This window comes from Dryobates pubescens, chromosome 15, assembly GCF_014839835.1.
Source record: "Dryobates pubescens isolate bDryPub1 chromosome 15, bDryPub1.pri, whole genome shotgun sequence".
NCBI classification, from domain to species: domain Eukaryota; kingdom Metazoa; phylum Chordata; class Aves; order Piciformes; family Picidae; genus Dryobates; species Dryobates pubescens.
The window spans coordinates 14355578-14427666 of record NC_071626.1 but is presented as its reverse complement, the minus strand read 5'-3'; the positions used below and the strand labels follow the sequence as shown (position 1 = coordinate 14427666).

Sequence of the window (72089 nt, the reverse complement as noted above, 5' to 3'; positions counted from 1 at the left end):
GGCATCCAGCTCCAGCAGTTCCTTGCAACTGCACCAGAATGTGCTTCCAAATGAAAGCCAGGAAGCAATAATTACAAATTTCAAATAGCCCTAGATAAAATCACAAAAAAGAATCTGGAACATACAGAGCTGTTGACTTTGTTTTCTTACATGTACAAGTGCACGTATGTGTAGTGTTGAAAGCTACTAAACAAAATCACACTTAATTAGGCTAAATTCTATAAGAACATGGAAGAATATATGTCTTTATATTTTGCAAAAATGTGTTTATGAGACTGCTACATCACCACTTTTTTTATTACTCTTTTTTTTTTTTCTTTTCCTAGAAGTGCCAAACCCCATTCACTTTAATTCAGACTTTTTCAAAACAGGATTCCACCTTTTGAATTCAGTTGCCACATGCTTTATTTCATATGTACGCTGAAATATACAATGATGACAATATATAAAATGATGACAATAATTATTCCTGGGAGGTATTTAAAAAGTTAATCAATATACATGAATTGAATTCTGGCTCTGGCAAGGATGCATTACAAGCAAATAGATAGTGTGCAAGCACTTCATGCTCCTCTAGCATCTACTAAGGTCCTCTAAGAATTTTCAATCAGATCAGACTGTTGCTGCAGTACAGCTTGCCTGTAGTAGATTACACATGCACAAAAATGAGAAGATTAAAGAAATTGTCAAGATACAGAAGTGACTTCTTGAACGAGTTGGCAAGGGAAACCAGAAGTGGAGGTAGTGAAGACCACAAGCTGCAGTTCCCAGGACTGGCCATTCAAATGCCTGAGAAACACAGACCAACTGTAGGGGAGCTCAGCTGCTGAGATGTCTAAAGGCATTTCAGCAGCACATTTGTGAAGTGTAATTTTGCAAGGACTTATAAACTGACCGAACTGGGCAGGTTTTCCTGGGATTAGCAAAAGATGAGTCCTTGCTGTGAAAACTGCTGCTCTGCCAGACTTGATGTGCTGCTATAAAGCATGGTTTTCCTCATGGAATAAATGTTATAATGCTCCTTGGATATTAATGTTGTTAAATAACAATAAATACAGGGAAGCAGTTCTCCAACATGGAAAATGTCAATATTTGCATAGACCAAAACTAGCTGCAGTGAAAATCAAGGTGTCGGAACAGGAGGGATGAGGCAACCCAGCAGCAGTCAGTGTTATGTCCTCCACCCACCATGTGGACATACAACTGTGTATGTTTTGTTGCTATGCCAGCTACAAAACTCTGAAAACTCACTGCCCATCTACAACTATGTTCTTCAAGTAAACAATGACAATTTAAAAATCAAATGGAAAGGTGTATCCAGGAGTTTCTTGGTTAACACTTCACTGAAAAAGAAGTAGGAGATTGTCAGAAGGAAAAAAAAATTAAGAAGTTTTTCATTTTTCTTACTCTCCCCTCCATAACAAGCAGTGAACATTGCTGCCCTGGTCCCCTGCCAGTTTCAGACTGCTGAACTGTGTGAGCAGGACTTCAGCAGGATGTAGAGCTCACATGAATGTTCACATGCAATTATGGCAGTGGGAACTGGGGAAGCTTGGCAGAAATGTGGGGACTTATGTGTTTGCCCAGGTTGCTCCACTCTTTATTCTCTCTGGGGTTCAGTTCCCAGCCTATGAAGTAGGATCATTTCTTTGACCCAGATGAATACTCTGGAGGTAAATGCACTCAAGACTGGGAGGTACAGCCATCTTGCAGTAATGAGGAGCCACCAAAACCAGTGAGAATTACCTGGAATGTCAAAGCCTCCTTGCCTCTGTGAAGTGACTGTGGCATGTAAATGAATGCTGACCTTGTTGCAGGACTAAAGAACTTGATCAGAAAAGAGGAACACTCACACACACATTGAATTTAAATAAACATAATAGTTTGTGAAGAACATATTAAATGATCTAATAGAACTTCTTACCTTTGGTCTGTATGAGGTTTACCTGTGGTGTGTGAAGCTTCTGGCAGAAAATGTAGGACGAATTGTGAAACTCCTGAGCTGGGGAAAAGGCTCTATCTACATTTGGAGTCTCTCTGGGACATCCTCTACAAACTGTGTCCATAATGATAACCACATGAAGAAGCAGGATGTTTGGAAACTCTGTGTAGGTGGACTGAACTAAAGAAGAAGAGGAGAGAAAGGACAGACAGCCCAGGCAGGTGATGAAGCATGTGCTCTGTAAATCTAGACTGCCTTAAACTAAAGCAAACAAAGCAAGCTGGGGAAAACTACAATGGTTTGGGTTGTGCAAATACAATAGTTTTCATTTTATTTTGAAATAATTTTCCCATAATGAGTGTCCTTTCTTTTTAAGTTGCAAAAGGCTGACAACTTGTCCTTTTTCCCCCCTTTTTGTCTACTTGAAACTAGTATTTTTCTCTCTTGTATTTGGTATACCTTTCAGTACAACTACCTCACCATTTTAAGGCATGTCCCAGCCCAGTACATGATTTAAAATACCTTTTTAGAATACAGTTCTCCAAAGGACAGATTTTCCCATAGTTATTATCTTATTTTTTTTTGTTAAACTACTTCACTTGATCTGAGGTGGCAATTTGCATGCTTTGGGAACATAGCTTTCTCAAGTGCTTAGACAACGTGAACTGGAAATTGTGTCTACTGCCACTCAGTACCAAAACCTGGTGCTGGAAGGACATGGGCAAGTCATTAAGACCCACCCCCTTTACTAGCAAGCTTTAGTTCAAAGTTCTTGGTAGAACACATACTCTATATTTTTACCATGGTAAAAGACTTAGACCTGCAACTGTCATCTGTTATTTGATGGGAATAGGAGGAGATGAAGGTAGCCTGCCAGGAAGGCTGAGACACTGTTGGGCAGAACAAGAGGCAGAGACTGTGAAAAACAGCAAGGGAAGGTTTTGGTTAAACAGGTAAACCACATTGTACCAATAAAACAATTCAGCCCTGCTACAGTATGCTGGGGAAAGTCAGGATCCCATTTAGGAAAATGTCTAGGAATAGGTGTCACAATAGCATGGTTGATTCATCCTGGAGCTGGATGAACTTCTGTGGTCTTGTTTAGATTATGTTCCCTATTTTTTCCTAAGGATCACAAAACGTTGGTTAGCTGTTTCTTCCTCTTCCTGGTTTATCTATATAAATCACCTCTAAAACAATTTTTAAACACTTCCTCTGAAACAAGATTCCCTGACTGTTACATAAAGCACTGCCACCCTCTACCTAGAGGGAAAAAATAGCCCTGAAATATCATCTATCTAAGATCTCATGCATAGGCGAAAGAAACCCTCAGAAATTACAGGGACCCTGGGCATCTCCTGAAGCTGTGGTTTCCAAAGAGTTTAGGTAGATCACAAATGCACACCTCACCTTTCCAACCACCCCAGAATATTCAGAGGGCCACCTTATCCATTGCTGGGAGCACATCTCTTCCACTCATGCTCAAACATATCACACTGTCCTCACACAGATTGTCCAAAAGCTTGCATTGAATAGCAATGTCTCATAAAGGCAAAACCTCTCTGTCACATCTGAGCCAAGAGCCTCTGCTTGCTAATGGGCCTAAGATTGATGCATGGGGCCCTGTGAGTGCAATGGCACAGAAGTGCCTTCAAGAGGATGTAGACATCTACATGGTGGTGAAGGTCAGCGTGGGCAGGGCACTGACATCAGATGCAGCCTTGCAGGAGCATTAACAGTGTTTGGCTCTTCTGACACCGGTGAAATGAATCACTCTGGTAAAGTCAGAGATCCATTTGTGCGTATAGCTGGGAACAGGAAGAGGAGTTAGTAAGTAAAACTTGATGTGTTATGGCTAGCTGTCTTTTGTTCCATTTGATCACTTGAACAGAAAGATAACTGCTTACTTTAGGCTGTTAGGCATGTTTGTTACACAGAAGGATTCATGGACTTTCAGTTAAGCTTGTTTTAATGTGCTAGAATTATACTGAGCATTAGTTAAAATTCTGTGACACTTCTTGTTGTAAGTATCAAGGTGCCAGTACTGCTCTCTACACCGCGCTAATATAATGCTTCCTTATATTAAAAGCCAACACAAACTCACAAAAATGTGGATAAATAAAGCGGTAAACAGAATGGCAAATCTAAGAACATACATAAAGAAATAAAACTTTACAGCTTTATCATAAAGCTGAAGTACTTCTAGAGGAACAGCTTTGTGTTGGAGGAAAAGATTCTTCTGGGGAGCTGTAGCAGCATAGCAACAACCTCTACACCTTGTTTGGAAGAGGAAAGTTTTATTAAAGTAGCAAACACCAAGTCATTTTATTCCACACCTAACTGTGGGCAGATCCTGACAAGTGACTTATCTCAGAGCTTGTTCAGAGAAATGATCTGAGCTAGTTTATTAACAGAAAGTTCATACCCTTACCATTCTCAGTAACTAGTTTTTAATGGTGATCACTTAAGATTTAAAAAAAAAAGAGAGAGAGAAAAAAAAAGAAAAAATAAAGGAAAGGAAAGGGAAAAAATGAGGTCAGTTTGCACATGAATCTCTTTTGCATAGCTCTCCATTAAGAGCTTTCAACAAGGGGCAGCTTGGAGGGAGGACTGATCCAAGCAGGGGGGAATTAGACAATAGTGTTCCCCAGATGTGTGGAAAGTCCCATCTTAATGCATCATAGTAGTTACTAATAGACAAGAGCAATTGCTTGTGGTATCCTGTGAGTGTTCTTTGAGTTTTCTGCTTTAAACCATAGGCAGTTAAAGACAAGCAGAAAGGTTGCAAGAGTTCTTGAGCAAAGACTGTCATGATTTGTCTAGGCTCACCACATAACCTGAAAGAGCTGTGAAAACACAGGTCCAGCAGATCTCCTGAAATCTTGGGTTAGGATACTTCCTTCAAAAATGTCATGGGGAGCAAATATTTCTAGTGTCCAAGAGATGAAAACCAAGGCTTTGCTTACTGCTCTGCTTATTGACTGGAAAAGTGAGTTGGTTAAGGGGTGGTGGAGATTCCTTTTGGTCTTCTCATTGGGTTTCTGAATGACTTTTTTTCAGAAGGAAAGCCTTCATGTTTTTCTCCAAAAGAGAAGTTAATTGGAAGCAGGAGCCTTCCTACAATCAAAACATTAGTGCTTAATTTTCTCTGTAATTTGTTTGAGGCTTACATCTTCTCTCTGAACTTTCTTCTGACACCTGTGCCACTTGCATGCTCTCTGTGGTCCTGCTGCTCACCAGACCCCCAGATGCAACCTTAGAGTCACCAACACTGTAGGACCAAAAGTTGGCATTGCAGTGGTTAGTACTGCACCATCCTGCACACAGTCTCAGGCTGCGCCAGGGGAGGTTCAGGCTGGATGTTAGAAAAAAGTTCTATACAGAAAGAGTGATTGCACATTGGAATGGGCTGCCTGGGGAGGTGGTGGAGTCGCCATCACTGGAGGTTTTTAGGAGAAGACTTGACGGGGTGCTTGGTGCCGTGGGTTAGTTGTTTGGGCGGTGTTGGATTGGTTGATGGGTTGGACGCGATGATCTTGAAGGTCTCTTCCAACCTGGTTTATTCTATGTATGTATTCTATGTATCCATGGCCTTCGCCCTGCAAATCAAGCCAGATTGTAACAGATCTCCTTTCATAGAATCAACAAGGTTGGAAAAGACCTCAAAGATCATCAAGTCCAACCTGTCACCCAAGACCTCATGACTAGACCATGGCACCAAGTGCCATGTCCAACCCCCTCTTGAGCACCTCCAGGGATGGTGACTTCACCACCTCCCTGGGCAGCCCTTTCCAATGGCTAACAACTCTCTCTGTGAAGAACTTTCTCCTCACCTCAAGCCTAAACTTCCCCTGGCACAGTTTGAAACTGTGTCCTCTTATTCTGGTGCTGGTTGCCTGGGAGAAGAGACCAACCCCTTCCTGGCTACAAGCACCCTTCAGGTAGTTGTAGACAGCAGTAAGTTCACTTACTGCTCTCCCACATTAGATATGGTGACTTTCAAAACTCCATCTGAATGGCCTAATGCAGAGCATGGATTCAAGCCCCCTGGACTCACACAGGAGAAATTTGGAGTGTTAAATATTATTTATCTAGAAATTATCTTTTTACCTTTTCTTACCTGCCTGCTTTAATTTTCAAAATCTAAAGAAATTGCAAATACAGACATCCAAGAAGCAGAGGGTATACATGAGGTGTGCCTACATTGTGCTACCCCTACAGACATGGATTCATCTACTGTCTTCTGGTGCTGCAGGGGCACATCCAGGCCCTTGACCAGGCAGCAGGGCTAAATGCATCTCGTGAGCACAGGCTGCTCCCACATTTAGGCAGCAGCATAGATGTGCACAGGTTGTTTTCCTGCAAAGCTGCCCAGTGAGACAGCCGATGACCAAAGCACACTCATTGCAGCTGCTATAGCCTTTGGCTTCCTCAGCTCAGGAAATACAGGAAAGTCCAGAGGGAGAGAATAATTTCACAGCAATGCCTGCATTGATTTACTCTGCTGTGAACACTCTAGTCAGAAGACTGTGGCAGGTCTACAGACTAATGATCCAGAAACAGCAGAGATAAATTGCATATGTAGGAGAAAGAAAAAGTAAGTTAGAAGTCATACACAAACTTATTTTCCCAGGTACCTCTTCCCCCTCTCAGGGTGGGGTAACTGAGATTAGCTGCACCTGTGACCTTCAATTAGCAGCACATAAGCTCACCATGGCTTCCAGATCTCTTAGATGTGAGGATCAGGGTGGTCTGTTTCTTTTCCTGATGCTAGTTCACGTTACTGTGGAGGGCTGCCGGTTTTACTGCCCCTCTTCCTTCCTCAGGTAAGACACTTACACTTGCAGGTGTAGGGAGGTGGAAAGAAAAGGCAAGGAAGTGTCAGGTGAAGTAAATTTGCTCTAGTAGTTTGGGTTGCTGAGCTCTTGCTGGGGAGTCAGAAAGCTGCCTCATCTGTGATCAGAGGATGGATCTGCAAGGAGGAATACTGCAGTGATTTCTGAGGAACTGAAAAAGGACTTGGTGAGTGTAGCGGGGGGGGAATGCTTTTTTGGTTTTGCTTCAGGCCTGCATATGAGAAATGAACAGAAAGTGTAAAGCTACAAAGCAAAGTTAGTGTGAAACAATTTAGCAATTAAACTATGGCTAATATCAACCTGATACTAAGATAATGTAAAGGGCATAAGTATTTTGTTTTATTTGCTGGACCCCAGTGATATTCCCTTTGAGGCTGTATCTGTGGTGCAAGTGTTGGGATGAAGCTGTTGTGCCATTGTGATTCCTTAGCGCTATCAAAGTGCGGTATGTGCAGGAGAGGCAGATGAGGTGGTCTGTGTGCCTTTGGAAGCTGATGTGCCTCATCCTGGCATCTCCTTGTGGAAACAGGCAGCAGGATTTCCAACTCCTGTGTGTGTCTCTCTGTGAGCCTGCCATCATAAACACGCTCAGTGTCCTGCCTGAAAAGCTCTAAACACTCCTGTTTGCTGGTCCTACTCTTGGAGCACTGGAGTCACTTTTGAAAAAGGGGTATTTTTATTAAACACAACTTGAAAATATTAGGCTCTGAGCAGTGCATGGGCCTGGCACCAGACAAATCTCTTTGGAGTCCTCAGTCATACCTCAGCCTATGTGCAGCATGCAGAGTGAGATGGGAAAGCTCTCCTTTTCCCATCACATTCTCATTCAGCTAGCTGGGCTGCATCTGACACAGAGGTATTACACACTGGCCATTATACAGGCTGTTTGGTTCAAACCTCAACATCCTTGTTTGCCCCTTTAATGGTTGTAGCCATGAATTCCAGAGAGTGGCCTGGCATAGTCATATCTTGATCAGTATTATGCTCTTTGATTTCTTTCGGTATTTCCTCATTCCTGTACCATGATATAGGCTATAAATGTGCAAGCTAGTTGAAATTCCATAACCTGTCAGACAGCTTCCTGGGCTTCCCTAACACAATTTTTGCCATTTTCCAGTCTGGACTCTGCCCAAAGCTGTATTTTGTGGGGTACAACAGGCCCTTATTCCATGCAAAGTTCATAGTCCTTTACAAGGTCAAAACTACCAAAAGGCACACAATGTCTTTTCTTTGTGTTTTCTCTCTCTTAACCAGTTTTGGTTTGTTATTCTCCTAGTCTAGCACAGAGTAGCCACACTTTCATCATAAATCCCACAGGAAAAACATCCTTTGTACCCTCTATGCTTTTAAATGCTAAGTTTTACCAGAGCTGGAAAACAGCTTTATGTGAGTGACTTCTCCTGGAAGTCAGCCATGTCAATACTGCTTTCCTCAGTGGATGGGAAGAAACTAGAAGAGTGGGGTGTATCCAAGAGGTCTTTGCAGAGAGTGACAGTGGGTGAGTGGGACCCTCACAGAAGTAAAGTTGGATTGAGTTAGTTGTTTAAGTATGTGGCAAAATGGAACATTGGAGAGAGCAGAGAACTTGGATGGAGGTATTTAGCTGCAAAGAAGAACAAAGAAATAAGGTTTTCAGGAGGCTAAGATAAGGTCAGTAACATCTGTGGAGTGATGGAGCAGTTGGGTGTAAGGGAGGTGCAAATCAACATCGTAATTCAGCTGGTTCTCTAGAATCTTTCTTTGCCCTCACTCTAGTGAAAAATGCTAGAAATGCAGTGAAATTCACATGTAGACATGCTGTGTTGGAAGGGGTATTTCCATCATCCTTTCCAACACAGACAATCAACTGTGATAATATAATTGACATTGTGTCCAAGAGAAACAGCAGAGAGCATTTTGCATAGCAGAGGAATGAGCCACAGCAAAAGGGGAGAAAGTTTTAATCCTTGCTCTGTGGAAATGTTTTCCAGTCGACAGTGACCAGAAAGAGGTCTGGACTTCAAATGTCCACCTTCTCAAGAAAGTGCATCATGTTTTACTGCTACCAAGTCCTTCCCCCTTTTGCTCTGATGGATTTCTCATGCAGAGTTGAAAAGTTCAGTGGTGTGGATGGAGTCAGATCAATTCCAGAAGGCTGTACAGCTTGGTAACTGGATAATGTGAGACATGTAGATTTAAACCTCCACAAAGATTCAAACCTGATTTGATGCAGAACTTCAGTGCTCTAACTGCTGAGGGAAGGGAAGGAGTTATAATGCCCTTCTCCCTCCCACCATGCTCTCTTATATCACTTTTATTGCCTCAAACTCTTGTACACCCAACAGATTAATTCTGTGAACACAGGGGCGTGAGCCAAGTAATTTGGTAGTTTCAGGCCTGGAGAAGTGTGGATTGCCAAGGGAATTCATGACTGCTGGTGTGCTCTAAATGCCATGACTAGAAAAAAAATTAGAAGAAATCCTAAATTACATAGGTATTTCTACTATACTACTACTTACTTTCCTGCTTTCTTGTTTCTTCTATATACTGAGAGGACTGTACCTCACAGCAGATCAGGGAGGTAGCATTGCCTTGTTGAATGAAGGTGCAGATTTCTAACCCATGAATTAGAAGGACCTTTCCAAATGCTGGAGACTCCTCTTTGAAGCTCATCAAGTACAATGAAATGTAAAGGCAATCTCTTCCTCATCCTATAGAAGAGCAATGCAGGACTTCAGTCACACCAAAAGCAGGGAAGAACTGTGCAAAGTTTGTTGCCAAAGAGCTGGTTTGGGCTATTCTGGATTGCCTGTGGACATCGCTACTGAACATGTGGACTGGTGGGGTGAGCTTGCTGGGAAACCTCCCCATTTTACACAGGAGGAGCTCTGGGTGTTGCCCTGTTAAGGGGAAGATGTGGCATCATGAGGAATAAAGCAGTTTTTCTAAAAGTTCACAAAGACAGGGTAGTTTTTGCAAGCTCTCCTCAGGGTCTGCCCTAACCTGAGAGAAGAACACTGGTCAGGCTGGGAACAGAATAGAACAGAATAGAATAAACCAGGTTGGAAGAGACCTTCAAGATCATCGTGTCCAACCTATCATCCAACACCACCCAACCAACTAAACCATGGAACCAAGCACCCTGTCAAGTCTCCTCCTGAACACCTCCAATGATGGTGACTCCAACACCTCCTCGGGCAGCCCATTCCAATAGGCAATCACTCTCTCTGTGTAAAACTTCCTCCTAACCTCCAGCCTAAACCTCCCCTGGCGCAGCCTGAGAACTGGATGAGTGTCCTTGCACTGAGGGTGTGGGGCTGTTGTTTTGTACATCTGTACTGGTATAAACCTTGAGTCAACAGGTATTCCTGATTTGTATGTGCTGAAATATTAGTGGGGTGCTGCACAGTGTCCTCAGCATAGCCTTTCCTTGTCATATATCGGGTTGTTCTGAGATATGTTCTGGGTGATAATGAGCTCTTATTTAAGTTGCATTTCCTGGTGCAGATTTTGCCTTCACTGAGTTCAATGACTTTGACCTTGGACTGATCTGAGGCCTCAATCCAGGCAGCTTTTCAGTCTGCAGAGCAAAACCTGAGCAGCTTCACTGAATATTGCCCCTCTGTGTGCCTATGTACGTATTCACACAATAATGTGTAGTCTTTCCAGCTCCTTCTCTCCCTCCTCTTTTTCCATTTGGTTCTGCTTTGCATTTTATTTACAATATGTTTTCCTGTTGAGAGTATTGCTCATGCATGTTGAGTTAAAGTTCCCTGAGGAGCCTGTCTGGCACTGAAAAATTTTAAATTAACTCTTTTTGGTTTTCACACTCTCAAAGCCCTTTATTATAAGCTAGGGTTCTTTGCTCAAGGGTAGTAGGATGTTGGAAATATGGCACTGCTAAGAATCAATTAGTATTAAAAGTGTACTGGTACTCAACTGAGTACTTATTACCCCACCCCTAAAGGCAAATGCATTTACAGTTTAGGTCACAAGTGAAATAAGCATCTTGAATCTCATTCTAACACGTCACTCTCTTACAGACTTTCTTCTCCACCTCAGTGGATGTGTGAATTGTGTCCCTTTGAGAGTTGGGCAAAATATGTCCCCCAGAAAATAAAGGAATTGTCTACAAAACCTAAACTGACTTATTTCAAAGTGTTTCAATTTGGTAGATGGCAACATGAAGACTTTGGTGCTGTTCACAGTGAGGAATGTGGTATCTTAAATCTATGAATTGGACTTACTGTACAAGAGATCTGAGTTTGTCCTCTGTGCTTGCAGCAGAGATCTGATAGGTGTCTTGCTTGCCCCAGGCATGTGATTTCTACTAAGAATTCCCACAACACTGGCTTTGCTTCCGTGATTAACTGATTCATATACTGAAATTGAAGCATCAACTCTGATGCTGGTTAGGAAATTATCTTAATTACTTAAGGGAGATAGCAGCCTCTCTGCTGTTGAATTATTTTGCATGTCTCAAGGTGGTGCTAATGGTCAAATATCCTGCCAGTCTGCAGGTGAGTAGCTTTTGGGAGATTTGAATATTCAAAAAAGGAATGAAGAGAGGAAGTCTTGTTAGGTGAAGACCCTGCTCTACATAACTAAAGGCTTTGTTGTTTATGGCATCCAATCTCCTCTTACTGTTTGCAAAACTCTCTCTCTGTCCTTGGTTATCATTACCCTTTGGCCAGGAGAAGATAATATTTTTACTGCAGACTACCCAGCTTTGTGGCACCCAGGCCTTAATAGCAGGTAAGGGATGAAAACTATGGGAGGTACTATGTCCTGTTCTATCCATCCAAAACTGTCTTAATTCTGGCTGATGGCTTGTTATGGCCACTTGCAGTTTCCCCCACAGGACACATTACACACCCTTGTAAAAACCCTTGACAGCTTTGTGGTACAGAAACGTGCACTATAAATCCAAAGGACATTCTTTAATGCAAGGCTGTAAAATGAACACAGGGCCCATCCCACTTTGCCTCTTTCTGTTTTCCTTTGGCAGGCCCCTGCACAGCATCAGGGAAAAGTGGATACATGTCCCTTCTGAAACAGATATTTCAGATATCTGTTCCAGATATTTCTTGAGGAAGATGAAGCTCTGCTTCTCTGTGAGGAAATAAATTCATCTCACCATGTAGGGCAGGGTGGGGGTAGAGCTAGTGAGTTTCAACGATAGCAGCTTGACAGTGCTTCCTTGTTGCTTTACCTATTAAATGTGAGCATGCACATGCCCAAGGAAGGGCTCATCTGCTGCAGCTCCAAATCCCTATGCTCTGCCATAACCCTGTGTAACAACAGGGAAGGACTCTTCCTCAAGCAGGAAGGTAAGCCTGTGGCTGATGTACAGCTGTGGCAACTGCTTCATAGCTGTCAATATGAGTGTATCACCTGATTTTCTGCTGGCCAGACCAGAGCAACACTTGGGCTGCAAAAAGAATCTAAACCACCATATTATTTATTCTTCTATTTGCCATAAAGTCACTTGTGCATAGTTGAAGAAAGTTACTTGGTCTGGTTTTCTTTGCAGCTACAAGAACAGTCAGAAACTACTCAGGTTACTTATGGTAAAAGTGAGTAAGTTTTCCCAGTACATGTTTGGGTCTATTCTTGTCATGTGTGGCTGCTATCAGAGCAGGAGGTGCCAGAGCCCCTTTTGTCCGCGCCTGACCCTTCCAGTTGGAACAGGGCTATGTGTGGTGCTTCCAAGCAACGTGTTTCACACACTGAGGCAGTGAGCTCAGTAAGCTTCTCCAATTTGCTAGATGTGAGCAGATTGTATGTGGGGCCAGGGTTTGGGGTTTTTCTGTCTGTGCAGTTGCTTGTGGAATGTGTTTCCCAAGTGCCCAGCTGCAGGTCTGTTTATTTTCCCTCTTCTAAACCTGTCTCTTTGTAGGGCAGTATGGAGAACAATGGGGAGCAACGATCTGAAACTGAGCAAAGCAGGGGAAAAACCAGGCTAGACATCAGTAGCAGTTTCATAACTGATGAAAACAAGTATGGGAGCATTTGTCCCTGGGAAGAGGCTGAATCTTTTTTTCATCAGGTTCCAATGAGGCAATGCAAAGGAACAGTAGAATTCTATTAAAATTAGAGTTGGGGGGGGAAGGGAAATTTTTGGCATGACTTGTGCAGAAGGAACTCTCACAATCTGTCCTGCCTGTTAACTCAGTACAGATTGAAGTCTTGATTATAGGGTATTTCCTGTTAAATAGGCTTCAGCATATCGTCTTACTTATTCATGTGTACAAGGTCACCTAATTTATTAGAACCTCAGATGGCACCTAACCTCTGGAGAGATGTCTGGAAAGACCAGATAGTTGTGAAGAGGCTGGTGTGAGTGTTGAAACTGAGCTTTAGTTAACATTTGCAGTGTAGAAAACAAGAACTTTGCCAAACCCAGTCTGAACATTGGCCACAGCTGGAGACTTGCACCTGGTCAAGTTACAGTGCAAAAATTTGTATGGTGCTACTGTTAAGCAGTTGAGCCCTGATAGCTCTATTTAAGGCTTGTACTTATGAAGTAACTGGAATAACATGCTGGGTATGGGGATAACTGTACTCCTCTCTGGCACTTGAATTTAGACTTAGATTTTATTCAGGTTTTCAGCCAGAGCTTCAGCTGTTTGCAAAGGGGCAAAGCAGGGCTGCAATAGGAATTCTCATCGCCCCTGGGACCAGAGCTTTAGCTGACCTCAGGGTTGTTCTGAGACTTACAACAGCAGATTTCTAACCTCCCACACCTTTTTTTTTTTTTCCCCCCTCTGGTCTCAGTGGGTAATAGAATAAAATGTGAATTGCCCTTGGGTAACTTCCAGCAAGGAGAATGCTCTTTTATTGACACGGCATTCATAAATCCACTTACAAAGCCATGCAAAGGTCACTCTTGATGAAGGGGCCTGACTCCTCCAGTGGTACCCACTGAGCTGATCCAGGGATGTGTTGGCACTAGACCCATTTGAGAGCCTTGCTTTCTTTTCCTGTGAAATGGTCACTCTTGTACCTCTTTACCTCAGCTCTGCAGAGCACACCCTGACCCAACAGAAGTATCTGGCATTTTGCTCTTCCTGTTACTCCAGGGATGAAAAATAAAAGCAAATACTATAGGCTGAAGTTTGTGTGACCCATTTCCAATGGTAGTATGCATGTTTTAGTACATGAAGTACTCTCTTTGTGTGTGGTTTAGCTTCCTCTGAAATACCTGTCTTGTGTACCCTCCCTGTGGCAGGAAACTAGAGTGCTTGGGGGCAGGAAGGAGGGAAAATAGCCTTCTACAGATGTGGGTATAGGCTGAGTGGAGTCCCTCAGGGACTGGTACTGGGACTGGTGCTGTTTAACATCTTTGTGACATGGCCAGTGGGATTGTATGCACCGTCAAGTTTGCTGATGACACCAAGGTGGAGGGAAGAGATACCATCCAGAGGGATCTTGACAGGCTGGAGAGGTGGGCCCATGCCAACCTCATGAGGTTCAGCAAAGCCAAGTGCAAGGACCTGTACCTTGGTCAGGGCAATCCCAAGTGCAGACACAGGCTGGGTGATGAGTGCATTGACAACAGCCCTGCAGAGAAGGACTTGGGGGTGCTGGTTGATGAAAGGCTTAATGTGAGCTGGTAATGTGTGCTGGCAGCCCAAAAAGCTCCATCAAAAGGCAGCATGTCAAAGGAGGTGATTCCACCCTTCTGCTTTCATTCATTTAGAGTACTGTGTCCAGCTCTGGACTTTGTGCTCTGGACTTTGTTGGATGAGGGCTACAAAGATGATCACAGGGCTGCAGCACCTCTCCTGTGAGTACAGAGGGAGCTGGGTTTCTTCAGCCTGGAGAAGAGAAGGCTCCATTGAGATGTTATAGTAGCCTTCCAGTGCCTGAAGGAGGCCTACAGGACAGCTGAAGAGTAACTGTTTACAAGCGTATGTGTTGATAGGACAAGGGGCAATGTTTCTGAACTAAAGCAGGGTAGATTTAGATTAGACATTAGAAAGAAGTTCTTCACTATGAGGGTGGTGAGACACTGCAATGAGTTGCCCACAGTGGTGGATGCCTTACCCCTGGAAGTGTTTAAGACCAGACTAGACCAAGCTTTGAGCAACTTAGTTTAGTAGGAGGCGTTTCTGCTCATAGTAGGTGGGTTTGAACTAGATGATCTTTAAGGTCCCTTCCAACTCAAGCCATTCTATGACACACTTGAAAGCTACAAGATTTGCTGAGCAAACAAATGGTCTGAAAAAGAAATTGATGCTGTAGGAGTTAGTTTCCTGTACTCTGATGTCCATGCTTCTGCCCCCATGTTTCAGAATGGTGCGGAGAGATTGAAGGAATGTCTAGGTTTTAGTCCAACTGCTTCTGCATGATTCCTATCTGTTCTTGGACCTGCCAGTGTTCTGCAATCTCAAAGCACAGTTGAAAGTGGTACTTAAGAAAACCCCAACACAACAAACATATAAAACCAAACCAAACAAACAATCCAGAACAACAATAAAAGTCAGCAAACAAAAAACCCCAACACACAAACAAAACCCCTAGAAATAAACACAACTAACCAATAACCAAAATACCTCAAAAGCAACACAAAAGAAACAACAGAAACTATACCCCAACCTTTCTCCTCTTTTAAAACTTGGCTTCCAAATTCAGTATTCTCTTGGTCTGCAGTTTATATGAAAGACTGTCAGAATTTGTGATAGAAATTTTCTTGAGTGGTTATCAGTTTCTGGAGCATGAAAGAAGTTTAAGGGATTTTAATCTCATGAGGTGAGGCTTTCACTAGTGGTTGGCCCTGGTTGGCTACAGGTTAAATGAGCAATGATTTTTGCAAAGCCTTCTTTATATAACAGCTCAAACACAGATGCACTTGAGTCTCCTGTGTTTCACTGAGATTCTCAGCTGAGGTGTTTGAAGGACATGAACACACTTAAAATGCTTTAAGGCTTGAACTAGGTGCATGTGGAGCCAGTGGTGTACCTATGGAATGCAGGTCATGAATGCACATGAGGAATACTAGATATCAATATACATATATCTCTCTCAAATCCAATTAGTTCCCCACTCTTAACTTTTTCTCACTTGAGCTGTGAAACAAAATGATACTACTTCACATCTACTGGAGCAGAACTACGTGTTTCAAATTCAGTGAGGAATGTGCCACAGTGTGAAAATTATTTAGCTTGAACTAGTAAGCCTATTTTCAAGTAAAATCTTCACTTTGACCAGCTGTCAGTTTTGAAGCTTCAATTCTCAAGAGTTAGAGCTTCCTACCTCAAAATCAGAGAGTCAATAGGTTAAATAGATTTGCTTTTCAGTAGCAATAAGAGGCTGACAAGGGGAAGTAAATGTCTTGTTTTTAATGCTAATTTGAACAGTCTCCCAAGGAGTCAAAGCACCAAATGTCGTGTCTCTTTCATTGAAGCATAATGGCACCAAGTGAGGAACCTGTGCAGACACACCTTCTTTTCAGTATTCATCGCTGAAGGGATACTCTGGATGGTCACGCCACCTGTGGAGATAGGGCAGATTGAACTAGTCAGCTTCTTGGGAGAAACAGGGTATCACATCACATCATAGCTGTCCTGTGCCTGGCAAACCTCTTCATTACAATGTATTTGTGGTCTTTATGGAAGGCTCTACTTCTTATTCAGAAGCTGTCTGGTCTGAAAAAATCCCTGCAGAGTTGGAAGCAAACCTGCACGTTCAGAAAGAAGGCAGGGAAGGACCGTTTTCAGTCCTTCAGACCACATACCGTAGGGACGGAGGGGGAAAAACTGACAAAAGTTTGGATATCAGCTTTCTTGCTGTTTAACTCAGTGGATTTAATTCAGTCTAGTAGAAGTGTCCTAGAGAAGGGAGATGACTTCTCTATGTGTGTATTTGGAAGGGGAAGACATATTTGTCTGGATGTCTAGAAAGACACTCAAAAATAAGGGCTATATTTGAAGGATAAGTGGAGACACCAGATTGTACTACTTTGGTTTATGCATTTGGAGCTGGCATGGGTCTGGTATTGTGCTTCCTCCAAGTGGCTGCTGCATCTAAACCATGTCTGGCTGTTCTCTAACTTAGCCTAGATGCAGATGCTCTGCCAGGTTAATAGCACCAGTGGCAGAGAATTTACAGAGAAGCTTTGGGGTCCCCCAATTCAGGGAAGAAATGGATTTTCATGGCTGCATACTACCAAAGGCAGAGATGCTCCAGGCTTCATTTTAAAAACGGCATCATCCCTGAGCATGCAGTCCCTGAGCCAGGATCACTATAAAAGGCAAGAAGAAAATTCCCAGAGTCAGGTGCAGATGGAAAAGTAACTGCCCATTTTTGGAGGACTTGAGAAAGGGGCAGTTGTGGGGGGTTGGTTTTGTTTCCCCTTTTCATTTTTTTTTCTTTCTTTTTTTGAAATGGATTTTCTTGTTCATTTTGGATGATTCTAAACCACAAGCCCTTGCCTGACAAACACTCTCCATTAACAAAACCAGAAATTCTGTAGAGCATTCTCAGGTGCACCATGGCTGAGGGCTGCCTTGCCTTTCAGCAGGGCATGACAAATACTGGCATTTATCCCAGCTGTGAATTGTTCCAGTTTGGGAAGGATACATTTCACAATGTTGAAGCTGACTAACTGGAAGGCATCAAACATTTTGAATTGGTTGTGTCAAAACATTTCAATCCAATATTCAGCCAAGCTGAAGTGTTTACACATTAACAGATTGAGTTGGTTCAAGAAACCAAAAATTAAACAACAACAAAAAAAGAACCAAACACAACTGAAAAAAATCCCAACCAAAACCAATCCCAAAACCAAACAAACCCTGAGCCACAACACTTGGGCTTGTTTGGTTCCATTATAATTTGAGAATGTCTGAGTTGCCAGTATCATAATCTCTACTTTCCATCTGTGGAGCATGCTTGCTAATCAGTTCTCACATGTACAAAGATTTGAGTGCTCCGAGTGAAAATGATTCACCCAGGAGTCAAAGCAGCTTGGAATGACTTGTAATTAAGACTATCCATAGCAGATATTAGGAGTACAAGATAAATCAAGCAGACAGACTTACATTAATTTTGCCCAGCACCATACTTCTAGATTTCCCCAAGGTGAGAAGAACTCATTTCAGACTGAGATGTATTAAAATACTAATTTTTACAAAACTCTGATTTCCTGCTCAGATGCTTAACTTGCTCACCCATTCCACTGGCTGCAGTATCCTGCTATTTGTATGGGCTTACTCCCGCCATCAGAACAATAGCTTTGCATGCAGCACTGGTGGCAGCTGATAACTGGAAGAGCCAGAGGAAAGCTAGATTCTTCCATTCCTGCTGGCATTTGTGTCATAGCTGTTGAAGGTTTTGCACAAAGCTGACTAACCAGAAATCTTTGTTCATGGTGGATTGACTTTTTCAGATACATATGGATGGATGAAATAAAAAATCTCTTTATGCTGGTAACTCATCTGTTGTAGTGTCAATTCCAGACACTTCAATGTGAGAACACATAGTAGGCAGATAAATGTTTATTTGCTCCTTACATTGCAACATCCCTTTTCCAAGAAGCATTTTTCACAATTAAGGTCAGACTGCATTTAAGCACTTTCCCTAAACATGGCACTGCTGTGAAAATAGAGCCAAAATCCTACGCATCCTGTTTTCCTTATCCTCAGTGATCTCCTGTGACCAAATTTAGTCTAATAGAGCAAAGCATTTAGTTTATTACTTTTTGGATTGATGGCTTAGAAAGTTCTCTTGTGGGCACTTGCATGCTTTAACTTTGCCTCTGGAAAAGGCTCTTGAATTTGCACCAAGGTTACATTTTCCTTATATAATCACTGGAAGTTTAAATGATGTCATAGCTCAGCTTAGGTATGCAACAACAACAAATCCCTATTTCAAATACCAAAACACACACAAGAATCTGTTATGTCAGTTGTGAGAAACCTTCTGGAATTAAATACTGCTAATTGATGGAAGGCTACTTTAAACTTAAAGAAACTAAAGTTTCAGAGCACCTGGCTGAGTTAGATGTGAAAAGTGAACTCCATTATGATGTTTTTAACTTGGTTCATATTTCCCATCATATTTGTGCAGCACAGTAAGTGGTTTATTTGTTCCTTTACAACATTCTCCAATCTTTTGAGCAATGGTCAATATTTTAGAGTGCTGCTGCTATCCTGCTTTTCATTATTTTTAGTATTTGAGCGCACTACAATTTGGCAAGACCCAGATAATCCAAGGTAACAAAGATAAATGAATCTCAAGCATTTTTCTACAATGCTGAGTGCCCTGAAAAGGAGAAAGCACAAAGTTTGGCCATAAACTGTAGATGCTCTTGAACTGAAGGAAAAACAAATAGCCTCAGCCTCTGGAAGAAGACTCAGCCTGAGTCTTCTGGGGTAGCACAGCCTTCAAGTAAAGTAAAACTCGCTGAGTGGTAAGGTTCAGATCACAAGCAATCAAGAGATCAAGCCTTGCAGGTTCTTAGAACAGATAATTAACAAGGTGTAGCAGTTAAACTGTGTGGTTTTCTACTTTTCATATGAGAAGGTACAACTCAACATGAGAGCAGGAAAGGGAGATTGTTGAAGAAGGCAGTGTCAGAGAATGACTTGTGGTCATTAAGATGTTTCCTCTTTCATGAGGAAGTTAGGCAGGCATATTTTGATGTACTGACCGAAGTAGTGTGTGACGAGCAAAGCTCTCCCTAGATTAGCCCTGAGTTTTCACACAGCAGGGTTCTGCATTCTCAGCCTTACATAAGGCAGTCTGGGACAAGTTGCCTCTGGAAATGCTAAGTTTACAATCCATGGACTGTTGTACTCAAGCAGCAACATGGCTTTCTGGGCACTGGAAATGAAGGTGATAAGTAGGGGAAAGACAAGAAACTGCTCCTAGTTGTATTTCAGCAACAACTCGTGGGTGGATGAGGCTGTTGTTACAACACATACAGAGAGCATTTAAGGAGATGGAGCAGAGATGGACTAGCCAGATACAGTCACTTTTTACCATGTAGGCTTTTGACATCTGAGCTGACACTTATTTATGCAGTGGGTCCAGGAACATATTCAGGCCGCATCAAAAACCTCCCATAAGACTTACCTTAAAATAGGGACATTTGTACAAAATTTAATATTAAAAGGAAGTTTTGTGTGTGTGAGTTATTTGTGGTTTGGGGGAGGCTTTTTGGGGGGGGTTGTTTTTGGTGAGGTTTTCTTTGGAGGGGAGGAAGGGTTATGAGGTTTTTGACTTGGTTGGTTTGTTTGTTTTGTTTTTAAATCCTCTGGAAAGACAAGAATACTCTGTGAGGCTCTAGGATTCCTTCCCAACTTACATTAGCAGTTCCACATAACGAACGTTTTTGTTCAGGGCTTCAATTTCTTTCATCTCTTTCTCAGTGAGGGAGAAGTCAAAGATCTAATGGAAGGAGATGTTAGGAATAAGTTAGTATTTTTTGTCATAATCAACATTTATATGTTCCAGATTTTAGAAGTACAGTCCCCCTTCCTTCCCAACCTCCCTTAAAAATCCATACTGGCTTAAATTTATAGGAAAGTCTTAGGGCCATGAATAAGTTCAGTCCCATTTGTTCATACTACTTTTCAAGATAAAGGAAGTAGTCTGGCAACAACCGGGGCACCAACTTTGAAAGAAATACAGTGGCAAGAAAAGTGGAGAGCAATGTGGGTACTGAGTGCTGCAAGGGATGTGGGAACGAATTATTCATTTTATTTGTGTGTGGTAATCAAGACAAATGCTTTCTGCTGAGGTGGTTGTGAGCCTTTCTGGCACACTGGTATGCAGCAATCTTTCCCTAACAAAGATGTCCCATAGGTGAAGACTGGGCAAAACAAGACAGTCATTCCTAAACACCTACAGCCAGCAACCTTGGGCGGCTGACCCACAGGAATACTCATTTGTGCTCCTCATTGCAGCAGCCAGTGCTCTGGGATATACTATCAGCTGGAACTTCAGCTTCCCTAGAGGGCAAAAGGACACCAAAAATTCTTCTCTACTTTGTTATATTACTGTTACATCATGGTACCATTAAGTGATAGGGACAACAAACATCAAATGTGGCAAAGACTGACAATGGTCAAGCTTTATGTCTACAGAAAAACATGGGGGAATTCACCTTCTATAGGTGCTAAGTCAATGGAAGTAGATTCATCCATGCACCATTGGAATACAAATTTACCTGGAAATTCTCTCTGATGCGTTGTGGATTAAAGCTTTTGGGGATGACCACCACCCCTCGCTGGACGTTGAAACGCAGAGCAATCTGTGCAGCTGTCTTATTGTACTTCTTCCCAATGGCATTCAGCACAGGATCCTTCAATAATGGAGGGGAGGACACATTTACCCTGGAAGAAAATTGGAAAAAAGAAAACATGCACACACACCCCTTATATTTAATGTCAAAGCATACTTGTCTGGGGACAGAATGCTGTGTCGAAAAGGCATGTAGTGTGAAATAAGGGAGAAAAGCTTAGGCATTTAGGTTGGTTTGTTGTCAAAGACAAATTCCTGTGGGATGTCCTCTGGTTTCTACTGCCTCACCTAAGCTTTCATATTCCCAGTTACAGATAGTTGCTTTCTGTAAAAGGAGATTTAAGATGGCCTCCTATATAGACACCTTGGTTGTTGTTGTTTTATGTGAGGAGTGTTGCAAGTTCACATTCACAAGAGTAATATTTAGGCACTGAAGTTCAAAACTACCTTGAAAAATGGAAGCAAAGGTATTTTGCACAGAGAGGCAGCAGGGGAGAACTGTCATTATTTTCCTTGATACTGTCCTATTAGAAATTAAGATTGGGACTTACCATGTTTCATCCCTTGAAGTTCCTAGTGGGCTGTACCCAACAATAACAATGTCATGTTGTCTGCAAAATTCTAAGAGTTTGGGTTGGGTGAAATAAGGATGGCATTCAACCTACAAGAGTAATGTAGAAATAATGATTAACTGACAAGCAGATGGTGTCCCAATATTCATGAGAGCTACAAACCAGGTGATGCTTTCAGGAAAGGATACATATAAGGTGTTCAAGAGGAGATTGGACGTGGCACTTGGTGCCATGGTCTAGTCATGAGGTCTGTGGAGACAGGTTGGACTCGATGATCCTTGGGGTCTCTTCCAACCTTAGTTATACTGTGAAGTTGTATAATTGTATATTGCTGGGTGATATATTTAGTTATTTATTTTCTGGACAGCAGGCCAACATTTGTGATTGCAGTTTGGCTGGTGGCACGTTTTATTGGCCTCCAGTGAAAAGGTGGCAATAAGTGTGGGGTGGTGGACGTGAGGGAAGCTCATTAGAGAAGCAGGCCGAGAAGGCAACCCATTTCGTGGTGGTTAGATCTTTGGTTTTCTGCCCCTTGCATTCAGCATGGCTAATCTAATGTTGCTTTTAGGGGAAGTGTTGGCATAAGCTGTCTTGCACAGAAGGGTGCAGAGGGATATGCACAAGGTGAGATAAGTCCCTAACAGTTATGACCTTGGTATGTGCCTTAGTTTTCCACGTTGCAAATACCATTCCCTTACAAATAGGGGTTTTCAGGCTGCGTTCTCTGTCTCTAGGAAAGGGATGTCTACAAGGTAACCACTGTTTACAAGTGGTCTGAAGCTGGCTGGTAGAGCTATGCTTGCTGGCTATCTTCCCTAAGATGGGCTTAATCTTTAGCCCAGTTTTCCTTGATCTCGGGAAGCAGCAGCAAGGCTGAGTCTTGTCTTAGAGGTATGCCAGAAACAGCAATTGGATTTTGCACCAGCTAGGCACGTTAATACCAGTGAAAGGTGATGGAATTTCCTTCTCTCACAGGCTGCCTTTCCCTCAGGCCAGACAGAAGGGAAAGGCTATGACCCATCTCTGTGTCCTGCCCCATGTCAATCCCTGCTTTCTGGCAATGTGCTAATGTTGGGAAGCTGGTCCCAGTTGGTCTCTGGCCACTTCTCTGATACTGCTAACATGGATATTTGTTTGTGCCAGATGAGTCAGAAGAGCTTCCCAATGATTTCTAGGAAATGCAGTGGGCTGCCAAATATCAGAGCCAAAGGTATTGGGCATCCAGATGGGTCACTGCCATGTACTACCTTCTCTGAGCTCTACTACTGTAATTCAACTCGGACATGCCTATCATCTTCACTGGCACATTCAGCTCAGGTTGGTTGCTTAACAGGGTCTCCTCTTTAATGTATTTTTTTCTCTCACTCTTAGTGATGTCTTGTAGGAAAGGCACAAGAGGGCAAGTACAGAAAATTTAGGAGGTGCTTCTAATGGCTTTTAAACTTTGGAAGCTTAGAGCAACTTGGGATCCCTGATACTTATGAGTTGTTTTGCTCTCGTGTCAGCTAAGGTAGACATGGCTTCACTGAAGATTGATTGGCTCTGAATGGTTTGTCTCAGGAATTTTTTTGACTTGAAGTAAGGTGCTTGGCAGAGGTTTAAGATCTGTATTGGCTTGGCATTCAACCTTGCTAGTGGAGCTTTGGCATAGAGGCACCAGTTTTTTTGTCCTGGAGCTGCAAATGAGGAGAACAATTGGTCCACACCTTCAAATATTTCTCTTTAGCTCAGGTAGGATAAGCAATATTTTCAAGCTAGGAATAGAAGAGTGACAGTAGGGAGGGCAGCACCTGTGGCAAAGTGTACATCACCTTTATGCATGTGGTGGTTTAGGCCACATCTGCTTCTGAATTCCTGACATGGCAGTGGCACCATGGCAGGCATCGCCCTCGGCTTGCAGTCATACCTGGTTGCTGACAGGTTTGTACTTAAGTCCTGGCTTGTTCAGGATCATCTCCAGCTGCCTGCGGTTGAAATTGGATACTCCAATAGACTTTGCCAAGCCTGCATCTTTACATGCTTCCATAGCCTGCAAGGAAAGTGAAGACCAGTGGAGCCCAACATGTTTGCTTGATTTCTTGGTGCATGCTTTTTAGAGGTAGGTGGAAGATAGTCCATTCTTGAGATGGCAGGCAATCTTTGTTACAGCAGAACTAACAGCTCTATTATCATGAGGGTTGGTGCCATCCCACTATTCTAAACTCACTTTCCAGACCAAATCCTAGTGTTTTATACCTCGGGTACAAATTGCCTGGAGAGCAGAAAGATTCTTCTGAGGTATAGATACTTAAGTGCCAGACATCTGCTTTTAAAGAGTTTTGCTTACTTTATGCTGATTTAGTAATGGCTCAAAGCTCAAGAAGAGAAAGAGAACAAAACAGATTGTTTTCCTGATAATTCATTTTTTTCCTGTTGATTGTACAACAGGTTTTTGTATGAGGTTTCTATCCCATGAAATCCTCGAAGCATCTGGAAAGGCACATCACAAGAACAGCAAAACTGCAGTACAGCATAAAGTGGGGGGGGAAAAAAAAAAAGAGGAGAGAGGAATTCTAGATATTCTGTACTTCAGACAAATCCTAATAGCTGAGAAAGCCTTGGATATGAATATATGCCCTAGTCTTTATTAGCTTCATCTGCGGGATTGTTAAGGGGAAGTTTTCCCCCTTTACTTCCAGAAACTCTGCAGTGATTCAGTGACTGTTTGAGGCAGAGCAGACCCCACTGTGGAGCTGGATGCCCTTTCTGACAGCTTTGTTATTTCTTTCTGTCTCTCAGGAGCTGAAAGCAGGGAGGTAAGAGGGACCATGTTTTTGATGACCTCTAGCTGGCCTCATACGCTTTGTATCACTCCGTGACAAGTCAGCAAATACAGTCATCTGGAGCCATTTTTGCCTGCTAGCACCATACCAAAAGAGTGAAATTATCTGGTTTGAGTTTAGCCAGTTTTATTTAAACTCATGTTATTATTTGCAGGCACTCACCACCACCTATTTTTCTCTTAACCTATTAGCTGAAGAATGATCTGCTACAACATATTCTTTACAATAAGCATCAGCTTGAATATAAAAACCTAACTGCATTCGGACAGCTGTTGCCTTCAACATTTGAACAACTAGCCTGTGAAAGAGAGGACTGAACTGCCTCAGACAAAGATAAGTGCAACATAAATAGCTAATGTGGAAGTCCCTGGTTTTCCCTGAGACCCAGCTTGAGCTCACTCCCACTCTGATTCAGAATGTCATCCATTCTCCATCTTTATCTGCAGCACTACAGCTAAAATCAGACATGGCTCCCCAGCTGTGGAACAGTGCCAGCTGAAATGGAGCATGCAGTAACCCATTGTTATCTCTTGGTGTAAACTAGGCTGAATTAGTGATGCTTTTGTAGCAGACCTGATGCAGAAGGAGAGCTGTCTGGCACTGGCCATAAGTTAAAGAGAGTCCCAGACCTCAAAAGACAGGAATGTGAGGACATTGCTAATCTCACTTTCTGCCTCACCTCACCTGCCAGGTAGCATCAGGCTTAAGAAGATATCTAGCTATACCATTAGAATGCATCACATAAACATTTAACAAATGCTACTTCCCTCCAAGTTTTGTTAGCAGAAAAACCTCGTATTTGCACCTGATAATTAAATTTAGTAGTGAGTTAATCTGTTCTGATGGCAAGAGTTTGGGTGGGATATTTTTTTTGGATGTTTCTTTTTGGTGTTGTGGTGTTTTTTTATGGTGAACTTTAGGGCAAATTCTGATTTTCACGATGGTGAAAAAGTTTATTTTATTATTTTTTAGGGAGGATCTAGTCACTTCTTAGGGCTCCAACTTTCTCCTGCTGCAAAGATCTAATAAAGAGGAGAGATTGGTAAAAACCTACAGATACATCAACCAGCAAGTGTGCACACTGAAAGAATGAATGTAGATGTCAGATATTTCAACAGTGTTTTATTTCATTATAAAAATAATTAGGTGATGGCAAGAAGCAACATCCTTAGGGACAGAAGTAAAATTTATCCATGGACTAGTAGAATTTGATCTGTTTGCCCTATCAGTACGACTCAGCTCTGTTTGTGAAGACCACGAGTAAAACTGAAAACGAGAATCTGTTTTTCAAGCTTATATGGATGGATGTTGTGTTTGCTTACCTCCCAAGTGGCACATAAGTCTGTCTCGTGGTAGATCATTTTCCCATTTTCATCTCTTGGGTAGATTGCATCTCCAGGCTGAAAAGCAAAACCATACTTTTGTGCTTTAAAGAAAGAAAAAAAATCACTCCTCAGAGCAAAGATGTTTCTACAGACTCTCTGTTTCTACTAGCAAACACCAAAAAATTTAAAAATCTTTCTTAACACCAGAAGTTCAACAGGTCATTCATGCTGGGCTTGCCACATCCTCCACTGCTAGATTGTCCTTGGATACACTTTTGAACTGCCCTAAGTGCACTCTTGGGAGCTCCCGTATGGCCTTATTTTTTTCGACAAACTTTCAACCTTCATGTTATGGCATCCAATGGATCAGCCTCCTTCTGAAGGGCTGGGTTAGAGTAGCAACCTGTATTATCTTCTACTTTTTCATTTCTTTCTTCCCAGCCTTTCCCCTGATCCTGCTTGTGACCTAGGCATCTGAGAAGAATACCAGCTCAGTCCAGATCCCAATAGTTGGAGGGACCATTTCCAAGAGCTGCTTATTGGTAGTATATATCTGTGCATAGCTGTAGTTCAGGCCTTGAACCTCTGAAGTGCATTTTCCACCTTTCTTTGGGCACTAGGAATTCTTTCTTCCTATCTCCATATCCCTTAAATAAGACTTCAGGGATTCATTATGATCTAGTAAGTAATGAATGCAGCTTTCTCATATTTGCTGGTCATTTCACTGCTGTTGCAGGCAATGCATTAACACCTCCCTCCCCTTTGTCTGATTGCAACATCAACTTTTATTTCAGTGATGTTTGAAACTTGATCTGATTGCAAACTGCTACATTTCAAATGCCTGGGTACAAGATGTTGACATGGTAACTCCTTGGGAACATACAGCTGTGACTAATATGATCAGTAACTGGCCCTCCCAGTTCATCCAAGAAGTTCAAATTCAAGGCATTTCATGGGAAAAGTGAGCCTAAGGAAAACAGCCTTGGATTTCAGAGGCCAAGGTCTATGTTACAGGCATAATCCTGTCCCCTCCAAATGTTCTGATTTTCCTTGATGAATTCCACAAAGATGACTTGCTGCCTTTGTTGCTGTGTCTTGAACAACCAAAAAACCCCAACAAAACACTTGACTATAAGGAGGTAAGTGGCTGCTGGGTACATTATCCTTTTAGGAGACAAGCTGCCAACATAACTTGAGGTAGAGAAGCTCTATTTACAAAATCATTCCAGGGTATTTTGGAACAAACCATTCAGCCCCATGATATCCCAGTAAGCTCTCCAAGTACTGCAAGATCAAAACACAGCAGTTAGACTTCTATGAGTTCAGGAGACAAGTCTGAATTCAAGACCTTTTTACTCTGATCCACTCCTAACTCATTAATTTCTGTTCAAGGTTACTTTTGTATAGCAGTCAATAGACAGTAATTACATTAACTAATTTATCATTTCCACATTTCCCTCTCTATCACTACTTTCAGTCTCTGAAATCAGATTCCTTTTACTCTGCCTGAAAGCCTTTATAACAACCTGCAACACTGAGATCTGCAGGGGCATGCTTCTTATTGGTTTCACAGATTGCATCAGGTTGGAAGGGACCCTCAAAGGTCATTGTGTTCAACCCCCCTGCAGTGAACACCTCCAACTAGATGAGGCTGCCCAGTGCTACAGCAAGTCTCATCTTGAATGTCTCCAGGGACAGGGCCTCAACCACATCCCTGGGCTATCTGTTCTAGCATTTTACCACTCTCACTGTAAAGAACTTCCCCCTTAAGTCCACCCTAAATCTACACTGCTTCAGTTTGAAACCATTCCCTTCATCCTATCACTACAAGCCCTTCTAAACAGTCCTTCCCCATCCTTCCTGTAGATCCCTTCAGATACTGAAATGTATCTATAAGGTCTCCCCAAAGCCTTATCTTCTTTACGCTGGACAGCGCAAATTCTTTCAGCATGTCTTCATAGGAGAGGTACTCCAGCCCTCTGATCACATTGGTGGCCCTCTTCTGGACCCAGCAGGTTTCTGTCTCTCTCATGTTGGGGCCCCTAGAGCTGGACACAGTACTCCAGGTGAGATTTCACCAGAGCAGAGTGACAGAATCACTTCTCTCAAACTGCTGGCCACAATTCTTTTAATGCAGCCCAGGATGTGCTTTGTCTTGTGGGTTGCAAATGCACATTGTTGGCCTATGTCCAGCTTCTCATCCACCAGTACCCCCAAATCCTTTTCTGCTGGGCTGCTCTCAGTTTCATCATCCCCAAGTTTGTATTGATATTGAAGGTTGCCTCAACCTAGGTGCAGGACCTTGTACTTTACTTTGCTGAACCTCATAAGATTGTCCTCAGCCTATGTCTCCATCCCATCCACATCTCTCTGGATGGCATCGTGTCCTTTAGACTTAATAGCTGCACCACTCAGCTTGGTATCACGTGCAAACTTGCTGAGGGAGCCCTCAATTTCACTGTCAATATCATTGATAAAGATATTGAACTGCACCAGTCTGTACTCATGCTGGTACAGACCCTTGAGGGACACCACTTGTCACCTGTCTCCATCTGGTCATTGAACTGTTGACCACTACCTGTTGTATGCGATCATCTAACCAATTCCTTATCCCCTGGACAGTCCACCCATCAAATCCATATCCCTCCAGCATAGAGAGAAGGATATTGTGGGGGATTGTGTTAAAGGCTTTACAAAAGAGAGTGAGACCGTAAGTTTTGTCTCAAGTACTTCACTGTTTTCAAGCAGAGACTTTTTTTTGCTAGAAGGCGTTTGTGGATACCGAAAAGCACCAGCATTTACAGACTAGGGCAGAGTAGGGATTTTTTTTTTTAGCATTACACCTGCACACTCCTGATCAAAGGCAAGCATCACATGCAGGATGAGTGCATCTGTGAGAGAGGGGGAAAAGAAAAGAAAAGGAACCTGTCACCATTGCAAAAGGGAAGGGTTTTTCCTTTCTGTATTGGACACAGGAAAAATGTATATTTTCAGACAGAACCCTTATTTTTTTTTTCTGCCCCTCTCCTCTCAAGAGGGACATGAATAAATCTCCAGGACTGCTACTCCTGTAACAACTCAGATTGTTGATACAGGCCTCAGGGAGTCAGATGTACATTACTTTAAAGCCAGCTGTCTGTATCTTTATATTGTGAGACTATGACCTTCACTATGTGGGAGAATGAACTACTAGAGAATACAAACACAAGCAAAGGGAAACAGGAAATTGCAAGTGGTGGGAAGTTTTCAAAAATGTACCCAAAAAAGATTCCATACGTGAGACAATATTAAAAAACTTTCAATATGTGAAGTCAGTTACTCCTATGTAGGTCTTAATGGGATATGGCTTCCTTGGGGGAAAACGAATTGAAGATCTAAGGTGATTGCTTCACTGGTAAATTGCTTCCTATCTGATGTTTCTGGCAGTTTGGAGTCCATAGTAAAACATAACTAAAGAACTACCTTCTTGCAAGAAGAGGCCAGCTTAGAATTTAAACATCCAACAGAAACAATTAGCCAGCTAATTGCCTGACCTTATTTTGCATGCACTTGCAGAGGAAAATTGTAAATCAAGGTACAAGTGGTTGTGCAACCAGAATGTTTGGGAACCTGCGAGAGCTGGCTGCAAGGGAGGCATGCAGCTCTGATGTGAGCTCCTTGCATTCAAAGGTTTTGGCTACAAATTGCCCAGAGCCAGCAGTATGAAGGACTATCAGGCTTTAACTTTTTAGACATTTGAGAGTGAGAGCTAGACAACCCTTGTTTGAAACCAGCTGTGATCTACTGATGTTGTCTGTGAGAAGGTTGGAATTAAGGAGATTAAGATCACAATCACAGTTTGTGTGGTGCCTTAAATGCTACTGAGGGTATTTGGCTTTGGGGATAGAGTAAGGTGGCATTTCCCCTTTCTCTCTCCTCCTCCAAACTTTGCCCCTCTCCCTTCGCTCCTTTATATAACTGCTTTCCTCTAGTGACTCCCTCCTCGTGGCTCAGAGTGGATTAAGACACCTTCTGCTTCAGATGCAGTAACTCTTCAGCATAGCAAGTGTTCCTTTTAGCAGATGTGTCTTTTGGGCGGAAAGACCCTGTGCTACAGTTTCTGTTCTCACAACACCTGTAAGCCTCTCTTGCCATGGGTAGTAAACAGAAATGTATGCATGCAGTAAATATCAAATATTATCTGGTCAAAGTGCTATTTTCACCATGGAATGAAAGGTGTGAGAAAGATGCTAGATGAAGACCTTGGCTCAATCCAATTGTGCACTTTTCCTTGGGCTATTTTTCTCTTTACCTTGAAAGCCATGGGTAGCTCAATAATGTAGAGGTCAACATAGTCCAGCTGCAGGATCTTCAGGGTTTTCTCCAGAGTGGGACGCACCAGTTCAGGAGGATGGCAGGTATTCCACAGCTGGGAAGGCAAGCACAGGTTCTTTTTTGGGGTGCCAGGAATAACAGTTGTCATCCTCCAGGTGACACTCCCCCCACCACTTGTCCTTCTGACAGAGCTAGTTATGTGCAGTGCAACGACATCATGGTTTATGCTATGGTGAGCCCTATTCTGTCCTCTGCCGAAGGCAGACATGAAGGTTAAGACAGGAATCCTCACCCAGGGCTGTCCCAGTAAAGCCATTATATATGTGTTTATTGAAAGACAGGTTCTTCTGAGTTTAGCATAGTGCAAAGTCTTGCTCAGTGAACTTAGGCAGATTCATTTTGTTTTCTAAGATTTCCAAGCATATGCTTTCACTGGAAAACTCTGTTCCCACAAGAAATCCGTGGTCATTTTTATGCCTGAAGGCAGAAGCTGAGATCGTGTGAGTTAGCTATTGAGACAAGCACCCAGCACAAAGACAATCTTTTGGTATTCTGTGGTCACGGAGTCTGAGTGACTGCCTGACCCAGGGAAGTTTTAGTTTACCTCCCAGTCCTCACTGAAAAATATATTATGGTTTAGTTACTGTAAAGTAGGTGTGAAAGTTAAAGCACAACCCTTTCAGCCTCTTTAATCACAGCTGCTTCCTTGCAGAGTTATGCCTGGAGGTTGCTATGGAGTGTGCTTAGTTGATTAACTTTCAGTTCTCTCTCTGAATTGCTGATGCAAATCTCTTGCAAGAATAAAACCATGACATGGTAATTAGCAACCAAGAGCTCTTTGTAAACCAATTGATGCAGTTAAAATCAACAAAAGAACAGAATTAATGCAGAATAGGGGGTTTAAAGTGCTTTTTATTTGCACACAGTAAGCTGGGCAATTTGGTCTTTTTTTTTTACAATGCACAGAGCTGACATGTGGAGTCCTGTTAAGATTTTTGGCACTTCTATGGGCTGGAAAAACTTGCTCTTTGTTGATATGGCCACTCTCTAGCCAGCTCTGCCACCAAAGCTGGCAGCCACTGAATGCCAATAATGATTATAGATGCCAAAAGACAGTCTGGGTAAGTTTTAAAGTATTTTAAATGTTTGGGGTTTGAAAACAGATTATTGTTTTCTTGGGAAATAACTATCTGGTCACTTCTGCCAGCAGAGTCAAGGACATGTTTTCTTAAAGTTCAGTTGCACTGAGAACAGCCCATCTCACCCTGCCCTGTGTTGACAAACCAAAACAGTGTTTGGCATCTGGAAATGGGTACTAGGCCTTCCTCAGCAGTATGTTGCAAGGCAGGAAGCAGTTAAGATCACTAGATGATGGTGATACAGACTGAGGTGTATTAGAGTATTGCAACTATTTTCAGGTTCTGCAATCAAGGTCCTACTCTCAAAGTTTTAAGCTGTTGAACTTGATTTCCTTTGGCCTGGTTTTTTTATTGGTTGGTTTGGGGTTTTTTTTGGGGGGGTGGGTTGGTTGGTTGATTTTTGTGAAGCATTTTACATGTAAAATGAGAGGCTATTTTGGACTTAAATACAGGTAAGGAAAAGAGTCTGTATACTCTTTATATTTAGTTTCATTATTGTGTTTTAGAAATGTGGTAACATGAAATATGTTGATAGTTTAGAAGCAGTTTTTCTGAGTGCCCTTTCTAGCCCAGTGCTATTGGTCTCAGTACTTAGCAGTACTTCTCAGTACTTCCATTTGAAAAACTGTAGAGCTTCTAAAGAGACAACTTTAAGAAAAAGCAAGCATTTGTACTATGGTAATACATAGATGCCATGGAAACTTAGGAGTTTCATAACTGTTTTCATGGTTTGTACAAGTTGTATTATCTACCTAAGCAGAACCCATGCAGACATTTGAGCAGTCAAAGTCGCCAGCTGGCTTTGGCATTTCAGGACACCACATTTCCTGGAAATGTTACTTCTAATTTAATGAAAGAAATATCCTGGGATGAAAGAGGAGACCAAAAAGGTCTTGCTATTTAAGCCAAGTGAGATGTTGGCAGTTGATATAAAACCTCTAAAATTTCTGGATGCTGAGCTGCTCTGCCTCATCAGCCAGCCAACAGCAAGAGCCAAGTGCAAGTGCTGATGATTTCAGCTGGCAGATGCAGCTGAATTGCACCGAGTCACTATTCCAGTAATGCTGCCACTCAGTGTGGCTGTTCTTGTCAGTCCCTGCTAAGGGACCAGCCTTCAGTTTGCATCGTCTTTGTTTAAATGAAGAACTCTTAAATAAAGAGGGGCTTGAGTCTGAAGGGTTTGGGGAATTTCCAGTACTTCTGATGTCAGTAAGACTGAAAACAACCCCAACTTTTGTTGTGCAGACTGCTTCCAAGAGTGGTCTACCATATCTACCATGCCTCCCAGGAGATGCAATAGTCACATCAGTCAGCTACCAATCAATAGCTCATGTGTCTACTCATGTCTTGATGTTTGCCTGTTGTTCAAACGATATATAAGATTGTGAGGTACACAAAGCTAAAGATCCAAAAGTTCATAAGGCAAGGGACATCCAGTTCCACTTCTGGGAAGTTTAGATCTGTTGTGAAAAAATTCAGTGAAACCTTTGAAAATCTTGAATTGTGATGGATTGAACTGGGTGTGGAATATTTTCCACTTTTGCCTTTGAGCTCTTTAAAGACTACAAAGTATCACAGTATCATTAAGGTTGGAGGAGACCTTGAGGATCATTGAGTCCAACTTGTCACCACAGACCTCATGACTAGACCATGGCACCAAGTGCCACATCCAGTCTCCTCTTGAACGCCTCCAGGGACTGTCACCCTGAGCACCTTATGTTTTGTCGAACACAAACACTATACAACAGAATGATAAATCCATACAAGTCCAAATGCCCATTCACAAGGCAGGCTGGAACTGCAGGCATTGACTCTCGTGGTACTGTGCTTTGCAGCCCTGTGGCTGGCAGGGCCTGTGGGTTAGGGAGCAACTGAACCTACCAATTGGGAAAATCCAATGTAGTTTCACAGATGGCTCAAATTTTAAGCAGTGATTATCAGCTAGGAAAATCATCTAGTGATTAGGTCAGACAACTGAATATAGAAAGGCTTAACAAATAAAGGAAGTCAGGAAATATTACTGAGGTGCACTTTCACAGAACCTGAGAATTATATGGGAATGTAAATTCTGGGGAAACAGCTGAGAAAGTTGAATGACTCAGAATTGTTAGACCATCTGGTTCTAACCTTTTTTGGCATAGCTTTGTGGTTTTGATTCAAAATATTGTTAGTAATTTGCAGTAATGAAACTATAAATGGTTGAAACTAAGTATTTGAACTGATTCAAATCAACATATTTGGCATATGAGATACTGAGAAACTACCCTGATAAAGGTGGAAAATTTGAGGATATGAAACTTTATCACAGGATGACAAGGTTCTTACCAGTATGACCAAGAAAGGAACTTGGAAAAGAGCTGCATACTTTACAGACTAGAAAGTGCTGTACTTGGAAATTGGTCTATTATAGTTGTTGAAAACCCACCTGGTCTGCAAACTGCTAAATCCAGGGCTCAATTTCACATATCCCAGAGCTTAACTAAACTGCTCACAGTTAAAAAAGGCCTTTAAATCCATGAGATCTCTCACTCTAGGAACTCTGGTATTTATTTCCAGGGCTGTTGAGTAACTTTTGTGGATTACATCTTATTTGGGAAAGGAAAAAGGGAAAATATTAGACAGATGTGTTCAAAGAAGCAGTGAAGGAGGGGCAACTTGAGGTCATGAACTCCATTAGAAACTGGACAGACACCATGAATTTTCCGGGGCCATCTGATTTTTATTCTGAATTATGTTTTCTTCTTATACCTGGGATATAATCATGGTAGTTGTAACACATTTTTCAGATGTTTCATTGCTCAGGGATTTAATTCTTTTAGGTCAGAATCAGCTCTGACAGGTAAGATTTCAAAGCATCAACTCTGGCCTTGTTGCTCTAAAGCAGAAGTGTAACAACATCTTCTATCCAAGTAAGTTGATTCATCATCCTAGAACTTTTTAATGACAGGTGATACAGTAACTAAGGGTGTAGCTTGGTGAGTAATTTTCTGGCAGTGGTACCAATGTAAGCACTTGCTGTTCTCCCATACACAGACACTTGCATGAACGTGCTTGCTCTCAGCTCTTTCGTTGTGCAATCTCACAGCAACCTGTACAGGGAATTACTCTAACAGAGAATAAATCATCTGCAGGATCATTGTCCAGGCTGGGATCCGTTTGTGACTATACAAATATGTGTGCCAGCTCAACACGTGAGCCAGCAACAGCTTAGGAAGCACTGCTCAGTGTAGCAATGATCTAAACCTGCAGGTACCTATAATACTAGGAGGAATGGATGTTGCGTTGTTCCTATTGCTAACAGAGCTTTAAACTGAGAACAACGGAGTGCTTAACAGCTAATCAATTGCTCAAAGAGCTCTGCAGCATTATGGTAATGCTGGGAAAGGAAAATACAGGAAGTTGGATCTGGAAGCATGCCAGACATTGACCACCAGCATTTTTAGGAAAGGTCATTCACAGAAATCCTGGAATTGGTATAAATAATCTGAGCTCAGCTCCTCACCTTTCCACAGTAAAAAATGTCTTCTCGCTTGATCTTTCCTTCAGCAATCTTCTCCCGGATGGCTTGTCCCACTTCATGCTCATTGTAATAGACAAAGGCACCATCAATATGGCGATAACCAGCATCAATGGCAATCTTCACTGACTCCAAACAGGAACCTTTGGGAGTCTAATGGAAAGAGAAAAAGAATAGTTTTAGCCTCCTGCTCACCTCTCCTGCAATTCTATAGAGTACCTGAGACATGTGCAAGATTCATACTGGATTTCCTCCAGTCTAACCATCCCTTACCTCCCTAGACATCTGGTTTGACTTCTGAATAAAAACACGCTGCAAACTTTTTTGCCAATGTGTTGGGAATGTGGAATTAGACTGGAAAAAGGAGCAAAGCAAAAACCTTTCTATGTGCCATCCTTGGAAACTAAAGCTGAATGTATTTGCTATGAAAATTCACAATTACTTATCTAGAGAGTATGATCTTTCCTACAGCAGACATTTGATAAAATCCTTTACTCAAGTGGAAGAAAACCACTTAGCTGATCAGAGGCTGTTTGACTTATGGCCCAGTAGAGCTTTCAGAAGAGCAGGAATTTGAATTTGATTTCTTTTTCCTCAATCAACTTATCATTGGTAGTATCACAATCCTAATGGTGATAGATCAGCACTGTCTCCTGGTTTTTCTAGTTCTGGACAGCTGCTTTACCACATAGCTAAGAACCAGTATACACTTGCTGCTTCAGTATATGATGAGCTAAAAACCCTCTTAAAAAGGCTAAGTGGCATTTAAGTACTGTGTGCTGCACTTGCCTTTACTCATCTTTGCTGAAATTCAGAGTAAGCTTGCTCTTTCAGAATAGTCATATTTTCCATTAGCTGATATGGCAAGCAAAATACACACAGGCCAAGCCAAGCGAAAAAACTTAAGACTAGACACTGAAAATATTTGACTGATCACTGAAATAGTCCTGGAAACATCTTACAGTTGCCATTCTATGCATGACAAAGGCAGCTCCAAGATGTGTCAACAGTATTGCCCCACCTTTTTCACAGGCATTGTTCTGCTGTGACAGGGATGTCAGATTTACTTAAAGGAAAACTGGAATGGGGTGACTCAACCTGCTCTCTGCATTGCTGTCAGCTGGCAGCAAATGCCAAGATATGAGTTTTGTTACCTTCAAGTGAAGGGCCAAGACCATGCTGCCTCTTCTATGAAGAAAACAGATGCTAGAGACATCTGGAATGCAGACAGGGTATGGAGGAAGGATGTGAAATTTGTTGGTTTTGCTGGTGCAGAGGAAAGACAAGAAGCAGGACTGGCAATAGGTGGTACTGGGAGGAATTTCTTTTCACCACAGTAATCCATCATTCTCCTCTCCCTCCAAGCTGCCCTTTTACAACAGCCATTGATTTGGCTGGCCAGGAGTTTGTCATGAAATAAGCAGTTGCTCTTCCACCACCTGGTGAACTAGAAGATAGGAAACTCATAGCTGTGATGGGATGCTGCAGCAACTAAGGACATTGGTCTTCCCTTCCATGTTCATGGAAGAAAGATCTATGAAGGACTGATGAAAATATGAAGGTCAACCTCTCTGTCTTTCAGTCAGAGAGCTGTGGGTGGGTGGGAGATTATTCCAGGGTAATGGGACCATATCCTGGCCTGCTTGTCCTGCTTTTCAGTATCCCACCCGGCCTGGCTGCTACTGAACACCACTGGACCAATTTCTGTCCATACTCTGAATGGTCTTTCTGCTCCAGCATGCAATGCCTAAATGTTACTTAAACACAAAGCCACTAATGCTTGCCCTCATTTATTACAGATGTGAGTGAAGGCTGAGGCAAAGTGGCACAATTTGTCACGTACAGTACTGATGATGCAATATTGTCTGTTTAATTGATAGAGACAATGAAACACTTGTTTGAATGCTTTGTCGCTTTCATTGTGGGAGCCTCCTAAGGGCATGATCAGCCCCTGCCAGGCCTCTTTCCTAGTTATTAGTAGGATGTAATGAAGATCACAGCAGCTAACAGTCTTTCAGGCATGGTCAATGGTTAGTTTTCTCTCTGGGCATATTGGGCAGCATTACAGAAAAATAAGGCTTAGCACGGTGGCAACCTCCAACATGTTTTCTGCTTTTCCCCTGCCTGAACCTGCAGGATCTGAGGAAGGCAGCAGGCAAAAAGATCTGAGACAAGTACCACAACTCTGTAGTTAGTGGTGACAGCAACCTCCGACCTCAGTTACAAAGCTCAGGCTGACTAGCATAGAGCAGTTGAAAGTCTTATGACCTCAAGTCCAAGTAATGACTAGTTATCCAAAAGATTTATTTCTTTTTTAAGTGCTATCTGAGTTCTTTCTACAAAACATGATTTTTCAAATAGTATGATTGTTAGACTTCAAACTATTTGAATTCTAGCATTCAAGAGTATGAAAGTGGAACATTTTAGAGTATGGTGATGCTTTACCTTATTAGAGGGTGTTTTGTTTTGTTGGTTTGGTTGGGGTTTTTTTTAAGGTGTGTGTTTGGTGGCTTTGGATTGTTTGGTTTGTTTTTCTTTTTCCTCTTTTGCTGATAAATGGGGCATGAGCCTGGTTGTAGGATTTCCTCTTCTCTTTGCACTCTTGAAAAATTGCATGAACATAACTCCCTGAAGCTGTAAACTAAATGCTACGGCCTGGGGAAATGCTGATCATTGTGTTGCATCTTTTCTCAAATACCAGGGCCTTTTTGGTCAGACATAGAATGAACAGGTGAAGAAGGGTAGTCTCTCACATAAAAGGCAACAGCATAATTGCAGTCTTGGGAAGAGAGCCAGGTAGAAGAGAAGGAGAAAGTTTGCAGTTACTGCAACTACCTTTGGCTGAATCAGTTAACTTTTGTATTAGAACTCAGCTTCTATGTATTTCTTAATCTTTCGCATGGGACTTACACACATCTGTACAAATAATCTCATGAAAGACTCCTCCATCTCAAGGATTAATCTTGAGGAGGTTAGGGGCTTGAGAAAGCTTTCTTTGGATCAGGTCTTGATTACCAACAGCCAGAGATGGGTTTACATTAAATATGAATGTTTTCATTGCACTAGGTCATTTCATCTGATGTGGTATATTTGTTCTGATGGATTCTGGTCTAAGATGCTTCATTTAAAAAAGTAAGGCAACCTAGGGAACAGTTTTTGGAAAGTTTTGCCTCTATTGAATCACCCAGCTGAAGGTCTGAGACATCTGTGAGTCTGGAAAATTTATACAATATATTTATTTTCATTCTAATAGAGAAACTGTCATTTCTAGCATTTCACATATGTAATCCTTGCAAATCTTGCAGTAATGGGCAGTGGTAAACTGTGCTGATGAGTTGCACAGACTAATCATGTTGTGGTTTTGCCACTTTTTAGAAGTGCTGCCTTGAGTGCCTTATCTTATTCTGTTGCTTCCTGACAGACCATATTAAAGCAGGATGACTCAGGTCACCACTGCTTATCCATCTTTCCATCAGCAAAGACACAAACCAAAATCATTCCTCTCTACCCTATTACTCAGCCTGAGGCATTTTAATCCCTTTTATGGAAATAATCTTTAACTAGAAGTGACCAGATTAGAGATTACCACCTGAAAACCAACTTTTACTTAATTGCAGATACAAGTTTGTCATATGATTGCTTTTATGTCAGCATAAGGGCTGACACCTCAACCACAGCAGCTGATGAAGCAGTGCCTCCCAGGATGCCTGGTGATGGAGCTACCACTTTTACCAGGAAAACCAGACCTCCTCTTCCTTCTCCTTACTTCCTCTAATACTCACTAGTGTTGCAGTGATACAAATGCCAGATGAAGTACTGAAACATCTCCATGATGTCAATCTTTGTGCTTGTCAATAGTAATTCAGGACTCTTTGTCCTTAAGACAAATCTTTGCTTCTTTATTACCTTTTCTTTAAGTGTAGACAAGAGATATGCTTTATCCTTAGCTGTAATAATGTTTCAGCTTCTAATCAGTATGCCCTGTAACTATGCTACTTTGATCAAGGACTGTTGTTTTAGACATAGAATTTTATGACCACCTCTACACTGTAAGTCAGATTTTTATCTTCAGTGCTCTTACAGTCAGTCACTAATTTGTGCCACAAAAGATATGAAACTTACTACATGTTTTATCAAAAAAGAAAAACTGTTTGGTTAAATAGAGCTACTTGAATCACCAGGATATCCTTCAATAGCATCTAGGATATTTTTAAGATCATGAAGTTTAAGGAAACAACACACACAATTATTCCCTCTATCGATCAATACCTTGTAAACCTGCTGATTTACCATCATTCGTGACAGATTAAACCAATATCCATTTCCTTCAGGCTCCATGGTAAATAAATACAGCAGCAGAAGGACCTGGGGACCAGACTCAGATTTGCACCTTTACCAAAAGGAAGGAAGCAGCAGTTTGGCCCCTTCTCCATAGATGAAGTAGCCAATTAGCCAGCTACCTCATTTTATGAGTATGAAAAAGCAATCTGCCATCAGTTCCTCCTGTCCAAAAGGGTCTGCTCTGTTTCCTCTGAGACCGTGAACTCCTATTATTTTTTTTATGTTTATTCCAGATGCCTTCCATCACATCCCATTTTCTCAAAAATGATTCTCCCTGTCACAGAAAAAGTACAGCTTCTGTTCTGCTCATGATTGCTTGTGATGGAGCCACAGGATAATACTTTTTGTGCAAGCATACTCATGAATTTTACTGATTCCTCTCAAGTAGAATAGTATTTGCTTAGCAGTGTTAGTGGTTATTCTAATCATTACTGTTACTTAGTGTCACATTTCAGCTGCCCTCCAGTTCCTTTGATTTTTTTTTTATTTTTTTTTTTTTTTAGCATACTTTTTCTGGTTGGCAATTTCCATCAGCTCTCTCATTTTTAAAGAGGGATTCTGGTTACCTCCAAAGACAAAGCTAACGGGACAAGTTAGTGGCAGACTGTAATCTTGCAAAACCTTGTGAACATCTGCCACAGGCACTGCTTTTATAAATGTCTTAACATCACTATTGTCATTTATGCATTAGTGCATACAGTAGTGGAAAACTGACTCAGTTTCCCAAATTCTCCCCTGCCCCATGTCACATGCACAGCTTCACAGAGTTGCACCAGTCTCAACAGCGTCTGAAAGCTGAGGAAGCAGCACTTCAGGACAGGAGCCATTTACCTTCTTCCTGAGCACCTTACCTGTAGTGTAATAGTATCTAGCTGGCAATAATGATCCTGGGAGGAAGAGCTTGAGGAATTGGGAAAGATAGGACATCCCTTGGAAAAAAATCTGAATTTAGTTGCAGCTGAATTAGAGAAGGGATCCAAACTGTGGGCTAAGCACTCCAGTCCTAACCTATAATTTAAGATGTGGAGCTGCTGTTTAGGAATCTTAGCTAAATACAGGAAAGAGAAAGTAGGTACATTCCTGGGCTCAGAGTCTCCTTTACAAGAGCTCAGCTCTCACATACAGATTCTAATGCAAGTTTCTAGAAACCCAGTTGCTTATTTCCATTTGCCTGTTTTCCAGATAAACAGGCAAGGAGGACTGGCTTAAGGTGTTAGGAACACAGCACAGAAAACATGTATACTGAAGGCATTACAGGAAAGCACAGGCTGAGTTTACAAAGGCTGAGGATATGAGCCACACAAGGGTACATTCTTAGAATTGTTTAATCTTGTAAGGGAGAAGCTGTACTGTACACCTCTTTCTTGGAAAATGCAACCACCAGCACATCCTTCCCTCTCGTACACAGGAAGCTCTGGCTGTCATCCCCTGGCAGTGTTGGCAGCTACCATCCCGGAAGAAAAGCCCTGTAAAGGCATCTCTGCACAAGCAGGTAGAGCTGAGATGGAAGCAGAACACAGCTTCTATGCTGGCCCAGAGCTTTGCTTTATGCCTTGCAGTGTGTTGCCTTAGAAAGTGTGGGGTGGCACATGTGACTAGAGAAGATGTGGGGAACGGTAATGCTTGCTGCTTCATGTCATGTTGTGAATGAGCATGGACAAGGGGTGCCTCCTTTCTCTAGCCTGATGTCCTGTCAGTGGCATGAAGCATGCAGTTTGATTGCCTGTACAACAAAAATTATGTTGCATAACTGCAGATTTAGCATTTCTAGAATTCCTGCAACATTGTTATTTTAGCATTTAGTCAAAGCAGTCTTCAGGAAAGCCTTACTATTGTAGCTGGCAGAGGCTGATGGAGTTATTTTTGCCACCTGATTGCAGAATCCTCAATGCTAGAATTGCTGCAACTTTTCACCTGATGCAAATTTACTTAATGCAAGTCTAAGCTAAAGGGCTGCCATGTCTTTCCATTGGCAGATAGAGAATTGAGGCAAACTAGCCCAGGTTCCATGCTTGTGGTGCCAGCAGGGCGGCTGGAACGCTTTCCTGAAGAGCTGGAGAACACAACAGCCAACTGACCAAACTTTGAAAGCACGGGTCTAACTGGAAGGTTGGATGCTATTAAAATACCCTTCAGATAAGAAACGTGATTCCAGAGATGAGTGAGGTTACATGGGGTAGATTAAGCGCCAGCTCATGCAATAACAGAGGAGAGAAAAAGGCTGCCAGTAGTTCTTCCACTTCATTCCCTAGAGTTAAAGGGGAGAGGTTTCTGGCGCCGGTTCGAAGAAGTGTTTGCAAAGGCAGATGGAAAATCTGGGGAATTCCACCACCTAGCTAGCTAAACCAACGAAAGCTGGCTTTGATGAAGCCTAGAGAGGCATTTTCTGCACAGCGTTTTCAAGTTTTGACAAATATGACCTTCTAGGTCAACCAAAGACACAAGCCAGATGTTAGCTTCCCACATGAGCTGTAAGAACATGCTTACGTTCTTCAGAGAGCTAAGGGGAGTCAGAGACATTTGGGAGCGCACCGCCATATTTAACATATGGAGTTGCTCAGGGACATTTTGAAGAGAGGTTTGTCTGAAAAAATTGTGGCTCTAAATGTTCTTGCCCCAAAGCGTATCTTTTAGTTGTGTTAATTCAGATTACTTGCTTGCAGGGGTTCCGTTTTTATCTCTTTAACAATGCCAGTGATTCTCCATCTCACCCTCTGTAAAACAATCTTGAAGAGGAGTCTTGACTCTTGAACAGGATCAAAACCCCACCTTGGTTAGAAAGCAAGAAGAGAAGAGAAAAACAAACAAACAAAACCCCATGCAGTATTTTTTGGTGTCAACGTTTAGCCTTGATATTATTTGTATTGGTAACAGCTAGCTTTGTAGTTTTTGGAAGAGGTGTACATTGAAACAGTTAATGCTTGTCACTGTTATATGCATCTATGGAATAGAAAAGACCTGCTTTGTGTTTGGTTACTTCTCAAATGAGAATCCCTATGATTGGGTTTAGGTATTGCCACTGTCCTAAAAGCTTATCAGGATTAACTATCTATTAGTTTTGGACCTGGGCTGATTAAATGCAATTCTACCCTATGTCACAGCCAAACATGGAGCTTGGTGGATCATGTTGGCACCTGATATCCACCACCTGAAAGCTGTACTGACTCCCAGACCAAGCTGTCATCTTCTACGTGTCACCTTGCTGGGGAAAGATTTTTCTCTGGGGCACTGTTATGCTGTCCAAGTCTGCACGTGTTGGTACTGTGTTCAGGAGCCAAGAGATGTGGTGCCAGTTTGGCTGTAAGAGCTTAGATTAGGCAGGCATTGCTGCACTGGACCAGGTGATTATCTGACTGTCAATTGTTTTACTAGTAGAAGTCCTCTGCTCTGCAGGGAAATAAGTCTCTTGGTCCTGGAGCTGTCAGAACATGTTTTCTTATAGCAGCTGAGATGTCAATGTAGGTTAGAGATGCTGTCTTTTTAATAAGAGCTTTTTTGAATGCTTATAATTTCAGGCATGCTTAGGTTTTGGGGGAGAGTCATTCTGACAACAATCTACTCCTCTGAATGAAATCCACCATTTTCCAAGACGAGCAATTTTTTGGCTGCTTTGCTCAAAAGTTCTCTGTAGGCTGATGAACTTTGTAGCGAGAAAGTTAGTCTTTCATTCGCCCTCATCTACAAGGCTGGGCCTATCCTCCTCAGGAATTTTACATGTTGACTGTTTCAGTAAATGCAGCTTTTAATCTGCCACACATGATTAGACACTAATTGTGCTCATAGCTGGAAAGACCACAGAAGCCGTTGGCATGAAGTACAGATTAGTCATACTATCAATTTGGGTTTTATTAAGCTTCAGGATTCATAGAAATGAAGACCCACAGATTTCAATAGTGAAAATACATGGAGATAAACAAGCATTTCTGAAAATTCAGCAATGTTTTAGAGCCATGGGTTTTGCCATAAGAACAAAGCTCATGTACTCAAGAAAGTTGCACACAAGCATCTCTGTCTCAACAGAAAATAAGTCATTTTGTCAGATCCAACTTTAAAATGTGATATTGGTGGTTGAACTTCAGTTCTTAGATAAAAGCTAGGAGTTTGAGCCTTCCATATTTCATCAAGGAGCGGCTAGGAAGTTCTTCACCATGAGAGTGGTGAAGCCCTGGAATGGGTTGTCCAGGGAGGTGGTTGGGGCGCTGTCCCTGGAGGTGTTTAAGCCCAGGCTGATTGAGGCTCTGGCCAGCCTGATCTAGTGTGGGGCATCCCTGCCCATGGCAGGGGGGTTGGAACTAGATGATCCTTGTGGTCCCTTCCAACCCTGACTGATACTATGATATGATACCTTTTATGATTACCTCTTTGTTTTTCTAATTAGATGACTTGATTTTCCTCTCTTAATGAGAGAAAGATGCAACCTTGCGTTTATGCAAGCCAAAAATATTCCATTGTAGAACATGCGATTACAGGGACCTAGCAGGAACTGAGATGTCAAGAAATAGTTGCAAGCAGGGGGAAGAGAGGTCATGGTTGGACACCAAGAAGACAAAGTGTTGAGTGCACAGAAATGGAGAAAGACTTCCAGCAACAGAACAGAAAAGTTGTATGGCAAAGGAGAAAAGTCAAAAGCAAGATAGATGACCTCTGCTTTTAATAGGTGGTAAATATGCCATTAAAGCATGTATGAAAGTGAACTTTAAAATGTGCCATTGCAGCATTAAGTTTTTGGCAGAAGTCTTTGATAAAAACAAAATTTGTCTGTGACCCTTCTGATTTAATGTGTTCTTCTACTCTGTACACTCAGCTATTTGCTATAAAAAATTCTGTCTGTGAAAACAGTATCTTAAGTGTTCATCTGTTCACCCCTCATCTTCTGGCACATTTGCCATCTCTGTTGCAAACAGTAGGGATTATTTAATACATTAAGATACAGCCCAGAGTTCTTGCAGTTTCTTGAATCCACATGCAGACTTCTTTTTCATTATCTTCATACTTGTGGTGATTTGATCATGTTTCTAGCAAGCAGACGTGTTCCTGCCCAGGACTCCTGTTGTTCTGCTGCCCGCTAAAACATAGCGCCAGCTACTGCACCTCCTCAAGGCATCTGAGGACCAAATACCAAGAAATTCTGCCTCTATATACTCTTGGCAACTGAGTCTTGCCAGCAACTGTGACTTAGCTGAAAAATAACAAGTAAAAGCTGAGAAATTAAGCTACAGGAGCACCACCAGGATGCCAGGAAAGGCATAATGTCTGTGGTCTGTACAAACAGAATCATTTGAGTATGGTTTAGTCCTTCAAGTGAGAAACTGAGTCATGATTTTGTCAGTGAGGGACCTGGCTTACAGGTACATGGTCTTGGGATAAACATTGTCTGGTGTGAAGACTAGGCTAAGACTTAACTAATGGTAGGCACAGGAGGCCTCCAGAACAAGAGGACACAGTCTCAAGCTGCGCCAGGGGAAGTTTAGACTTGAGGTGAGGAGAAAGTTTTTCATAGAGAGAGTTGTTAGGCATTGGAATGTGCTGCCCAGGGAGGTGGTGGAGTCACTGTCCCTGGAGGTGTTCAAGAGGGGATTGGACGTGGCACTCGGTGCCATGGTCTAGTAGTCATGAGGTCTTGGGTGACAGGCTGGACTTGATGATCTTTGAGGTCTTTTCCAACCTTATTGATTCTATGATTCTATATCAGGCTGAGCTCTCTTCCTGGGCTTCAGTAACATATCTCTTTCCCTTCTGCCCTTGCCTTAAGTGTACAGGTCTTGATTTAGGAGTATGCCTTTAAGATATCCTCAGAGACCAAGGGAACATAAGGCCAGCCTCTCAAAAATTCCAACCCCAAAAGACTGTGTGTTGCTGTGTGTTGGCCTTACCGCTGCATTGAAAGCAAATGGCTTGAGAAAACCAGTTGTGGTTACCACAAGGCACTGTAAAAAAGCTCAAAGTCCTTTGGAAGTGCTGGTCAGGGCATAAAGCCCAACAACTTTGAAAAAACAATTTGGTTTTGGGAACTTTCTTCACTTCTTAAGTTCAGGGCATAAATATGTCTCTATAAGCCAATATCCCAGCTGAGTCCTCCCCAGTTATGGTCAAGTAAGGTTCCCCAACAGCCTTTTTAGGAAAAAAAGAAAGACAAAATATCTCCCTGGCTTACATCTGTGGTGATTTCATGTATGTTCATAAAGATCACTTCCTTCCAGGGTTAACCTCAGAGTCAGTACCTGCTGAGTTCAAACACATATTCAGGTGTAATTTTTCACAATGAAAAGGACTGTGGTGTTTTCTTTATATCTCTATTTTAATAGTGTGTCATGGGAAGTAAGCTAAGGCTGTAAGGACATTTGCATATCAGCGCACTTCCTCCTCTTGTCACTGCCTCTCTTATCTCTTTCAAGAAAAAAAATCTAGAAGCTGAGTGGGAGGCTTACCTCAGGAGGAAGATAGTTGTCTGAGTCAGAGGAGAAATTTGTAGGAAAGAGATCACGGAGGAGAAACCTTTAAGCTTCAACTCTGTTTCTAGAGATGTCAGCTGTCACTCTTCCCTGGGACTTTGCATACGTTATCCATTTCATAGCTTTGAGTCAAGCCAGGTGGCTTTCTCTACAAATCACCTGGATTCATTGCCATCTCCAGCTGATCATTTCAAAAGATGGTGGTGGCCAGCAGAAAAACAGAGGGAACTAAATTGAGTATAATCTCCTGCTTACTGCAGCTCAGAGATCCAGATTGCATGACTGGGACAAGTCACTTATTTCCTCTTTTGACTTAAAGGTAGCCTACAGCAGAGATGTAGCCTGCACCGTGGAGATAAATCAAAACAGCTTGCACATGCACATCATTGTGTGAGGAACTTTTTGGCATAAAGGATCCTACAACAGCTCTAGGGGCTGTTAGCCTGTACAACGAGAAGTTACTCTGTTCAGCTTCTAACTTGGGTGTAAAAAGTAATCCAGAGTGCCAAAACAGTGTTTTTACTTATCCAAAACAGATTTTTTTAAAAACTTGGTCACTCAGATTAGATGTGGGAGCCCTGGATGAACTTTTCCTCTCCGTGATTCAAACCAGCAATTTCTTCTTAAACAAAACCCAGACTGTCTGGGGCTCACAAGAGTTACTTTGTGGCAGTTAAGGATTTGGGGAAATGGGTCGGTCTTCCTCCTGGCTGGATGCCATACCAAGTTCTTCAACATCCAAAGCTGTGGGGCTGGTGGGTAGCGCATTTTCCCATGGGGCTGGTGGGTAGTGCGCTTTCCCGTGGGGAGGGTGCTGCTCCTACTCTGGGCTGTACGTGTTGCTTCCTGCCTCTTTCTAGCTATCACATACCCCCACGATCACATTATTTCACTGAGCTGTGTGATATGAAATTAATCCCTGGAGGCAGAGAGGAGGACTGAATCTGTTTTCCCACCACTTGAGTGGATTCCTTTGCTGGTACGCTCTTCAGGGAAAGGCAACTCTTACCTCCAACTGCTTTAATAATCCTTTGATTCCTCAGCTTGTACTGCCAGTGCCCAAAATGAAATGCTTTGCCATTTGTTTTGCCTGAAACTGTTCCACAAAACTGCTTCCAATTTACGAATGGATTTGGCTACTTCAGAATCTGAATTTTAGCAAAGTCACAACTTGCCAAAACCCCTCACCTAGTGATATTCTCCAGTGTTTTGCCAAATCTTATGTACAGCATTTGTGTATAGTGAGGTTGCTACAACCTTCTCTCCAAGACCTCTCTTCCCTCGGTCAAAACAGGAAGGCAGGAGAGGAGCTGCGGCCAAGGCCCCTTGACCTTCCAGGAAGACAGCAAGTATTTGTGTGGAGGCACTGGGCTGATGATCTTACTGTGGTGACAGGGATGAGTTATAAAGTGAAACAGGCGTAAAGGCAGTTCTAACGAGGTATAGAATTTCCAGGATTTAAGAGTGTTTTTAGCACCTTCCCCTCTAAGCCTGTTCGTCCTCGTGCCCCATCCACTTCAGGTGGGTACCAGAAGCATTTGCTGGGCTGTGCTGAGAACTGAGCATCAAAGCTGGGAGATGGTGAGAACAGGGCGGAGCTGATCTGGCTCTGCTGTGGCGCTGGGCCACATCACAGGCTCATCAAGCAGACTGCCCTCCTCCAACCTTCCCTGTAGGGCTGCTCTCTCCTCCCTTCTCCCTGTCCCTCCCCCCACTTTCTGCCTCCAATCTATTTAATACCCTAGGGAATTGGGTCAACAGCTTGGGGGCCCTCAGGAAGGGAAAACTGGACACAGCACATCTGTTGGAACCTTGGCAGGGCCCCTCCTGCACACGCAGGGCTTTGCCAGAAGGATCCACAGAGCCAGACAGAGGCAGAACTGGCCTCATATTTTAAGCCATCTAGGAAGCCTTGATAGTCCCCACCATGGTTCTCTTCCAGACCCATGAGGAGAAGGGATATTTGGGGAACAGAAGAAAGAATAAGAGAGGGAGTTAGTGAGAGACTTTCACTGTTTTGCTCAAGTCCATCCTTGCTAGGAGAAATGGCCTAATTGATGTAGACAAGACTCTAATACAACTTACACATTTCCTTCCTTGTCTGAAAGAGAATGCAAACCAACTTCAGCACACTGAAATCTGCAACAAAAAGCCAACCAAGTTTTTTGGCTATACAGTTACTACCATCCCTTAAAAACAAGGATGGGAAACACCAATTCAAGTAGCAAAAAATATCTCTAAGTGTCTTTCTTGATAAACAACCCAAATTTATTGCCAATTCTATGACCAGTGAAGATTTGTTTCTTTCTGTTAGCAGATGAGCTGATAGCAAATGGATTCATCACATTTTTTTGCTGTGTTAGGAGAGCAGAGCAAAGAGAAACCCCCCAAATTACACTGCCAGTGTTTTAAGTCTCAAAGAACTAGCTGAATTCTTGTCATCCTGTGTACAGCAGAAGAAAAGCTCTCTTACACCAAGGTTGAAAGAGTGCTCAATTAAAATTATCAAATAGACACTGTCATCCAGCTCTGGTCCAGTTGAATGATTTACTTTCAGTCAGTAAATTTGTACATGGGACCAAATTTCATTACATAGATTTTTGCTGTTGTTGTTCAGTTTCACAACTAGAGAAACACGACTTATTTGCCAAAATCATTTTTGAGGGAACAATTAAGTTATTTAGGATGAGCAAGACAAGCTGCTGACACATTTCAGTTCTGAAGACACCGCCACACAGTTTATGCAGACAAAGCCCAAAACATGAAAGCTGGCCTTTTGCCTCTGATTTCTTCTAACTGACTGTAAGAAAAGCAGATTTCCCTGTTCCCTGGCTAACTAGATCTGCATGGTTTGTTTAACCAGCAAGCACATTCCTGCACTTCAGGAAGAACACTCTGGGCTCATTATGAGCTACTGGGCTACAGCATGATATTGAGAAAACAGATTTATTTTGGACAAGCTGCTCTGACATGGAGGTGCCAGGATGAATAACCTTTTTTTTGGGGAAAATATATTAAAAAACAATTTTTAAAAAAAATCAGCCTCCAAAAACAAGCTGAATAATCTGACAAAGGAATTATTCTGTATTGTATATCAAAGCACAAAACGACTAGAAGCTGTGAAGATCTGACTCATGAGCAGAAATAGTGTGCTGGGGATGGCTGGCACTGTTGCTGCCACCAGCTGCCTGTCCCCACCGCTGGAAAATGGGTGGCTCAGATGCTACTTTTAAAGCAATTCAGCCACAATTCGGCTAAGCATTTTAAGGGAAACGTGTCAGTGCTAGTTTACAGCCTCAGTCTTTAAGATAAACCTTGAACTGGTCCTGAGTTGCCACAAAGCCTTTCAGGTCTCTAGGCAGGAGGAACAGGACAGAAATCCCACCAGGCATCCAGGTGGAAGTTGTGCCAGTCACAACTGCCACTGCAAGATGTTGATAGAAGCCCCCTGTTCTCTTACCAGCAAAGCAGTCTTTTTGAGACAGGCAAGCACTAAGCCATGGTCTATTTAAACATCCTGCCCCATCACCAACCGCTATCTGCAAACACTTCTGCAATGAAGCCCATAGCACCCTGCTACTCTGTTTCCCTAGCTATCCCCTGTGACAAGTTTCCTGACTTGAACATGCAGTCTTAATCCTAGCATAAAGCTTCAGTCCAGCTCCTCCAGATAAATATGCAGTGGTTCACCTGGTCTCCTGCTAAAATAAGACTTTTTGCAAGTGCCTTATCAGTGCTGTTTTTTCTACCTCTCCTCAGCTCCTTGTCCTCCCTCCCATAACTTGATAATGTGTTTAGCACCTAGAAAGAAAACTACAGCTCAGAAAATCAAACTCCTACAAACACCAGTGGAGGGACATGTAGTTACACAGCAGCTTTAGTTGCTCCAAATTATAGTTGTTGTATCAATGCCCTGCCTACATGGTCCTGGTGTGTGTGTGCATGTCCCACCACTTTTGTAACCAGAAAACAAAAGAGGTACATGTGACAAGCAAAAAGCCACTAGCCAGGGCTGATATGGCTGAAAACCAACCCTTCCTAAAAATGATTAATTTTTGCTGAGAGAGCCCCACACATGCTGTCCACCTCGACCTGTGGGAGGGCGAAGGAAGCAGCAGGATTTTACAGGGCTTGGTTACAAACAGCAAGACTGCTGTGTGCTAATGTTGGGACATTTGAATTTCTGCAGTATGAACTCTTAGGGTTATAGCATTGCTAAAAAAACACTTCTGAAAGGGGAATCTTATCTGCCTCCACTTTCAGCTCCAACAGGTTACTTGCTGCTCTGAGCTCCCTACCTGAGTCTGGCTAATGCTGAAGCATCAGTCTGGAGCCACAGATGGGAAAATACAGCAAAGCAGGAGCACCCTTTCTGCTGGTAGCTTCATGTTTTCTTAACTTAAAACTACTGTAAAATTGCAGCCTGAGGGTTGGGGGCATGATATACCAGTCTGGAAAGAGACACTTCAAGTTCACTCAGAGCTATTTTGTCACTGAATTATGCTTTGCTGCATTAGAACTGCTGTTAGAAAGCTCAGTTTTGTTTCACTAATGGTTATTCAAAGAATGCACTATCTGAAAATATCTCCAGAAACTCTAGTGATGTGGGGGACGGTACCCAGCCTCTGAAGTTGCAGATTCTCCCCACGTAAACCAGCATTGTTAACGAGGGAGATCTGCAGCCCTGGAGATTTCTTACACCCTTTGTGTACCACTTATGCACTCCCTGCAGCAGCATTTATTGAAGATTTTACTTAATGCTGTTATTAATATGCTATATATATAATATTGTAATAGAGTATATACATTAATATGTATACAATATATTAATGCTTGTTAAATTGCTTTAATCGAGAGTTTTCCTTAAAAAAGTTCTTTTTAAATACCTGGTGGTATGCGGAGTCATGTGCACAACATTGCATCTTGACTCTGATACGGTTACACAAGAAGGGTTCTCTTTTTTTCCCCTCCCTACTCTTAAAACAAACAGAAAAAACAACCGCTGGAAGTTCAGGCAGTTTAGGAGAGCAAAAGGCAGCAGTTTTCAGGTGCGCGGTAGGAAGAAACATCAGGTGTGCTTCCTCAGCATGCATTGCAACGGAGCCAGCGACACTTAAATGGGATGCCAGCGACACTTAAATGGGATGCCTGCCCGGGACACGCAAACCCGAAGGATCTAGTGTGTTTGAAAATGTTTTGGCCACTGGCGGTCAGCTGTATCAGCCGCAAGAATCAGGATGCAGGAATTTGGGTCTTTTTTTCAGGAACATTCCTTGGAAAGTGTCGGGGCCAGCGCAAGAGGGTCCGAAATGCCTCATTTCACCGCTCGGCACAGGTCCCTCCCGATTCTGGGCTTCTCGGGACCGAGGGATCCAGGTAGGGTGTCACATCCCTTGCCGCTGCCCGCGGCGGCGACCCCACGGGCTTGCACTGCCTTGAGCCCCAGCCCCCCGTGTTCCCTTGCCGTGCGCCCATCAGCGCGGAGTTGGGCGCAGAGCCCCGCCGAGCAGGGCGAGGGGCACTTTCCCCTCACCTTTCCCGCTGCGCGCCGCGCACTGCCCACGCTGCTCGCGGGAGAGCTCGGGCTTCCCAGCTTGCACGGAGAAAGGAGCGAAAGGAGAAATAGCCGGGACGGAAAGAAAAGAGGGGAGAGCAGACGGGTAGCCTTCGCTTGGGGACCTGCAGCGAGGGTGGCCGTCACCTGTCCCCGCCAGCGGAGCGGGCCGTCCCGCCGTCCTCGGACTTACTTTCTTGGGGTCGGCGTAAGTGCCCAGCCCCAACAGCGGGATGCTGTTCCCATCGCTCAGCGGAACGCGGTGGCTCTCGGCTGTCAGGTTCATAGTGGCGGCAGGTAGGGCAGCTCCGACCTCGGGGCTGTCTCCGTAGGGGCGGGAGTCGCCGACTCCTCAGCCAACGGCGTTCCCTGCGCACCGGTAGCCACCCACCGATCGATCGGCCGACCGAGCACACAGTGCCTTTGCAGAGGCCGAGGTACAAACTGCCCGCTCCCGCCGGCGGGGAGCGCCTTTTTGGGGGGCCGAGCCACGTGTGCCCGTGGCGGCCCTGCACCGCACCCAGCCGCGCCCCGCCCCGCGCTCCGCCCCAGCCCTGCGGACCCCCAGACCCCCGAGCCCCACCTCAGCCCTGCAGATCCCCGGGGGCCCGCGCCAGCCTCCACTGAGTCCTGATGCAGAAGCTGCACGCAGGGCAAAGGCTGCCTCATGTGAAACTAAAGGCGGGCCAGTGGGCCACCTGCACCTCGGGAGACTGGGAGCGGTCCTACCCGCAGCCAGGGAGGCCCCTAAGGGCTATCCTGCCCGAAGCTGCTGACAGGGGCACCAGCCCGTGTCTGCCCTGATCTCCCTCCCCCAACAACAGGGCTTCCCATGCTTTGGGGTGGCAGGTCTTAGAACTTCTCCCACAGAGGTGCAAAACTCTTTTTTTTTTCCCAAACTCAAAATTTAGGATTACCAAGGACACTTTGTATCCCCCAGGGACACTTTCCACTTCTTTCCAAAGGCACGGATTAAAAAACTGCAGCAGGGGCAAGAAGGAATGAAGAAAGTCCCAGTCAGGAGACTGATGAATAATTCCTGTGCCTCAGCATGACGCCGAGATTATAGTGAATGAGCTCAAGTTCCTCACGGTCTAGTTCTGCTCTGCTGTGGAAATTGCTCATATTCCAGGAAGGGACAATGCCCTTTATGAAATTAAACCCATAGCTTTTGATAGATATCCTTTCTGACCCTCATAAAACACTCAGGGCTATACCTTTACCCTAATCTAAAGAGAAGTGCCGTGTCTTGAGCCAGCTACTTTGTGTCCTTGCAACTGTCTGTGATGAATTGTCCTCATTTGTTTTTGAAGTGTATGGTTTTACATGTCTTCTTAGATCAACCTGAAATTAAGCCTTCAGAGAACATTATTTCTCAGCCACTACAATGTCCTTCGTCTAGCAGATTATTTTATCTTCTCTAACACTCCACTTAGCTTTCTGTGGATGGTACTTCAGCAGGTTATACAATTCCAAGAGGAGTTAATTGGTCCATAGAGGTAAGTTATCTTTGCAGGGTTCTTGAAACCAATAGGTATATGTATGGAGAAAGGGTTAGTGGCTGTTAAGGCTGCGACCCACCTGGAGAATACCCTATCAAAGATGCTTTTAGTGTTACAACTTAGATACCTGCAAAGGTCATCAGTGAAGACAGAAAAATTGCCACTTTTACTGGTAGGAATGTGCCAAGTGGCTTATGATTAAGTGCAAGGCTGCTTGATCCTTGCCCCCCTGCTGGACAAAGATACCATTCTGTGGTGTAAAATGCTTCTTGGGAGGTAGGCTGAGAGTGGCCAACAGCCTGTGCTTTACCTGGACAACACAATGCAAAGAACTGGCTGTTAGGTGATTGGGTTCTTACCTTAAAGGGGGTATCTGGGGCAAACTGTAGCCTGGCTGTGGTTACTGTGGACAGCCCGGTTCTGCTAGATCTCATCCACATGTTAATTTAAACTGTGGGTACCTGTCAGTGCAGTTACTTACATGTGACTTGGAGGAAGGAAACCCAACGACATCCTCCTTGCCTCCCTGTTGTTCCCATGTAACTGGCTATCATTTTCTTGCTACAGAAGAAGCTCTTACCTCCTCTCTCCATGCCAACGACGCCTAAGCACGCTCTGTGTGTTTGTAGGAGGACAAGCTGATGCTAGCACGTGGAATAGACTGCAGCATCTGTGAGCTATAGCCCTTGTTCTGCAGTATTTCCAACAGAGAAGCGAAAGCATGGAAAGAGATGGAAATGGGGTGAGTAGAGAAGAGTCTATTGTGCCAAAGGGCATTCAGAGATGTGTCCATTCCCAGCCCCATACTAGCATTCCATAGAGGCCCTGTTGCCTTAGTGGCTAATTTCCACCCCTGATCTTTCACATTCTAAGTCCACCCTAGAACCCTCTTTTCCATAATTCCTCCCAGTCCAGCATTTTACAGGGATCAACCCAGCAACTTGTGGGGAGTTTTACAGCACAGTTTGCTCATTTGCTTCAGATGCAGAGCATATCCAGCTTGCTCACATGCTTTGGCATCAGAGCAATGTGTGCCCTGAGCTGCGCGTGATCCCGAGCTAAGCAAAGCGCGACTGTGTCTGTGTCCTGGGCAAGCAAGCAAGTGTAAGGAGCCCCTCTGCCAGGAGTATGCTATGCTGATACACGATAGCCCTCAAAAACAACTGGGAAAGCAGGATTGACAGACTTGCCATAATTCACAGAAAAGGGAGCTTGGGCAGGAGAAAACTTCCTGCTTCTAGGAACAGTCAAGCAAAGTAAGGCAAACCAGGCAGCCCCAGGCACCCTGGTGCTGCTACAGGCAGAAGACCTTGGCACTCAGCAGGATTGGGGTGACAGACAGCTGTGGGGTAACAGGCAAAAGTCCCCTCTCTTCTAGATTCACAGTTAGACAAGTCCTTGTAAAACTCAGCCTATGTGCCTGTCAGAGAAACAGGAGAGAGGCAGAGGGTTTTACAAGTCCTTTTCCCCACCCCTGTGCCTTAGCCAACAGCAAACAGTGTGAACACTTTTTAGACATGCAACTTTTTAATTCCTATAGCAGTTCTAGTTCCTTACCCTACTGCTTTAATGCCTTTTCAGATCTTCCCCCCCCTTTTTTTCATATTTCCCATTTACATGTGATTTAGTAACCTGAAATAGTCTTATTTCATAAAGGCTACAAATACTAGCGTGTTTTGAGCTGCAGATGAGTATCCTTTAGAGAACAAAGGAAGCCGAAAAATGTAGCCTGGAGCCTGTTGCATATAATTCTTGTTTGTAACAATTTCTGCTAGTTGTTCAGGGGAGTATAGTTCTTGGTTTCAGAGCTTAAATGACTTAACCAGACTTTTTACGAGGACAGAGTATCTAGCAACTCCAACTGCAAAACAATGCAAGTTTCTAGAGGCAAAGCTTTGGCTGCTGGTTGTTGTTGATCAGCACTCTTCAGGAGCTTTTATAAAATACAGATGTGATCTCAGTTCTTTCTCTAGGAAACAAAAACAATGAGGTTTCAGCCTGGCCTTACTAGCAAGTAATGAGAGCTGCCATCCTGTTGACACAAGCTTGCAGTCTCTAGCGAAGCCTGTGAAGCACCCAAAACACCTTCAAAGGCTACTAAGGTACATTTGCATTTCCTGGATTGATGGCACAGTCATTTCAGATGAGAGGAAAGCAGGGATTTGAAAGGTAGCATCTTATACTTGAACGTGTCTCCTTCCCCACCCATCCCCCTTATCCACACACAAACAAAACAGATCAAAAAAATATAAAGAAAAGTTTGATCTAAGTTTTTACAAGTAGACCAGACATCTGAGGTTTCTTGCTGTTAAAAACTTGCAGATATCTCATGTAAAGAAAGTGCTTAATATCCTCCTTACCTGAACAAAATCTGTCAGTAATCAATCTTTCAAAAGAAAGAGGTCACCCTTTTACTCATTTTATCTCAAACTACTGAGTGTCCTGGGAACAGGAGAAAATGTATGAGGCCTTTAAATATAGCCTCCTTTAAATATAGCTTCCCCAGTTCCTCGAGGATAAAGGATGGGAATAAGGAGGAGTTGTTGATTGAGAAGGACTGGCCTTGTCATCTTCTAGGTTTCATGTTTTCTCTGACACAGGCATACCTGCATTAGCAGGGGCGTTGGACTAGATGATCTCCAGAGATCCCTCCCAACCTCTACCATTCTATGCTTCTATGATTTTGTGACTCTATGCTTTGGGGATTGCAAGCTGTTGCTTTGGACAAGGGCAGATGTTAAGATGTATTCTCCAGGATCCCGTAAATCTGGATGTATGTACACTTTGTAGATTATATTAGTGAGATTTTTAGAGGTGGGTGACCTGTAATGCCTAACCCCCATCTTTTTCAAAAAGGAAAATAGGAAGTGGTTTTGTAATACCTGCATTTGTCTATTAGATAAACAGTGCATGTTGCTACACATTTCACATTTTCTGCATCAGCCATGCTCCACTCCACGTGTGCTAGAATGCACACTATGCATGTGTTTTTACTTAAAATTTCTTAAAACAAGGTCTTAAAGTCTGCATATTTTTAGCCTAGTCCTTTAATAGCTCACATAAACTAGCATGTGGCTGTTGTGCATGTGGAATATCTATTTACAGTATATACTTTCAACTTATTTAGCTTAGAGATTTTGGTAGCATGTGTCATGACTAATATATTTATTTGTGTTTTTTGGTGTGGTTTTTTTTTTTAATATATATTACTAGATATCAAGAAACACTTCTAGTTTAATTTTTTAACTCTAAGAAATAAGATCTGTCCAATGTTTTGTAGGGGGACTATAAATGAAGTGCTTTTAAAAATTATTTCTTGCTACTTTTCTTTTTTGTTTGTTTTGTTTTGGTTTGGTTTTTTGTGTGGAAACAAATGGTATAAACTGGAGAACACTTTGCTGTTAAAACAATGTTGTAGCATCTTCTTAGTCTTTGTTTGCAGACTCTAATATCATCACATATGTCACAATGTAGTTTTCAAGGACACCCAGTGAGGTGAATGATGGTACCTTGTAATGCTGGTGTGATTCCCTCCTTTAGTGACCAAGGAGTTTCTAGCATGGAAATCTTGGTGACCTTTTCCCTTTGATCATGTTTGTTGTACAACGAGGTTGATCACATCCAAACATTGTTGGGAAGTGGGATGTAAGAGGCCTTTTTAGCAGCTTCTATACAAACACTTTTCCTCCTGGCTCTCACTGGTGCATGTAAACTACTAGTCAAACAATGAAACACCTAAGTGAGACACTCTTGTTTATTTAAACAATTTTTGTGCCTGCTAAGAACTTGTTCTTGTTGAGTCCTTCTTTGAAGGCCCAAAGTTGGCTTTCAAATCATAGCTGACTTACAGCTTAGTAGTGATGGGAGTACAATATATGTGCACTTACAGTGAAACTCTTCACTGTAGGACTCACAGAGCAGTACCTGACTTCCAAAGGCCTCATCCGACTCCACTTTTCCAGCACTTCTGCTGGATCTTTAAGAGGAGCATGAAGGCAGGGAGAAAATGTGCCTACCACTTGTGCCTGTGGAATTAGGAAAATACTCAACAGCTGGGTCACTTATCCCTTCTGCTTTGTATAAATGTTCTGTGGCTACAGCTGCAATAAAAGGGAAATTCCTATGTATCCTAGAAGCTGTTCCATTGCTCCTAGTAAAACTGGAAAAGTCAGGCCACTGCTGGGCTTTGCTCCTGGGCTACAGGGGGAATGCATTTGCACCACGGTGAGGCAAATTACCCTCCCACCACTTCCAGCAACCATGGAGCTGCATTTGCACCACGGTGAGACACAGGGACTTCCCCCCCCCTGCAGGCCATACAGGTGAAGGCCATCCTTGTCTGTCCTTGCCCCTGTGCTGACTGGGAGCAGGCGCAGAGCCTGGGGTGATGGCATTACCTTGAACACGCATGCTGCTGCAGCCCTTGTGCCAGGTCCTGTGGGGTGCCATAGGGCGCTCTTCCAGGGTGAGTGGTTGTACAAATAGCGAGAGATTGCTCAATACTTTAACCTCCCTCTTGTTTGGACTATAGTAGCCAAATGCATCTGTGGTGGATGCTGCATCACAAGCAGTGGCCATGCAAGAAAGTTTGCTCTCTCCACAAGCGAGGGAGAGGAGAGGAAACAAAGCCTAATGACATGGAAGCCTGAATTACCCGGGCTGTTTATACACTACCACTGTGTTTCCTGTGGCACAAGCAGTGCAGCCCCTGAAATGTTCCCTGTCTGCCTTTGAGGTACTCTTTAGGTGCTGAGTTGTTCTGCTCTCCTGCAGGGAGGGCTACAGGCAGGCTGAAGAGTCCTGTGGTGGGCCAGGAGCATTTGAAGGACCAGGAGCTGTTGGTAGAGGGGAAGATACGCTCTTTTTGAAAAAGCAGTCAAGTAATCCTAATTCTTTGGAAAGGTAATCCTCTAGTCCTTTAGCAGTGTCATTTACATATGCACTGTTTCATGAGGTTGCTGACTTCTGTGCACTATCCTTACGTTCAAGTTTGGTGTTAGCACCAAACCAAGCCAGAAGCCCTCTTATTTTTTTTCCCCATTCTCTTTACTGATGTTATAACCTTATTCTAGCAACAGTATCTCAATGTCTGCTTCAGATTGTCTCTGCTATGGCACACGCACAGCATTGGAGCTAGTGAGTACTGTCTCTCAAACCCCTAGGCAAAAGGTCGGTGCATTGTGGCCTCTGGATTCTTCAGATACCAACCCTTGTCATGTGGGGAGGCATTAACCTTTGCCCTTGAGTAAGTGTCCTCATATCTCACCTCAATTAGTCTTACCTGCTGTTTGATCCTATCCAATATAAAGCCCTTTCCTTCGGCATTCTGCAAATCTAAGCCCTGACTTGATGATTTCCAGTATGCCATCTGCCTGATGCTGTTGGAAAATACCCTGTGAACTGTGCCTAGCTCTGAATAAGCAGTGGCAGAAGGGCCAGCTCAAGAAGGAGCTGTGCATTCAGAGCGCCTCTCTGAGGGGTAGCAGTCACCTCTCTTTCTTGCACAAAAGAGAAATAAACATGACAGGAAGGTGTTGATACTGCTTGTGTTGAACTAAGATGTTTGGGGAGATTGGGGTTTGTGAGGTTTTTTAACTCCTGATTCAGTGTATCAGTCCCTTACTTCAAATAAAGCTTTTGGAACAGAGTAAGACACATCACCAGATCTCAGTATGTTCAAAAAAAATGTGAGATTTCTCATCTCCTTTTACACAGAGCTTGATCAGGAGTTTACCCCTGTATGTCAGTGCTCTTCCCACCATCTCACATGTTTACCTGACATGTAAATTCACGCAGCCCTCTTGAGTCCACCTCAGGGCTATACAAGAGGTCTTCTTATTTCAGCTCTGATGAACAATCATTTTACTTCCTGGTGCTGGATAAACAGCTGTTTTCTGTGTTACCTGTTTTAAGAGTCTTGCTGACACATTTCCTTCCTTGCCTCCAGCAACAAGCAGACACATCTGACATTGCAACAGAGCTGCACCAGCAACTTCCTGCAGTTGGGACAGCAGGCAAAATGTCTGTTTTTCCACAGCACACCACCTGGCAAACGGTCTTGAGCAAAGTATCTGGTAACAGGCACTTGCAGTTTTTTCCCCATGTCTTTTACTATTCAAAAGGGTGAAAGCAATACAGGCTTGGAGATGAGGGTCCCAAAGTGGCCAATTCCTGCTGATTGCAGTGCTTCCAGCTTCAAGTCCCTACCACCGAGGATCTTCCTTTGAAGTACATCTCGCTTGGGCTAGAGACATCAGGAGGTGAAAACTGTTATTTTGTAAAGACGTCTCTGCAGGTAAAGTCTAACAGCCTGTTGGTTTCTTTCCTTGCAGGTATTTCCTATGGATGCTTTAAACCCAGAAGTTATTGTGGGTTTTGCTGGTGCTGCGTGCTAGAGGGCAATGCTCTCTGCAGGAGCAGGAAATTCAGAAGGGTAGGCTTTAAAGTGTCCCATTGATTCATTGCAATGAATCATGTCCCATTGATTCATTGTAATCTGCATGCATGTTTTGAAAGGGGGTCTAAAAGGGAAGATAATCTTGTGTTTTTCGTGCGTTAGACCTTTTTCTGGAGCTGGCATGTCATAAGGGGACCATCTCAGCAGCTGAGGAGGAGGGCAGTGTTAGGGCAGGCAGAGCCAGGCTGTCAAAGGGCATCCACTTGGATGTCTGCTTTATGAACAGGCAGGGCTGTATCAGGGCTGGTGGGACTCAGCTGCATTCAACTCTCCATTCCATGTTTGGTAGAGATGTGTTGCACACAGACCACAAGGTGTTTCTTTCCTCTCTTGATTTGCTGTAGCCATTCTTTTTGCCGGCTTTGCAAGAGGTGTGATTTGTTTTTTCTCCATAATTTGTGGGGTTTTTTTATCTCCCCATTGTCACTGAATTTGTGATGTTCTCTTGTATGTTGGCAGATTGGGAAATCTCCTGATGTATTGCGAAACGTGCTTGTCATATTCTGCCAAGCTCTACTAGCCTATCACTTGTCTTCCATACCACCTTGCCCAGTTGAACTACTCAGATTTATTCAAGCTTATTTGTAAACACCTGCCTTTTATGAAAGGCCTATCCTACTTTACCACTATATTGTGCCTTCTGCCATCTTGTGCAATGAGGCAGCTTGACATTAAACCTCCTCTTATTGAGGTATTCTGTAGCACCTCTGCAAATCAAATAGTAACTATCCAAATTTGGATTAAGAAATGGAGACAGATGAACAGTTCCTCATTTGCATAAGACTGGAGAAATAGTTGAGGCAGAGTTGGGGCTGGAACCCAGGATAAGCCATGGGTCTGCCTGTCCTAACAAGAAAGGGGAGCTTGCAGCAACTTTTCTGAGATGATTTATTAAATCTCCTGTAATTAATTTTGTAAATGGTAATAGACAGGGGAAAAAAAAAAAAACACAACAAAACCCTGGCAAAATATTATCTTCCAGCTTCCATAGGTTACTGGATACCTCTCACAGGCCTAAAGGATTAATGGTGGCCCCAGGACAGGATTGTAGTATAAAACTTTTATGAAATGCTTCAAAAGTAATTAAAGAGACATTGCCAATTTGAGCTTTCTAAAATCTTGCAATGTAATTTTTCCCATTGTTGTCAAAGCACCTTTGAAGTTCTAGATCCTGAGTTTTTTAATAATTAAAAAGAAGAAGCTACACATGCTCTGCTGCTGCTGACCATATACTGTGACTGTAAATCAACTAGTTACACACGGTACTGTTGTAGGCAGACAACAAATAAAATGATCCAAAGTGGGAAATCATTTTTCCTAGCATTTAAATAAATATTTTAAATCCTACTTGTAGCTTCAGTAAGTGACGTTTTAGACTTTAGTGACTTTAGACAATTAGGGTTAGGGTTCTCTTACTACTTTGATGATGTTTCTTTCAGATAGGTCTTCCTGAAAAGCCTTTTGTGAATGTAGTAATAATTACTAGATAGGCCATACATCTGATTTTCATTAAAATTTGCTTTCATGAAAAACCAAGCTCAGGTTTCAGGTATATTGTCTTGCTTATTTGTGGACGCATATAGACTACCTTTCTTTCCTCCTCCCCCACCCCTGGAGAGCATTCAGCCTGGATTTTCCAAGGAACAAGCAGCCCTGTGAAAGGAAAAGCCTCTGCAGAGCTTAGTGTTTAGGGCAGAAAGGTGACAAGTGGATGAAGATGCAGTCATCTACATTAACATGAGAAATATGCAGAGGAACTACAGCGAATCATTGATGTCAGGCACAGAATTTGAGTTTCTTGTAGCATGGGCCATGAGACAGAGTGGGAATAAAAGGTTGGAGGCTGCCAGAGATCTATGCTCCCCTTATCTTCATGAGGTGCAAATCTGTCCCTTGGGATATAAACTTGGAAATAAATGACATACACTTGAGGTTGTGGCATCCTCTCAGTCTGGAATGAGATAAGGTAAGAAACAGCTGTTTTGACTAGGTAACTGCCATGGTATTCTCCTTCACATTTTGACTTTGAAACAGAAATTTGGATCAATTTTGTTGGGATCAATTAGAATGAAAAGTGTGCATGCTCTTTCAACTGACTCCTCTCTGTCCAGGAAGAAGTTAGTTTAATCCACACTCTTTTCCCTGCGTATTCTTGTTCCTTAACAGATCCATGCATATCTTTTTGCTCCTAAATTCCATTTCACTTGTTACTGTAAAACTCCAGGATCCTTGCTTCTTGGAAAGGAGCCTGTCAGATCACTTCTCAGGCTGCTGTATCATCCTCTGAAGGATAAAGGGTTCCTCAGTACCTACAGTCCCTTGGATGTGGTCTAGCTTCTTCAATGAAAGGACCACAAAGCCTAGGACAGCAATACCTGATCCCTACTGTGCAGTCCATTTTCAGGACCCTATGCTGCAGAAGGTGGATATGTCCTTGCAACATGCCAGGTGACCTCTTCACACTTGCAGGGCTGATGTGTGCCTCAAGGAACCCGGCAAGGTTGGGGGTGAGTGAGCCTTGGCACACCATCACCTCCTGATCTCACAGCTCATTGCTTGCCCACAGCTGGTACCCAACAGACCTTTTTTCCATCTCTGTTTTGTATAAACTTCCATCACTGTAGCACTTCATCTGATGTGACTAACACGCATGGTTTTTCTCTGCTCTTTCCTCTGAGGAAGGTGGGGGGAGATTTGTGTGGGCAGTGCAGTATTTCAGCTTCAGTCTGGTTATTTTAGAAACAAACTCAAAAACATATGTTCATTTCAGTTCATTTATGTGACAGAGACAAGGTTGAAGAGATAGGCCTGGAAAGTGGAGCTGAAACCTCCCTCAGAGCTGGGCTGTGTTCCGGCATCCTGTTACATGGAGTTTATTGCAGGCTGGCATTTAAATTGACTGTAGCCTGCCCCATTACTGTATTTTCAAAAGTCTCTCTTAGATATCTTCTCATTTTATCTCCTGTTTTGTTCCCTTTCTTCATTTGTCATTCCTTCAGGACAATTCTGGTTTTGGAAATGCCCTCTATTGTGTAGGAATCATCATATATACTATAGAAACATATTTGTACAAACATTGGTAGTCCTACTTTTCTCCATATCTGGATCCAGTGTTGTGGCTTTGCTCCACAATTCCTGTCTAAATTTCCACTACTGTCGAGGCAATCTGTGCCACTGAAATACATATGTGCTAACAGGGCAGCAGTTGGGGTTGGCAGGAAATGGTGGTGAAAACATTGGGATTGGCACATCTGGTTTTCATTCTTGATCAAAGCAAATGGAGAGTTTTATAAATGATGGTGGGGAAAAAAAAAAACCTGAGGGGGGAAGATTTTAGGAGATAAAGCCCTGTCTGATGGGGAGTGATGTGAAGGGGTAATTGGAGTTGTATCACAGCTTGAGTGGACCTAGATGTAATCTGAAGCCCCTGTCTCTGTGAGTTTGCTGACTGGGGCTGGTCCTCTCTTGACCAATGTTTAAAGATTTAGAAAGTGAGAAGAAAAATGACAAAACAAATGACAATTAACTTGATCATGACAAGAGAGCACCTGGGTGTGATGTAGGAGACAGAATGTCAAGCTGTTGCTGAAATCTGTCACAAAGAAGGAATGAAACTTTTTCCTTCATGTTCTTTTCCAGCACTGTAAATACCATAGCTGCCACGGTTCATCCTGTCTCACCACCCAGACCTTCCCTGGGGCTGGGAACATGGAGCAACTTGAGCATTTCTCCTGGGAAAAAAGTTGCCATAAAGTGCTTCCCATCACTTCTACGAATGCAGATGGGATTTGAGTGTGACAGCTGACATTTGGTTATATCACTGCACAACATCTTATGGTCTTTTGTGCAAATATGATTAGGATTATAATTATATTGATTTTTTTGGAAAAAAAGAAAATTGGCACTTTTTTCTGAGGTGTCTTGGTAAACTCATACTTGTGTCTATGCTATGCTATAGGTGTTCAAGGGAGGATTGGATGAGGCGCTTGGTGCCATGGTTTAGTCATGAGGTCTGTGGTGACGGGTTGGACTTGATGATCTTTGAAGTCTCTTCCAACCTCGGTGATTCTGTGAAATATGATTAGTGGGGCCAGGGAGGGTCCCAGCTAGCAATGCTTGTTAAAAAAAAAAGAAAATATTAGATTTTTGATAAGGACACATTATTTTGAGCAATCCTTTTCATTTTCCCTCCTGGTGATACTGGTGGGGATTTAGCTGTTAATTTTAGTGGGAACGGGATCCAGCGTATAAACTATGGTCAGCCCTTCAGTAACTGAAAACTGGAAAACATCTACACAAGCACTTCTGAAATGTCTGGGTATAAGTAAAAGTGATCAGAGGCCTGATTGTTGCTCTGAGAATGTATTCGCCCCAGCGGCCTAATAAACTTTCCCAGATTTTATTCCTTAGAATATTTAATTATATAAGAGGTCAGTCCCGTTTGTAAACAAAGCTGTCTGAATTTCATGTTCACAGAAAGCACCAGGGGCTTTGACCTTTTTTTTCCCCTCTGTGGCTGAGTGCCAGTGCAGTTGCTTTTATGGAAAACTTTGATCGTATGATTGTTTTTTATGAGGGAAAAAAAAAACACCCCAAACCCCCAGAACTCACATGCCAATCAGCAGCTTCAAAAGGGCTGTGCTGCAATATCGGTGCTAGAGCTGTGCAAAAGCCTCCCTAATGACTGGGAAAGCAGACAAGTTGTTTGCAGACACTTTGGTAGAAAGCTGACGCTCTGGCTGGCTTAGGGAAAGGTTTATGAACCTTCTGGGGAGTCTCTGCTACATTTAGTGAACCTACACTGGCTTTTCTTTGCTGCTGCTTTGATATCAGGTGAAAACCAATGGTTTGAGGATTAAAATCAAAAAGAAAAGATGAGAAAGGGACACTCCCAGGATGGGAAATCTTGTATAGATGCTTGCAAAAACCAAAGGAGCTGATTTGTTGTTGGTTTTGTTTGTTTGGTTTGGGTTGGTTGGTTGGGTTTTTTTTTCATTGCTTTGGCAGGAATACTGTGCAGGGAGCAGAAGAATTGGTCACTTCCCCGACCTTTGGGTCACAATACCCTATTCACTCTACCCACACCCAGTGGCCGATGTCGGCAGTGCTGTGCAGTGTTGTTCACATTATCTGCCCCAAGTATTAGGTATGTGAGCACCCCACTGCAAGTTCATGCAGCCTGGGTCCCTGTGCAGAGCTGGACCCTCCTGCTGTGCTGCATGGGGCTTACCTCTTTCAGGTATCCCTAATCATTCTGCATGGCAGTGCCAAGTTTAGCATGATCTTTTGGGAAATTACTTATAGTCAGGGTATCATCATTTAAGGCTGGTATGGATACCTTTGTATCTAGAATGCTTCTTATCCTTCACCCCATGCCTCCTTCACTTTTTATATAGTGTGGTTGTACATGGTGTCATTTTACTAGAACAACGTTTCTTAGATGCTGCTGTAACCAGAGATACCCTGGCCTTAACTGTCATGTGCTAGCTATTTCTCATGCCAAAACAAAAAGGTAAGAAAACAGAAACTAAAAGGATAGAGCAGACACTGGGGATGTGTTTGCATTTCTTTTTCCTGACCTTGTAAATAGTCTAGTTCATGGAAATATTTCTGCTTGGTGTTTCTGCTTGGTAAACTGACTTGAAGAGGCTTGAGGATTTTATTTGCTTTCTCAGGGTAGAGAGAAGAAAGATAAGAAGAGGTCAATTGAGGCTGTCATGAAGCTGGTGAAGCTGCAGCACACATAGGACATGCTGGGAGCACAGCTTGCTCTTCATGTGTGCTTAGGGAGGCAGACAGGTTCCCACACATGATAGCCATCTATTAGGTAAGAAAAGAAAAGCACAAAAAATACTCTGCAATCACATGAGGTCTTCTTTGTGCTGGCCTTCAACCCTCATCCCCATCCCCTTTCCTAGGTAAGGCTGTCTCACCAGACTTGTGTAAAACAGAGCTACACCCTTTCTATTAAAGCTGTGTGTTTAAGCAGGTTTCCAGTAAACTAGTGCGAGTGCCTGAGTTCTTTTTTCAGCATGAATGTAGACTCTAATTTTTTTCTTAAATAACTGACTTTTGAGTCTTCAAAAAAGTGTGTGATATGGTGTTTAAACTTGTAGAAAATCATGCTGGACAAAGATTGTTGAACTTTTGTTCCTTTCCAGAAAGGCGAAGAGGAACAGATTTCTCTTGTACTGGGTCCTATGGGCCTGGTTTTGTAGTGCGATGTCTAAATGGACTCTGCTCTGTCTTACTGTACTGAGGCTCCTTCCTGTTATATCAGTCTGTGGTGCCTTTCATAACAGCTCCCGAACAAATGCGTGCCTCTCTGCAGAAAAACACAAGGATGGAAGTGTGGAAATTTCCAACATTTGAAATGTCATTTCAGTCTTCAAATTTTGGAAATGTATTTCTGTTAAGTAGCTGACTATTAACTAGCTGTCTATTGAGAGGCTGTCAAAGCCAAATGAAAATCATGGGAACGCTAGCTTGTATGGGAGGTGGCTTCTTGTGTGGCCCCCTAGATACGAAGACCTTGTGATAGCCTGAGTGCTCTTCTGGAACCCCCTGCCGAAGGGACAGCTTTTGCAAAAGCCACCTCCTGTCTATAAGAGACCTTATTTCTCTGAAAAACAGAGCCCTTCTCTTGCCCACTCTTTCTTTCAACCAAAAAGCATGAAACTTAAATGATGCCATATGACTTCTCGGGTTTTGTGATACACAGGGATGATTTTGCCAGCATTGTTCACACAAAGCCATCAGATAAGTGGAGGGACTTTGCATGCGATGCATCCCTTCTGAATTGTCCCACGGTGGCCCATCCCACCAGACCACCTCGAAGAGTGAATAAACAGCAGCCGTTCATTAATGCGGAACAGAGATCCGGCGCTGGCCATAGGAAGTAAAAGCCCTAGAGCACACTGCAGTAGCCTTGTTCTGCTTTCACAAAGCTGCTCTCTGTTAAACTATGCTATCGACCCACACTGGCGTACAAATGCCCTTCATTAGGGTTTGCGTGCTCTGCTATAGGAGGCTGCAGTTGAAAAGCGAACAAGACATGCTTGTGGTGATGTACTGTTGAATGGTATTGGAAGTGGGTTTCATCAGGGAAAAAAGTGATTGGGGTGATTATGCTGAATTGTAGTGCTGGAAGGAGCAGGACACTCGGGCGCTGAGGTGGTGGTGGCTTCACCAGTGGCTAGAGGAGATGGATGATGTACAAAATCTTGGCCTGACACAACTCTTAAAGAATGCAGCCCACTCCTAAGACACAGATTCTTATATTTAATAAGGTACTAAAGCAGAACCTGAAAGGCTCCTTCACTTTCCCCTGTTCTGGATCATTTAATTGACCATCTGGAGCCTTTTTTTCATTTCTTTCTTTTTTTTTTCCTTCTTTTTAAGATACTTTTGCATCCTGCATACTACTTTCTGCTTACCCTTTGGGCCCCAGTTTGGCAGAGTGCCTGGGAATGTGCTCGGTGTCCTGTCCTTTCCTAACTCAGCAAAACACTGAAGACTGTGCATAACGATAAGCTGTCATGTTTCCGCTCCCACCTCACCAGGAGAGCTTTATCCCACCAGCTGCTAAAGCAGCCTTTGATTGGAAGGTGGGAGAAGGGTATAAGAGTTTGTACAAACAGTGCTTTTATTCCCAGGGAGTTTTTTAACACTTGTTTTGGTGGCTTGCTCAGAGTTGGTACTTAAGTAGTGATAGCAGCCTGGCATCAAAGCATTAGGAGAGAGAGCTATTCAAAGTAAAAATAATTCCTTTCACAGGTCCAAGAAGAGTTAGTCTCTGACACCAAGAGCTGAAAGACTTTCCAGTTGGGCCTTTGTTTTCCCTGTGTGTTAGTGCTACAATTATAGACATAGCTGGGTTTTGTGGTGTGAAAATTAAGTTTGCTTAGGTGAAGGAAAAGCAAAACTCTGTTCTTTCTGAACTGACCTAAGTGAAGGGCCATATTTTAACTTGAAGAAGAACTAGTAGCCATAGAGAACATCTGCAGGAAAGTGAAACCCAGGAAGTCACATTGAATTAACACTGAACTGCATGTATTTTTAGTATGTCTGCGTGTGCATGGATGTGATTGAAAGAGAGAGAAAGAGAAAGGATGGATCTGATACCAACTGCATTCAGTTTAGGAGCGAATGCAGAGGAGGCTGTAGTTAGAATGGTCTGGGAGTGAATTTAAGTCTGTTGAAGAAACCCGGTGTAAACAAGAGTAGGTGCATGTTTTTCACGTGGGGCAGCAGCCCTGCTGTTGCTACCACTGCTATGCTGGAGACCTATTCATCTGTCAAAGCTGTGCCACTTCCAAGCAGCACAGGCTAAGGCAAAGCCCATTTCCAACAGCACCACTGCTTCTCCCATCTGACTTTTGTCAGGAGAGGTTTTTTTGGTGAGGGGACACAGCTGAACCGATTCACATGCTCTGAACCAGCCTTGCTGTGCTGCGCAACGCTGCTATATAAACTAACTAATAGCTAAACCAGCTAAACTGTTTCTAGTTTGATTCAGTGGCCTTTTACAGTGGCATGAATGCATTCTTCTTAAACTGAATCTTTTAATTGTACTTCTCTGGATATCTTCTGCTTTGTCATGTTTATGAAATTTTTATTCAATTCATTCAGCCAGAGTATTTTGTCTAACACTATGTTGTCCTTTGCTTCATGAGACCTCTTTGGTTCAGGAGCTACCACAGTTTTTCTAGGCAGCAAGCCATGTTTTTTTCTGGTCATCAGAGTGAATTTGCATTTGTTCACCGAGGTCCCTCTTCCCTTATCTCTGTTTGGATTACGTTACCATTGAGGGCATTCCTGCACTTGTTATGTGTTTGTATGGTGCCTAAAGGATGACATCTCTGTGAGCTTAAGGTCTGTGTGGGATAAAAAGCTCTAGAGAGAGATTGCCATCAAGATCTCAATATTGTATTTTGTTCTCCTAAAAGAAATTCCTGCTGTAGGTCTTCCTACATGATGAAGTAAGGAATCCATGTGAAAGTGTCTTCACTCCATGTGTGCTCATTATCAAAGTCCTTCAGGTTTTGTTTGACTATTTTGATGTGTCCAGTTTCTTATCTGATGCTTTATAGTTACCCTTCTAATTCAGGGACAAAGTCCAAAGACTGGCATCTACTTATAAAGGGTGGAGTTGACAGAGAAATGGGTTAGCTCTGCCCCCTTTTTGATCAGAAAGTTGTAAGATAACTCCAGCTAAGGTCCAAAAGAAAAGGAGTTCCTTCATCTTCTGCAGTTGCTCTTGTCACAGCCCCCCAAATAAATATGTGACTTTTTAAATTAGAGGGGTAAGACTGCTCCCCCTGTGGATCTGTGGTGCCACAGGTGGTGCAGTTGGGGAGCATGTTCAGAGGTGAATCAACTGCAGGCAATGGTCTCTTGGAGCTGCTTTCTTTAACTGCTTTGAAAGGTAGAATAGAATAGAATAGAATAGAATTAACCAGGTTGGAAGAGACCTTCGAAATCATCATGTCCAACCTATCATCCAACACTACCCAATCAACTAAACCATACAACCAAGCATCCTGTCAAGCCTCGCCCTGAACACCCCCAGCGACGGCGACCCCACCACCTCCTCATGCAGCCCATTCCAATGGGCAATCACTCTCTCTGTGTAAAACTTCCTCCCAACCTCCAGCCTAAACCTCCCCTGATGCAGCCTGAGACTGTGTCCTCTTGTTCTGGTACTGGTTGCCTGGGAGAAGAGACCAACCTCCGCCTCACTACAACCCCCCTTCAGGTAGTTGTAGAGAGCAATAAGGTCACCCCTGAGTCTCCTCTTCTCCAGACTAAGCAACCCCAGCTCCCTCAATCTCTCCTCATAGGGACCTGTCCTCAAGGATGTCCAGGATTTGAAATCCTGCATAACCCTCGGGTGCTCTGCTTCACTACTTCATCATTCCTGCTGCTGGAAAATAAGCCCTCATGCCTCACCTGTGATTTAAAGACTATTACTTTTTACTCTAGCCCCTACAAAACTCCACTGCATACACTCTATGTATGCTCCACCTGCTTGTATTGCTGAGATAACACAGAAGACAAGAAAGCCAACTGGTGTCTTGGAAGGTGACTTGCAGGTCTTTCTGGCTGAGCGAGGGCTTGACTGGAAGACAGAAAACTCCATATCAGTGTAGCATTTAAGCATGTAAAGGTGTAAGGCTAATAGCATTTAATGAGTGACAATGTTTGGCTCATGGAAAAGAATATGAGAAAGTTTGTTACAAAGAGCTTGTGTTTTCTTAGTACATGCTTGTGATCTGCCATCCGGCGGGATCAGGGACAGCAGTAATTCTGCAGCTTCTTTCAGGTTAGGGTGAGCAGCCAGAGCCAACAGTGAAATACTTGAACACAACAAGATAGCAAGTGGTCTTGTGGTGATTATTAATGGGATATTTGTAATCATGTTCAGGTAATCAGTTTGGTGAGTTACTCATAATACCTTGGGTGGGAGGAGGCAGAAATGAGTAGTGAGAAGGTTAATGGTGGTTACTCTAACTGGAGAACCAGGAAGAAAATCATCCCCAGAGTCATTTACTGTATTCTCCTGACATTCTGCCAAAGCAGAATTTACCTCAACTTTCAGCTGTTCCTTTTATTCCAGCTTGAAATGCCTGAAGTGACGGTCATGATGTCCTTCCTGTCAGCTATGACATAAGGTGCAAGTGGATGTCAGTTTCAGAAGGTGAATGCAGCTCTCAAAACAGGCAAGTCTCCTTGAGAACCGGGTTACACTTTTTTGAGTACCTAAACAACCCTCTTCAAGTGGCTGTGCAACACCTGATTTTCTGCTGTTTCACCAAAACTGCAGGAAAAGCAATGCTTTCAAACAGTGCTCCACAGCCATTGCTTTGATTTTGGAAAGTTCACTAAAAAAAACCCTCAACAAACAAAAAGCCCCAAAAAAGTCATTCTGGTGAGCTGAATAAAGCTGAATTGGCAAATCACAGATAGTTAGATGGAACAGTGCCCTGTTTATAAGGAAGAGCGTGGTTTCTGTGGTAAGACAGAGAGGCCATAGGCCAGGTCATGCCTCCTAAATATATTTTATCTAACCTCACATCACAGGCAGGATGTGGGGAATGTAAAATTTTCTATTCTGAAAGGTAAGGGCCATCCACAGAGAGCCCAGACTGGCATCACTCCCTTGACATCTGCTTTACCTTGCACCAGTTGAACTTCAGCTTCTTCATTAGTGTATCAGAGGAAATTTCTAGACCTGCTGAGATCATGATTGGTTCAGATCCACCTTGGTGGCTTTCCCTGAACAACCAAAAAGGCAAAGGCAGGCTGCAACTAGGCTTCAGTGGATCTCTTCTTTCCAGTCAGCTGCTAACGTTTAAGGTATATCTGTGCTTGGCAAACATGAGTGTAGCACACAAATCAGGCTTGTGGCAAACCCGGCCTAGAAAATGCGAGGCTGTAGGTAGAGTCTGTAGAGAGTCCTTGCTTCTGCTGCTTACACTCATACGCTTGTGCGGCTCTGCCCTAGCTGCTGGTGTTGCATAGGGTGTCTGGAAGAAGCTGTCGGGGTTACAGAAGCATTTCTGCTTAGCTGGCTGGAGCTAAGGGGACGTCTAGTGGTGGTATTTTAAGCTGCAGATTTCTACACAACTAGAGGCATCCAGTTTTTCCACCCTCACTGCAGCTTCCTCGAAAGTCATGGGGTGAGGCAGCAGTGAGATCAAAGGTGTCTTGTGTCATGTTTCTTTTGTGAAACTTCCAGCTTATTAAACTGGATGAAGGCAAAGGTCAGCTATTAGTCTCCATGCAGTAATTCCTGTGATAGTAGTCAGGCTTCCAAATGCAGAATGGGCATAACCAGAACAAAACTAATGCTGCCTTCCTGACTTGGCAATGATTGGTTTTGTACGGCCTCTGTCTCTGCACATGGAGACCCAAAACCATAATCAAAAGTAATTTAAAGCTTGCAATTTGATTTTTGTGTGTGAATACACAGAATATGTAAGAGTTTCATAATTTTGGCAGTGCAGTGTGACCCTGCTGTATGGCACAGATGTGCAGAAAGTGGCTGCTGGCTTCTCAAAACTGAGCATCGATTTTCTCAGTTATATGCCATATGGATGCTGCATCCCCGTTAATATCCAAGGTCAGGCTGGACAGGGCTCTGAGCAACCTGATCTAGTTAAAGATGCCAGTGCTCACTGCAAGGGTGTCAGACCTTTAAATATCCCATCCAGTCCAAAGCATTTTATAATTAAAGCTGGGGCCTTAGTATGGAGGAAAACCAGAAGAGACAACACTGTATCCCCCTTATCCACATGCTTATATACTGCTGTGACTGAAGCCAATGAATGTAACTATGGGTAGCAAGATAAGGTGACACAGTGAATAAATATTGAAGGGAGATTAAAAGAGGCCCACTAATATCATCCTGTTTTCTTTTAGGATTTACAAAGATTTTTTTTCCATGGTAAATATTATGCAGTTGGTGGTAGTTTGCTCTGAGGTAATGTGCTCACAGAAAGACAACTCTGTAGCAAAATTATTTTTGCAGCTGTGCCAAAAACTGGTAGAGAAAGTCAGGTGCAGCTCCTAAAGAGAGAATGGTGCTCCCTGATGAGGATCATTGCAACAGGCAGACACAGTAATGTATTATTAAAGTGCTTCTTCTTTCTCCCCACATCAAGAAATGAATTGTTTCCTCAATGTAAAGGAACTAATTACTTCTTTTTCAAGCCATTAAACCAAATGCAACGTATACATGCCCTGATGGGTTCTGGAATTGCTGCTACTGCAATGACAGCAGGGAAGGATTTTGCTGCTGCTGTTGCCATATTTTTCTTGTGGCACATTATGAGACAAAGCTGTCCTTTTTTAAAATTCTTTTTTATTTTCTTTTATTGCACAGGGAAACTTCTGCTCTATCTTCTTGCCCAGTTTTCTTTTCTGAACTCCAGAATTAATTTCTTTGAATATCTCTTTGCAATTCCATAATTGTTTTTCTTTTTCTTGTTTCTCCTAGCATGAAGTCTTTTCTACCCTCCTCAAAGCAGTGATCAGCAGAAAGAGTTTGAGTAAGAATTTCTCAC

At 43.0% G+C, this 72089-nt stretch overlaps 1 protein-coding gene across 1 annotated transcript; it reads right to left on the bottom strand.

The window, feature by feature from the left end:
- Positions 1–16106: 16106 nt before the first annotated feature.
- AKR1D1 (aldo-keto reductase family 1 member D1) lies at positions 16107–51485 on the bottom strand. Its single transcript, XM_009896371.2, has 9 exons — positions 51257–51485; positions 34702–34869; positions 30038–30154; positions 25744–25821; positions 23506–23628; positions 21579–21688; positions 20954–21119; positions 20090–20172; positions 16107–16273 (listed from the first exon to the last, which is right to left on the bottom strand). Exons 1-9 carry the CDS (start codon positions 51347–51349, stop codon positions 16231–16233), a joined length of 981 nt encoding a protein of 326 aa, XP_009894673.1. The 5' UTR covers positions 51350–51485; the 3' UTR covers positions 16107–16230.
- Between the last annotated feature and the right edge of the window lie 20604 nt (positions 51486–72089).

Bases quoted from the DNA above. Each gene is read 5' to 3' on its own strand.
- AKR1D1 (XM_009896371.2), bottom strand. From the start codon at position 51,349: ATGAACCTGACAGCCGAGAGCCACCGCGTTCCGCTGAGCGATGGGAAC. The intron at 30,155-34,701 runs GTGAGGAGCTGA...TTGCCTTCCCAG, and splicing joins ACATTTTTTACTGTGGAAAG to CTGTGGAATACCTGCCATCC. The intron at 25,822-30,037 runs GTAAAGAGAAAA...TTTGCTTTTCAG, and splicing joins AGCTACCCATGGCTTTCAAG to CCTGGAGATGCAATCTACCC.